This window comes from Chiloscyllium punctatum, chromosome 18 (assembly GCF_047496795.1).
Source record: "Chiloscyllium punctatum isolate Juve2018m chromosome 18, sChiPun1.3, whole genome shotgun sequence".
Classification (NCBI taxonomy): domain Eukaryota; kingdom Metazoa; phylum Chordata; class Chondrichthyes; order Orectolobiformes; family Hemiscylliidae; genus Chiloscyllium; species Chiloscyllium punctatum.
In genome coordinates this window covers 95,471,370-95,541,244 of record NC_092756.1, presented here as the reverse complement: position 1 = coordinate 95,541,244, position 69,875 = coordinate 95,471,370, and the positions used below count along the sequence as shown (strand labels likewise).

Sequence of the window (69,875 nt, the reverse complement as noted above, 5' to 3'; positions counted from 1 at the left end):
GATGTTGCCCTGCGTCACTTTGCTGAGTTCTTCAAGGAGCAGTCCCATGAGGAATGGGAACACGCCGAGAAACTGATGGAATTCCAGAATAAACGTCGAGGCCGAGTCCTCCTGCAGGATGTCAAGGTTTGGTTTGGTGTTTATTGTAGATGGACAGTAATTCTGAGATTTAAACTGCTCCATATCAGCATCTGTAATTTTTATGGTAACTCAGATACCACAGTTCTCTAAATTTAGTGTAGAATGTGAAGCCCTTACATTTCTCTCCCCTCCAGAACCAGAGCAGGATGAGTGGGGCAATGGTCTGGAGGCAATGCAGAGAGCTCTGCAGATGGAGAAGGATGTGAACCAGAGTCTGCTGGATCTGCACAAACTCTCCTCTGGCCACACTGACCCTCATGTGAGTTCTTGATATTTTTAAACTTTTGCTTCTAGCTGAATAAATGGAATGACAAATCAAAAATCAATCCCACTCTGCTCTCACTCTCTCTCCTTGTCATGGAGGGTGTTTTATGGGAGTGGACCAAGCTCCCCTCTGTTGAAGAATCTGGTGTTGCCAAGATCTGAACTCTTTAGAGGCTCTTCAGCAGTTTGGGACATCACTTAACTGCCCACACTCCTGTATTAATGGGAATAATTTTCTTCTTGGGGGTGGGATGGGAAGGTGCATTTGATCTTGACCTAATCGGTTCCCCTCTTTCCCTTGAAGCTGTGTGACTTCCTGGAGAGGCACTGCTTGCATGAGCAAGTGAAGATGATCAAGAAGCTGGGAGATCACATCACCAACCTGAAGAGACTGGGAGCCCCTGAGAATGGCCTGGGAGAGTACCTGTTTGACAGGCTCACCCTGGGGGAGAGTGACTGAACTGATTGCAGGGAGCAAGCTGTATAACTTTTGGTATTAATGGGAGATGTGTGCAGAGTAAGGTTACTTTTCTTAAGAAGTGACCTGCCCTCTATTGTGAAATATGCCAAGTGTAAATAAACTGCTCAATATTGTACTCTTTGATGACTTGTTTGGATAAATGTCTGTCAGTTGTGAAGAGGTATGATGAGATGTAACCTGTTGTGGAAAACCCATTACCACAATAAATAGGATCAGTTTATCCTGAGAGCTTGCTCTTCAGATGGCTTCAATCCAGTTTGGGTTAATTCTCTTGGGAGGGTGTAATGTTAGCCATTGGCTGAGACATGTTGAGAAGCACTGACACTGGGTTTATCAATCTCCTCCTCTCCAAACAGGAGGACTAACCATAAACTTAGTCATGGCTCAAATGATCAGATTAATTCCATGTAGGTTTTTTGAGGGAGCTTGGCAACACTGGCTTCCTGGCAAGTCCACACTTCGACCAGTCCCACTGCTGTTTCCATTTCACTGGGCATGCCCTCCATAGAACTGCTTGCTTTATGTCCAATCTGTCTTTTGGAGCATTGATGTGCAAAGTTCAAATGTGTTCATTGCTTTTCCAGTGTTGACCCTGTTAGCAGTTTCTGCATTTGGCAGAACACAAGCAACCCTTCCAGTGTTCTGTAGGAGTGAAATGGAGGGAGTGTTCTTTCCCCCTTAGTAGGGGAGGTGAAAAAGACAGGGCATAAGGTTAGAGGGAGAGATGTAGAGGCCAGTGGGTGCAGTCCCTGGAATGGACTGCTGAGAGATAGTAGTGGAGGGGAATATAACTGTCATTTTGAACACTCCATTAACTACATGGATAGGATAAGTATGGTAACATATATCCCAAATGGGAGTAGTTCACTTGAGAACTGGGTGGCATAGACAAGGTGCTATACCTTTGGAGGTGCATCAACATAGTCATAGTGTTACTGATCTGCAACTTCTGTAAGAGGCTGTCTTCATAGCAGACAATGCTGTTTTGTACTGGTAATAATCGCTGACTCGTCAGGGCTTGTAGGAAAGGAACCCTTTACAACAGTTCGAGACTGGGCTGGGTGTGAACTCACTTGACTGGAATAGACTTCCTGAGAATTTGTGACCTCATTGGTCACTCAGAGCTCAGTGTAAGGTCTCGGGATTCAAAGCACCAAAACATGCTCCACTCAATCAAATCGGACTATAATTACTGTCTCCTTTTGTGAGGGAGCCAATTAATATAGGACCACAGTGCTCATCAAATAACATCCTTCAGTTCTTGTCCAGTAAAGATACTAGGAAGAGGAATTCTGCTCCAGGAATTCCAAAAAGAAGGTTCCTTGTATATTTAAGGAAATAATCCAGATCATGGAGCTGAATATTCCCTTCTTGCCCCCAAAATATTCTCCAACCATTTCTGTTAGCAGCAATCAGTTGACAACTAACAACTTGTAAATCTTCACTGATTGTAGCCAAATGATTTAATCTTTATACATTCTGCTCCATCTGGTTGTATCATTACCCCTCTGAATGGGTGGAACCTGGTTGATATCGCAGTTGTAATTACCCATTGTTTATGTTGGTCTCAGGTGTTTGATAAATGCCGCATGATTCATACAATTTCAATTTTCACTCATCCATCTTAGAATCCCTGCATTGTGAAAGTAAGCCATTCAGCCCATTGAATTCACATTGACCCCTAGAAGAGCATCTTACCCATCCACCCCTTCTTACCTTATCTCTGTAATCCCTCATTTCCCATGGCTAACCCAGCTACCTGCACATCCCTGGACGCTAGGGACAATTTCCCATCGACAATGCAACATAACCTGCATATCCTTGGACTGTGGGAGGAAACTGGACCACCCAGAGGAAACCCATGCAGACACAGGGAGAATGTGTAAACTCCACACAAACTGTTGCTTGAGGGTCCCCTGGTGCTGTGAGGCAGCAGTGCTAACCAATGAGTCACTGTGCCGCTCAATGCCTTTGTGAAACAATAAAAATGCAAATACATTGCAGCATCTTTGTTTTCACACCCATCCCCATTCTCACTTTTCACAATCACTCCGTCCCATCAGTGAGTCCCAGTGGATAGGAGCAGAGGGAGCTTATTCAGTCCATCGGGTCTGTCTGCCACCCAATGAGATTCTCGCTGATCTGATAATCCTCATCTCTATATCCTTGGTTGTCTCCATAAACTGTGATCATTACAAACTTAAAAACCTATCTCAACCCATCCTTAACAGCCCTCTGCAAGAAAGAATTCCATAGATTCAGAAGGGATTGGGAGAAATTTCTCCTTATCTGTCTTCAGCGGGTGATGTCTTACTCTGAGATGACGCTCTCTGGTCCTGGTCACTCTCACAAGGGGAACCAACCTCTCTGCATCCACCCTGTCAACCTCCCGAAAAAACACATGTTACAGGTAATGTCTTTTCTCATTATTCTGACCCACTCAACTGCCCTTCATGAGAGAGTCCTTCCATAGCACCAATCAACCAAACCACCCCGTGGCCCAACATTTCAACTCCCCCTCCCACTCTGCCGAGGACATGGAGGTCCTGGGCCTCCTTCACCGCCGCTCCCTCACCACCAGACGCCTGGAGGAAGAACACCTCATCTTCCGCCTCGGAACACTTCAACCCCAGGGCATCAATGTAGACTTCAAAAGCTTCCTCACTTCCCCTTCCCCCACCTCATCCTAGTTTCAAACTTCCAGATCAGTAACTGTCTCCTTGACTTGTCCGGACTTGTCCGACCTGCCTATCTACTTTTCCACCTATCCACTCCACCCTCTCCTCCTTGACCTATCACCTTCATCTCCTCCCCCACTCACCCATTGTACTCTCTGCTACTTTCTCCCCAACCCCACCCTCCTCTAGCTTATCTCTCCACGCTTCAGGCTCACTGCCTTTATTCCTGATGAAGGGCTTTTGCCCGAAACGTCGATTTCGCTGCTCGTTGGATGCTGCCTGAACTGCTGTGATCTTCCAGCACCACTAATCCAGTATTTGGTTTTCAGCATCTGCAGTCATTGTTTTTACCATAGGATCAGCCTAGTGAACCTTCTCTGGACAGCCTCCAACCCTTCTGTAGATCAGGGGTCAAACCTGTTCCCAGTACTCCAACTGTGGTCTGGCTCGAGTCAACAGTGTGGTGCTGGAAAGGCACAGCAGGTCAGGCAGCATCCGAGAAGAAGGAGAATTGACGTTTCGAGCATAAGCCCTTCAATCAGGCTTCATCAAGCCCTTCAGAAGCCTTTTTGGGATTTTGCCCAAAACATCTATTCATCTGCTCCTCAGATTCTGCCTGGCCTGCTACGTTTTTCTAGCACCACACTCTCGACTCTGATCTCCAGCATCTGCAGTCCTCACTTTCTCCTGTGGTCTGACTCGAGCCTTGTGCAGTTATAGCAAGATGCTCCTCATTTTATACTCCATTCCCTTTGAAATACTTGCCACCAGTCCATCTGACTTGCCTCTTACCTGCTGTACTTGAAGGCAGCCTATCATCAGAGTCTCCAGTGGCTACCTGGGTGTCCATTGAGTGGCCATGTGATGTCCATCAGGACAAAGGCTCCACTGAATATTCATTGCATCTCAGATCCTTTTTGACCAGAACAGGTGTCAACACCCAGATACATTTTCTGTTTGTGTGCATCGATTGTGTCTGTTGGCGGTATCTCTGCCCAGAGGCACCAGCCTGTCACATAACCAATGGTCCCAGATGTGAATCAGTCACTCTGTCTGGTGCACCTAAAACAAAAGTTAATCCAAGGGAGCACATCTCATCACTTCATCCAGAACTGATCCCATCTGTAACGGAACCAGATGTCATTGTGTGAAACCTCAGAGAAACTGTACCTGAAAGCAGAAGAATCAGTTTAGGTCAGATTGTTCAAATTCATTCTTATCTATCCATACAGAAAGTTAGGAGTTTGTCAGGATCTATTAATCTATAAGCAATGACCTCAAGATTGATTCCCAAATCTCTGATTGGCTCTGAGTAATGGCCCCTCACCAAACCCCTCCTCCTTTGTTCATTGATGCTTATATGCATGGTGATTCCTGATAGGCTATTGGGGATCATCGATCATCATTGGTGCTGCCACTTCCTGTTGGGTGCAGGCTGTCCCAGAAGAATAAATAGAAGAGCTTTTGGGAGAGATTTAGTTCTACAGTTGTTTAGGTGATAGTGTGTGGTATTAGTGATGATGGCCTCCCAAGTGTGTCAGAACTACCACAAGGACTGTGAGGATGCTGTTAACAAGCAGATCAACTTGGAGCTCTATTCCTCCTATGTTTACCTCTCCATGGTGTGGCTGGTTCTCCCTGTCTGTGTTTGACGAAGTTGGAGTTTCTGCAGTTTAATGAAATTGCTTTATGCCATACTCTATTACTGGGAGGGATACCATTTTGAGTAGTGAAGGATTTCTTGTTGCAGTTAACATTGAGCAATGCCTGCTCTGTGCAGCAGCTGTCTTCTGTGGGGGTTTAATGCTGGACTAGATCAGCTACTTCCTATGTAACTAAACAACCACACAACAAGGTTAACTGGCCAGTAACTTTATCCAGTGGTTATTATTAGGTGACCATAGCTGGTGCAATGTTGTAGGTGTCCTCACTAATGGTTATTGTCTTGAGCTGAAGATAGCAATGTGGGTCTAATGTATTTTTTCTTGGATACTAGAATGTGTAGTCAGGACCAATTTCCATGACAGAAAGAAACATTGGTCAGTTTCTGACAGTAAACTGTCTCCTTGATGCCTGTTCTCTTGGAGTCAGTTCCACTGTCCACAGAAATGGAGTGGCAAGAAATCCCTTATCCTGAGGGCAAGGGGTGGTATATTCTAACAATTTCAATTTTAAAATTAATCTTTAAACATCTTGCTTGTCTAAGAGCTACCTGGCCATCAAGCTTTTAAATAACAACAATCTTAACCTTTTTTGGCTTTTTAACTTCTGAAACAGAATTGCATATGATTTTAAATGTGATTAGGCTTGTTTTACACTTTTTTTTTCCCTCCAGTCCTCTTCCTTTGACCGGGATGATGTTGCCCTGCGTCACTTTGCTGAGTTCTTCAAGGAGCAGTCCCATGAGGAACGGGAACACGCTGAGAAACTGATGGAATTCCAGAATAAACGTGGAGGCCGAGTCCTCCTGCAGGATGTCAAGGTTCGGTTTATTAGCTTTTCTGTTCTGTTAGAAACAACTTTGCTTAATGTGGATTTGAAGTGGCTTAACCCAATTGGTTTACACTTGTGCCTTGTTAAGCCCTCCTTCCTTCTTGTGACCACCTTTTACTGGATTGGACAACACTTATTCAAAAGTGACCACTATGTTTTTCGCTTCCTCCAGAAGCCAGAGCAGGATGAGTGGGGCAATGGTCTGGAGGCAATGCAGAGAGCTCTGCAGATGGAGAAGGATGTGAACCAGAGTCTGCTGGATCTGCACAAACTCTCCTCTGGCCACACTGACCCCCATGTGAGTTCCTGATGTATTTATGTCAGGATTCTTGTCTTCAATGGATAAGACACTTTGGTCCTTTAGCCTCTGATTTCTATGTAAATGGTGGTGAGTGCAGTATGGGAGTGGACCACGCTTCTGGTGTAGCCCAGATCTGAGCACTTTCTCCAGGCTCTTCAACAATCTGTCACATCACTTAGCTGTCCACTCTCTCCATATTGAGGGGAATATCATTCTTGGAGAAAAGTCAAGTTGATCTTGACATAATCAGATTTCCTCTTTCCCTTCCAGCTGTGTGACTTCCTGGAGAGGCACTACTTGGATGAGCAAGTGAAGATGATCAAGAAGCTGGGAGATCACATCACCAACCTGAAGAGACTGGGAGCCCCTGAGAATGGCCTGGGAGAGTACCTGTTTGACAGGCTCACCCTGGGGGAGAGTGACTGAACTGACTGCAGGGAGCCAGTTGTGTAACGTTTGGTATTAATGGGAGATGTGTGCAGAGTAAGGTTACTTATCTTAAGAAGTGACCTGCCCTCTATTGTGAAATATGCCAAGTGTAAATAAACTGCTCAATATTGTACTCTTTTGTTGACTTGTTTGGATGAATGTCTGTCAGTTGTGAAGAGGTATGATGAGATGTAACCTGTTGTGGAAAACCCATTACCACAATAAATAGGATCAGTTTATCCTGAGAGCTTGTTATTCAGATGGCTTCAGTCCAGTTTGGGTTAATTCTCTGGGAGGGTGTAATGTTAGCCATTGGCTGAGACATGTTGAGAAGTACTGACACTGGGTTTATAAATCTCCTCCTCTCCAAACAGGAGGATTAACCATAAATTTAGTCATGGCACAAGTGATCAGATTTATTCCATGTTGGTTTGAGGGAGCTTGGCAACACTTGCTTCCAGGCAAGTCCTCACTTAGACCAGTCCCACTGCTGTTCCCATTTCACTGGGCATACCCTCCATAGAACTGCTTGCTTTATGTCTAATCTGTGTTTTTGAACTTTGCACATCAATGCTCCAATGTGTTAATTGCTTTTTCCAGTGTTGACCCTGTTAGCAGTTTCTGCATTTGGCAGAACACAAGAAACCCCTCCAATGTTCTGTAGGAGTGAAATGGAGGGAGTTTTCTTTGCCCCACCCCCCCCCCCCCCCCCTTCCCCCACCTTAAGGGAGGGGAAAATGACAGGGCATAAGATTAGAGGGAGAGATATAGATTCCAGCGGGTGCAGTCCCTGGACTGGACTGCTGAGAGATAGTAGTGGAGGGGAACATAACTATAATTTTGAACACTCCAATAACTACATGGTTAGGATAAGTATGGTGACATATATTCCAAATGGGAGTAGATTAATTGAGAACTGGGTGGCATAGACAAGATGCTATACCTTTGGAGGTGCATCAACATAGTCATAATGTTACTGATCTGCAACTTCTGTATGAGGCTGTCTTCATAGCAGACAATGCTGTTTTTGTACTAGTAACAATCGCTGACTCGTCAGGGCTTGCAGGAAGGAGACCCTCCACTCTACTACAGTTCCAGACTGGGCTGGGTGTGAACTCACTTGACTGGAATAGACTTCCGGAGAACTTGTGTGACTTCGTTGGTCACTCAGAGCTCAGTGTTACGTTTCTGGATTCAAAGCACCAAAACATGCTCCACTCAATCAAATCGGACTAGAATGACTGTCTCCTTTTGTGAGGGAGCCAATTAATATAGAGCAACTGTGCTCATCCAATAACATCCTTCAGTTCTTGTCCAGTACAGATATTAGGAAGAGGAATTCTGCTCCAGGAATTCCAAAAAGAATGTTCCTTGTTCCAGCTACTGTCGTCTGACGAAAGCCTTGTGCAATTTAAGCAAGAGATAGTGCTATGTAATGAACCAGACTTTATAAAAGATCTTAAAGTAAGGGAACACTTAGGAAGCAGCGATCATAATATGGTAGAGTTCAGTCTGCAGTTTGAAAGAGAGAAGGCAAAATTGGATGCAATGGTGTTACAGTTAAATAAATGAGGGCATGAGAGAGGAGCTGACGAAAATAGACTGGAAGCAGAGCCTAGCGGGGAAGACAGTAGAGCAAAAATGGCAGGGGTTTGTGGGTATAATTGAAGACACTGTACAGAGGTTCATCCCCAAGAAAAGAAAGATTATCCAGGGAGGGATTAGACAGCCATGGCTGACAAAGGAAGTCAGGAAATGTATTAAAGTAAAAGAGAGATCCTATAAAGTGACCAAGAGCACTGGGAAATCAGAAGATTGGGAAGGCTACAAAAACAAACAGAGGATAATAAAGAGAGAAATAAGGACGGAGAGGATCAAATATGAATGTAGGCTAGCCAGTAATATTAGAAATGATAGTAAAAGTTTCTTTCAATACATAACAAACAAACGACAGGCAAGAGTAGACATTGGGCCACTTCAAACTGATGCTGGAAGCCTAGTGATGAGTGATAAGGAAATAGCAGGAGAACTTAACAAGTACTTTGCGACAGTCTTCACAATGGAAGACATGAGTAATATCCCAACAATTAAAGGGAGTCAGGGGGCTGAGTTGAGTATGGTTGCCATCACAAAAGTACTAGAAAAGCTAAAAGGTCTTAAAATTGACAAATCTCCTGTCCCCTATGGGATGCATCCTAGAGTTCTGTGGGAGGTGGCTGAGGAAATAGCGGAGGCGTTGGTTGAGACCTTTCAAAAGTCACTGAAGTCAGGGAGAGTCCCGGATGATTGGAAGATCGCTGTTAGAACCCCCTTGTTCAAGAAAGGATCAAGACAAAAAATGGAAAATTATAGGCCAATTAGCCTAACCTCTGTTGCCTGGACAAGAGTGACTGAACTGACTGCAGGGAGCAAGTCTTCATTTTTATTCTATGTATGAGATCTATAGAATCTGAAGCTGTAGAAGTAGCTCACTGTCCTGGGCTTGATTATGGAATGTACCAACTGTAAATAAACTGCTCATTGTTGGATTGGTTTTTGCTGACTAGTCGGTCAAACTGTGTGTACAGGTCTAAGCTGTGACTTGCTATCAGAGGATCTCTTGATCCAGATCAGTAATTAAATCCAGTCCAAATTACTTCATCTGACACCAAATATGTGGTGTGGGTATAACACTATCCAACCAACAATAGTTAGATTACAGCCTCAGCTGTTTCAGTTCTTCAAATCCACAGCCACCTTTTTCCCCCATTTCAATTATCCTCAATTAGAGCAAGTTTCACAGTAAGTTCTCTCTAAAATCACAACTGTCTTAAACTTGCTGGTCTCTTGGAAGCAAAGCCTTGAGGCTTATCTCTGTAGCTCATTAAGCTGCGCTTGAAGTGTTGAGGATATTGGCCTGTTAATATTATGATCTAAGCTGCAATGTTGGAAGTTTTTGTCTACTTTCGAGCTTTCCCACTTTCGGTAATCTGAAAACTTGGTGAATCTGTGGAATGTCACAGTCGTCTTAACGTGTGATAGACCTCAGCCCTCTCTCCAATCCACAATTACTGCATTAGACTCAATGGGGAAGTTTAACCCTACACAGTGAGAACCTGCAAGAGTGGCTGCTTGGACAATGCTGAACACAGCCAGAATGTTCACTATTTGAAATAAACTCCTGCTCTTTCTAAGCCTCTCTATAACCTAGACAGGTACTCCCCAACAGCAGCCAGGTTAAGATATTGGGAGGAGTGGAGTCTGTGGAACTGTGCTCCATTAATCAGTTTAGACGGGGCATTGTGAATTCAACGTGGACTGAAGTAAATGCTTCACCTTCACCCTCCTCCATATCCAAATATTTTTCTCTTCAGTCAGTTTGGCAAACCAATAGTCGGTGTTTCCCATGATGTTACTTTTGTATTTAGGTCCTTTGCAGTACTTCATCACCAGATGTACCTTCCACCTTACACTTATCCCCATTTCTTTCACCATCCTGTATACGTGGATGGAGATGCTGACGGCAGTTAGCCGCTGTCTAAGGCAGTGAAGGTGATGACCTAGTGACATCAGCATGAGACCCGGGCGGGGGCTGTGTTCATTTCCAGCCATTGCAGCTGGTGCAATTTGTATTCAGTAAAAATCCAGAATCCCGTCTGAAGAAGACCATGAAGCTGTTAGGAAAAAGTGAGGAATGTAGATGCTGGGGATCAGAGTCAAAACGTGTGGTGCTGGAAAAGCACAGCAGGTCAGGCAGCATCTGAGGAGCAGGAGAACATTACAGCGCAGTATAGGCCCATCAGCCCTGGAGTCGACGTTTCGGGTATCAGCCTTTCATCCTGATGGAGGGCTCATACCCCAAACATCAATTCCCCTGCTCCTCGGATGCTGCCTGACCTGCTGTGCTTTTCTATCACCACGTTCTGTGACCATGAAGCTGTTGTCCATTGTCAGGGAGAATCCCGACTTGGTACACAAATGCTCTTCAGGGAAAGAAATCTGCTGTACTTACCTGAGCTGGCCGACACGGGACTCCAGACTCACCTACAGCAATATGATTGGCTCTAGGGATGGGGTAAATACTGGCCTGGCCATTACTCACATCCCACAGAACAGTATGTTAGGAAATTGATGGGAACGGCAATGAAATGCGATATTAATGTCCTTGTAACTCACAAAGATATTTACAGTCCTATTTCATTTCTGTCATTGTGAAGAAAATCATCTGTAGGAGTTTGTTTTTCACCACCTTGATTTTGTTTGAATCTATCCCCATCCCTGCTCCCTATGAAATTAGCGATACTAAATTCAATGTAATCTTAGATAAAGGATCAGTCAATAGTTACCCCCAGAGCCAGTACCCAAAGGCATTTTTCAAAGTCTCTGGTGATCATTGAGTGACCATGTGATGTCCATCCATTTGGATAAGGTCTTTGTGACCACGGGATATCAATACGTTTTGGATCCTTTTTGACCAGAACGAGTGTAAAAACATGAATACAGTTTCTGGTCAGACACCTCAACTGTGCCCACAGGCATCTTACACAAGAGGCTTCTCAGTGAGATGTTATTGGTGTCTCCAGATGTGAATCAAAGCCACTCTGTCAGGCCTATCTAACACTGAGGTTAATCAAAGGGAACATATCTCCACCTCACCCTGGAATTCAACCACTTCGATGAAACAAAAAGCAAAATCCTGCAGAAAATGGAAATCTGGAACCACAGCAGAAAATGCTGAAGAATCTCAGCAGAGCTGCCAGCCTCTTTGGAGAGAGAAACAGAATTAATAATTTGAACCACATTTTGACTCAGTCATTGGACTCAACATTAACTCTATCCTTCCACCCACAGATTCTGCCAGACCCATGTAGACTCTCCAGCATGTTCTGGTTTTATTCCTCAACTGCTTTTACATCGTAGCTTATAATTTCTCATAAAGTGAAGTGGTCCATGTCCATATACAGCAAGGCTTGGACAATATTCAGGTTCAGGCTGACAATTGACAATTTATATTTGAGCCACACAAGTACCAGGCAACGGTCACCTCCATCAAAGGAGAATCTAACCATTACCCCATGACATTCAATAACACTACTGTGACTCAATCCCCCACTTTCAATATCCTGGGATTACCATTGCCCAGAATATGAACGGGACTGTTCAGATAAATTCAGTGAGGCTCGGGATCCTGCAGCAAGTAACCAATCTCGTGACTCCCAATAGACTGTCTCCCACCTTCAAAACACAACTCAGGAGTGAGATGGAATACTCCCTACTTACCTGAATGAATACACCTCCAGCAACATACAAGAAGCTCAACACCAACCAGGACAAAGCAGCCCCTTGATTGGTACCATATCCACAAATATTCACTCCCCCTTCCACTGACACTCAGTGGCAGCTGTGTGTATTATCCACAAGATGCACTAGAGTAATTCTCTCAGGGTCCAGAGTCTGCCCTTTCCAAACACACGACCGATACCATATATAAGGACAAGGAAGTTCCCTCCAAGTCACTCACCATCCTGACTTGGAAATACATTGGCGTTTCTTCAGTGTCACTGGGTCAAAATCCTGGATCCCCCTCCCTCACAGTCCTGTGGGTGTAGCTAAGTCAATTGACTGCTTCCGTTCAAGAAGGCAGTTCACCATCACCTTCAGAAAGGCAACCAGGGACAGGTAATAAATGTTGGACAAGCTCGCAATGCCCGTGTCCCTTTAATGAATGAACATTTGAAATCTGGTCCATTTTGAAGCCAGCAAAAATGAAACCGTAGCATTTAATTTGTCAGGTAAAATTCTGGGACACATTCAAATGTTTAGTAAAGGTGGAGAGAAGGTTAATATCGTGTTTCCAACGCCTAGAGACTTCATTTGTCATTCAATTACATCCAGCTCATTTGGAGTTTGCACAGAATCTATGACTCCAAGAGCAATGATATCATTAAGTTTCATCTATAAAACTTGTCTATCTTCCAGATCTCTGATTGGTTCTGGGTCTCTGCTCCTCCCTCACAGTCCTCCCTGTTGTGTTCATTGGTGCCTGGATTGATTGGAAATTCCTGAGCAGCTGTCAGGGATTGTCAATCTTCATTGGAGCTGCCACGCCCTGATTGAGTGCAGGGTGTCCCCGGAGGATAAATACAACAACTAGGGCGTAACAAATTTAGTTTTAGTGTTAGGGAGAAGGAATAGTGAAGATGGTTTCTCAAGTGTGTCAGAACTACCACAAGGACTGTGAGGATGCTGTTAACAAGCAGATCAACCTGGAGCTCTATTCCTCCTATGTTTATCTCTCCATGGTGAGGCTTGTGGTCTTGACACTTCAACCTGAAGAGTTGGACTTCTGTTGATTTAATGTATTGGTAAAATAGATTGTGCAAGTTTCTGGTATTTTTAAACATAGAATAACCTTTGAGTGAATGACTCCTACAGCAGCTGCTCTCTATGGTTATTTAAGGTATAGTGTGGGCTTCTTGTTGTACAGTGGCAGTGTCCCTGCCTCTGAACCAAGAGGCCTAGTTTCTAGTACTACCTACTCCAGAAGTGTATCTGAATGTTGCTGAATTATACTTTGTTTTTTTGTATCGAACCATAGACCTACTTATTGCCAGAAGGTCACTCTCTAGTGTCACTGCTGTAGTCTGGCAGATCCTCCTTAGTATTGTTCCCTCCCTTTGGAATGTTAAGCTCTCAACCTTCTGATGTTGAGACTTCATTCACAGCAATGATCACTGTTTTCATTAGTGGAATGGAAAATGTGTATAATAACTTGCTCAATGGTATTTGACAGTATCTCAACTGCTTGTTCTGGAATCAATTGGAGTACCTTTGTTTCTTTCCCTGATGCAACAGTCACTCTTTCAAACACTACCAGTATCTGGCAGTAAACCCTATCACGTCAGACAGTCTCTCTGAATGATAGGCCAGATACTGGAGAGATCTACCCTGTTATGGAAAATCTCCTTTCCTAAGGAGAGTAGGGCACTTTGGTTTAATCCATTGAAAGCAGGCTGTACTACATACTCAGACACAAGCTAAACCTAAATTCTTGGCATGAAACCTAATGCTTGGCTTCAATGAAGTTCAGCTGAAAAATGAGCTGAATCTAGTTTAGATCTCGTGGAGTACAGGGACAAGTAGCCATTTGGATACAGAACTGGCTCACAGGTAGAAGACAGAGGGTGGTGGAGGGCTGTTTTTCAAACTGGAGGCCTGTGACCAGTGGAGTGCCACAAGGATTGGTGCTGGGTCCACTATTTTTCACTTGTATAAATGATTTGGATGAGAGCATAAGAGGTATGGTTAGTAAGTTTGCAGATGACTTCAAAAGGGTTACCTCAGATTACAACAGGATCTGGACCAAATGGGCTGAGAAGTGGCAGATGGAGTTTAATTCAGATCAATGTGGTGCTGCATTTTGGGAAAGCAAATCTTAGCAGGACTTGTACACTTTAATGGTAAGGTCCTGGGGAGTGTTGCTGAACAGAGACCTTGGAGTGCAGGTTCATAGCTGCTTGAAAGTAGAGTTGCAAGTAACTAGGATAGTGAAGAAGGCATTTGGTCTCCTTTCATTTATTGGTCAGAGTACAGGAGTTGGAAGGTCACGTTGTGGCTGTACAGGACATGGGTTAGGCCACTGTTGGAATATTGTGTGCAATTCTGGTCTCCAGAGAACAGACCTTTAAAACCAATCTAAAGGCCATCTAACCTACACTATTCCATTTGGATCCATATGTTTATCCAATGACCATTTAAATGTCCTTAAAGTTGGTGAGTCTACTACTCTGAGTAAGGAAACCACCTCTGACATTGTCCTATATCTAACACCCCTCAATTTAAAGCTGTTAATCAATGTATATTAGACAGCAACCTTTTGATTTCTATGTTTAATAGGGCACAGCTGCTGGAAATTGCTGCCCAATTTAGACTCTCCAACATTTCCGTTACAAAATCTAGCCCATTATGTTTCAACACTTTCAGAAGGCGATTGGATCTTCTGAGTGGGATAACTCAAGTTACACATTTTTTTGGCAAAGTGGAAAGTACATTCCATTTTAATTTAACTAAATGATAGGATCATTATTTGCTAGAACAAACCGAAGGAGGCCTAAAAAGATAAGGATCAGCACAATTAAAGGTGACATCCAGTGACATAGTGACAAAATGTTTTGTAGCATCACCTCTCTAGCATCCCTATATTGCCAAGTTTCCAATCTCTAATGCCTTCATGGGATGATGCCAAATAAAGTTCAAGCTTTCCCTAAAGCACTGGCAACATGGACAGTTGCTCTCCTTTGCCCCATTTGCTGAGGCATTATGCTGTGGAATTCCCTCCCTAATACTTTCTGACCCTCTATTTTCTCCTATAAGACAGATTACAACTTTAACTCTTCACCAAGTGTTTGGTCAGCTCTGCTAATATTTCCCCAGATTGCTTGGTGTTAAATCTTATCTGATTACAATCCTGTGAAGTACAATGGGATCAGCTGTACAGGACATTGGTTAGGCCGCTTTCGGAATATTGCGTGCAATTCTGGTCTCCTTCCTATCGGAAAGATGTTGTGGAACTTGAAAGGGTTCAGAAAAGATTTACAAGGATGTTGCCAGGGTTGAAGGATTTGAGCTGTAGGGAGAGTCTGAACAGGCTGGGGCTGTTTTCCCTGGAGTGTCTGAGGCTGAGGGATGACCTTAGAGGTTTACAAAATCATGAGGGGCATGGGTTGGATAAATAGACAAAGTCTTCTCCCTGGGGTCGGGAGTCCAGAACTAGAGGGCATAGGTTTAGGGTGAGAGGGGAAAGTTATGAGACCTAAGGGGCAACTTTTTCATGCAGAAGGTGGTGCGTTTGTAGAATGGGCTGCCACTGGAAGTGGTGGAGGCTGGTACAATTGCAACATTTAAGAGGCATTTGGATGGGTATATGAATAGGAAGGGTTTGGGGGGATATGGGCTGGGTGCTGGTAGGTGGGACTAGATTGGTTTGGACCGAAGGGTCTGTTTCCGTGCTATACATCTCTACAACTCTATTTACAATGTGACAGAAGTTAGTGAAATGCCAGCTGTTGGGGTTACCACTACCATCAAAGCAGAGCTACTAATAACCAGCTTTTCTGCACCACCAAGTAGTCTGTTCATGTGGCAGGAACTGAGCACTGGCTATCTGCTTTCCTTGTCAGACACTCGGACGTGCAGACCAAGGAGAAGGATTTTCATGAATTAAGCAAATTGTTTCAACTGAACAGATGACTGGTAAATCTTACATAGCTCTCAGAAGGAGACCATGTCTTGCACCAAGTGTGTAGGCACAGAATCCTTGATACTGTAAAGTTGGTTGACAGTATACTAGTCTGTCTTCTGGGAAGACCCACTCTCAGTTTTTGAAGTCTGATGGGTTAATTCTTTGCCCTGATACTTCACTTAACCTGAAAGGGTTCAGAAAAGATTTACAAGGATGTTGCCAGTGTTGGAGGACTTGAGCTATAGGGAGAGGCTGAACAGGCTGGGGCTGTCCTCCCTGGAGTGTTGGAGGCTGAGGGGTGATCTCAGAGGTTTACAAGATTGAGGGGCATGTATAAGGTAAACAGGCCAAGTCTTTTCCCTGGGGTCATGGAGTCCAGAACTAGAGGGCTGTTACAAACTGACTGACTCTTTTGAAAATCACTTCATTTGAAAATCTTGAATTGCTTTTAGAGCTTGATGACACTTGGTTTTTTTTTCTCTCCTTTTCCCCCAGTCCTCTTACTTTGACCGGGATGATGTTGCCCTGCGTCACTTTGCTGAGTTCTTCAAGGAGCAGTCCCATGAGGAACGGGAACACGCTGAGAAACTGATGGCATTCCAGAATAAACGTGGAGGCCGAGTCCTCCTGCAGGATGTCAAGGTTGGGTTCGGTGTTTATTGTAGATGGACAGTAATTCTGACATTAAAAATGCTCCATATCAGCATCAATGGTTTTTATGGTAACTCTGATACCACAGTTCTCTAAATTTAGTGTAGAAATGTGAAGCCCCTACATTTCTCTCCCTCTCCAGAAGCCAGAGCAGGATGAGTGGGGCAATGGTCTGGAGGCAATGCAGAGAGCTCTGCAGATGGAGAAGGATGTGAACCAGAGTCTGCTGGATCTGCACAAACTCTCCTCTGGCCACACTGACCCTCATGTGAGTTCTTGGTATTAACGTTTTTGCTTCTAGCTGAATAAATGGAATGACAAATCAAAAATCAATCCCACTCTGCTCTCACTCTCTCTCCTTCTCGTGGAGGGTGTTGTATGGGAGTGGACCAAGCTTCTGATGTTGCCAAGATCTGAACTCTTTAGAGGCTCTTCAGCAGTTTGGGACATCATGTAACTGTCCACACTACTGTATTAATGGGAATATTTTTCTTGGTGGGGGGTGGGAAGGTGCATGTGATCTTGACCTATTCAGTTCCCCTCTTTCCCTTCCAGCTGTGTGACTTCCTGGAGAGGCACTACTTGGATGAGCAAGTGAAGATGATCAAGAAGCTGGGAGATCACATCACCAACCTGAAGAGACTGGGAGCCCCTGAGAATGGCCTGGGAGAGTACCTGTTTGACAGGCTCACCCTGGGGGAGAGTGTCTGAACTGACTGCAGGGAACAAGCTGTGGAGCTTTTGGTATTAATGGGAGATGTGTGCAGAGTAAGGTTACTTATCTTAAGTGACCTGTCCTCTATTGTGAAATATGCCAAGTGTAAATAAACTGCTCAATATTGTACTCTTCTGTTGACTTGTTTGGATGAATGTCTCAGTTGTGAAGAGGTATGATGAGATGTAACCTGTTGTGGAAAACCCATTACCACAATAAATAGGATCAGTTTATCCTGAGAGCTTGCTATTCAGATGGCTTCAATCCAGTTTGGGTTAATTCTCTTGAGAGGGTGTCATATTAGCGATTCAATGAGACATTGAAAAGCACTAACACTTGGTTTATAAATCTTCTCTCCAAACAGGAGGACTAACCTTTAACTTAGTCATGGCACAAGTGATCAGATTTATTCCATGTAGGCTTTTTGAGGGAGCTTGGCAACACTGGCTTCCCAGCAAGTCCTCATTTCGACCCATCCCACTGCTGCTCCCATTTCACTGGGCATGCCCTCCATAGAACTGCTTGCTTTATGTCCAGTCTGTCTTTTGGAGCACTGATGTGCAAAGTTCAAATGTGTTTATTGCTTTTCCAGTGTTGACCCTGTTAGCAGTTTCTGCATTTGGCAGAACACCAGCAACCCCTCCAGTGTTCTGTAGGAGTGAAATGGAGGGAGTTTTTGCCCCCTCAGTAGGGGAGGCTAAAATGACAGGGCATAAGGTTAGAGGGAGAGATGTAGAGGCCTGCGGGTGCAGTCTCCGGAATGAACTGCTGAGAGATAGTAGTGGAGGGGAATATAACTGACATTTTAAACACTCTAAACTACATGGCTAGGATAAGTATGGTGACATATATCCCAAATGGGAGTAGATTAATTGAGATGCTATACCTGTTGAGGTACATCAACATAGTCATAATGTCACTGATCTGCCACTTCAGTAGGAGGCTGTCTTTATAGCAGATAATGCTGCTTTGTACGAGTAACAATTGCTGACTCATCAGGGGCTTGTAGGAAAGGGATCCTCTACTCTACTACAGTTCCAGACTGGGCTGGGTGTGAACTCATACTGGATTAGTGGTGCTGGAAGAGCACAGCAGTTCAGGCAGCATCCAACGAGCAGCGAAATCTTGGATGCTGCCTGAACTGCTGTGCTCTTCCAGCACCACTAATCCAGTATTTGGTTTTCAGCGTCTACAGTCATTGTTTTCACCTGGGTGTGAACTCACTTGACTGGAATATACTTACTGAGAATTCATTGCTCGCTCAGTGTAAGGTCTCAGGATTCAAAGCACCAAAACATGCTCCACTCAATCAAATCAGATTATAATTTGTCTTTTGTAAAGGGGCCAATTAATATAGGACCACAGTGCTCAACAAATAACATCTTTCAGTTCTTGTCTAGTAAAGATATTAGGAAGAGGAATTCTGCTCCAAGAATTCCAAAATGGTTCCTTGTATATTTCTGGAAATAATCCAGATCACAGCTGAATATTCCCTTCCTGCCCCCAAAATATTCTCCAACCATTTCTGTTGGCAGCAATCAGTTGACAACTAACAACTTGTAAATCTTCACTGATTGTAGCCAAATGATTTAATCGTGATACATTCTGCTCCATCTGGTTGGATCATTACCCCACTGAATGGGTGCCAACCTGGTTGATATTGAAGTTGTAATTACCCATTGTTTATGTTGGTCTCAGGTGTTTGAAAAATGCCCCATGATTCATAAAATGTCAATCTTCAGACATCCATCTTAGATTCCCTACAGTGTGAAAGTAAGCCATTCAGCCCATTGAATTCACACTGACCCTTAGAAGAGCATCTTACCCAAACACACCTTCTCTTATCTCTGTAATCCCTCATTTCCCATGTCTCACCCAGCTACCTGCACATCCCTGGACCCTATGGACAATGTCCCAACACGAATCCACCATAACGTGAATATTTTTGAACTGTGGAAGGAAAGTGGAGCACCCAGAGGAAGCCCACGCAGACACGGAGAATGTGTAAACTCCACACAAACTGTTGCCTGAGGGTCCATGGTGCTGTGAGGCAGCAGTGCTAACCGATGAGCCACCGTGTCACCCGATGCCTTTGTGAAACAATAAAAATGCAAATACATTGCAGCATCTTTGTTTTCACACCCATCCCCATTCTCACTTTTCACAATCACTCCGTCCCATCAGTGAGTCCCAGTGGATAGGAACAGAGGGAGCTTATTCAGTCCATTGGGTCTGTCTGCCACCCAATGAGATTCTCGCTGATCTGATAATCCTCATCTCTATATCCTTGGTTGTCTCCATAAACTGTGATCATTACAAACTTAAAAACCTATCTCAACCCATCCTTAACAGCCCTCTGCAAGAAAGAATTCCATAGATTCAGAAGGGATTGGGAGAAATTTCTCCTTATCTGTCTTCAACGGGTGATGTCTTACTCTGAGATGACGCTCTCTGGTCCTGGTCACTCTCACAAGGGGAACCAACCTCTCTGCATCCACCCTGTCAACCTCGCGAAGTAACACATGTTACAGGAAATGTCTTTTCTCGTTATTCTGACCCACTCAACTGCTCTTCATGAGAGAGTCCTTCCATAGGATCAGCCTAGTGAACCTTCTCTGGACTGCCTCCAACCCTTCTTTAGATCAGGGGTCAAACCTGTTCCCAGTACTCCAACTGTGGTCTGGCTCAAGTCAACAGTGTGGTGCTGGAAAAGCACAGCAGGTCAGGCAGCATCCGAGGAGGAGAATCAACGTTTCGAGCATAAGCCCTTCAATCAGGCTTCATCAAGCCCTTCAGAAGCCTTTTCGGGATTTTGACCAAAACATCTATTCACCTGCTCCTCAGATGCTGCCTGGCCTGCTACGTTTTTCTAGCACCACACTCTCGACTCTGATCTCCAGTATCTGCAGTCCTCACTTTCTCCTGTGGTCTGACTAGAGCCTTGTGCAGTTATAGCAAGATGCTCCTCATTTTATACTCCATTCCCTTTGAAATACTTGCCACCAGTCCATCTGACTTGCCTCTTACCTGCTGCACTTGAAGGCAGCCTATCATCAGAGTCTCCAGTGGTTACCTGGGTGTCCATTGAGTGGCCATGTGATGTCCATCAGTTGGACAAAGCCCCCACTGAATATTCATTTCATCTCAGATCCTTTTTGACCAGACCAGGTGTCAACTCCCAGATACATTTTCTGTTTGTGAGCATCGATTGTGTCTGTTGGTGGTATCTCTGCCCAGAGGCACCAGCCTGTCAAATAACCAACGGTTCCAGGTGTGAATCAGTCACTCTGTCTGGTGCACCGAAAACAAAAGTTAATCCAAGGGAGCACATCTCATCACTTCATCCAGAACTGATCCCATCTGTAACGGAACCAGATGTCATTGTGTGAAACCTCAGAAAAACTGGACCATAAAGCAGTTTAGGTCAGATTGTTCAAATTCATTCTTATCTATCCATACAGAAAGTTAGGAGTTTGTTCAGGATCTATTAATCTATAAGCAATGACCTCAAGATTGATTTCCAAATCTCTGATTGGCTCTGGGTTATGGCCCCTCACCAAACCCCTCCTCCTTTGTTCATTGATGCTTATATGCATGGTGATTCCTGATAGGCTATTGGGGATTATCAATCATCATTGGTGCTGCCACTTCCTGTTGGGTGCAGGGTGTCCCAGAAGGATAAATAGAAGAGCTTGTGGGAGTGAGGTTTAGTTCTACAGTTGTTTAGGTGATAGTGTGTGGTATTAGTGATGATGGCCTCCCAAGTGTGTCAGAACTACCACAAGGACTGTGAGGATGCTGTTAACAAGCAGATCAACCTGGAGCTCTATTCCTCCTATGTTTACCTCTCCATGGTGAGGCTGGTTCTCCCTGTCTCTGTGTTTGAAGAAGTTGGAGTTTCTGCAGTTTAATGAAATTGCTTTATGCCATACTCTATTACTGGGAGGGATACCATTTTGAGTAGTGAAGGATTTCTTGTTGAAGTTAACATTGAACAATGCCTGCTCTGTGCAGCAGCTGTCTTCTGTGGGGGTTTAATGCTGGACTAGATCAGCTACTTCCTATGTAACTAAACAACCAGACAACAAGGTTAACTGGCCAGTAACTTTATACAGTGGTTATTATTAGGTGACCATAGCTGGTGCAATGTTGTAGGTGTCCTCACTAATGGTTATTGTCTTGAGCTGAAGATAGTAATGTGGGTCTAATGTAACTTTATTTTTCTGGGATACTAGAATGTGTAGTCAGGACCAATGTCCCTGACAGAAAGAAACATTGGTCAGTTTCTGACAGTAAACTGTCTCCTTGATGCCTGTTCTCTTGGAGTCCGTTCCACTGTCCACAGAAATGGAGTGGCAAGAAATCCCTTATCCTGAGGGCAAGGGGTGGTATATTCTAACAATTTCAGGTTTAAAATTAATCTTTAAACATTTTGCTTGTCTAAGAGCTACCTGCCCATCAAACTTTAAATAACAACAATCTTAAACTTTTGGCTTTTTAACTTCTGAAACAGAATTGCATATTATGATTTTTAAACATGATAGGGCTTGATTTACAATTATTTTTTCTCTCTCCCCTTTCCCTTCTCCTCCTCCCCCACCCCCCCCCCCCCCCAACCCCATCTTCAGTCCTCTTACTTTGACCGGGATGATGTTGCCCTGCGTCACTTTGCTGAGTTCTTCAAGGAGCAATCCCATGAGGAACGGGAACACGCTGAGAAACTGATGGAATTCCAGAATAAACGTGGAGGCAGAGTCCTTCTGCAGGATGTCAAGGTTGGGTTTATTAGCTTTTATTCTACTCTGTTAGCAACAACTTTGCTTAATTTGAAGTGGCTTCACACAATTGGTTTATACTTGTGTTGTTAAGACCTCTTCCTCCTTGTGGCCACTTTTTTTTACTGGATTGGACACCACTTGTAAGAAAATGACCACTGTTTTTCGCTTCCTCCCAGAAGCCAGAGCAGGATGAGTGGGGCAATGGTCTGGAAGCAATGCAGAGATCTCTGCAGATGGAGAAGGATGTGAACCAGAGTCTGCTGGATCTGCACAAACTCTCCTCTGACCACACTGACCCTCATGTGAGTTCCTGATGTATTTATGTCAGGATTCTTGTCTTAAATGGATAAGACATTTTGGTCCTTTAGACTCTGATCTCTATGTAAATGGTGGGGAGTGCAGAATGGGAGTAGACCACGCTTCTGGTGTAGCCCAGATCTGAGCACTTTCTAAAGGCTCTTTAGCAATCTGTCACATCACTTAACTGTCCACCCTCCATATTGAGTGGAATACCATTCTTGGAGAAAAGTCAAGTTGATCGTGACCTAATCAGTTCCCCTCTTTCCCTTCCAGCTGTGTGACTTCCTGGAGAGGCACTACTTGGATGAGCAAGTGAAGATGATCAAGAAGCTGGGAGATCACATCACCAACCTGAAGAGACTGGGAGCCCCTGAGAATGGCCTGGGAGAGTACCTGTTTGACAGGCTCACCCTGGGGGAGAGTGACTGAACTGACTGCAGGGAGCCAGTTGTGTAACGTTTGGTATTAATGGGAGATGTGTGCAGAGTAAGGTTACTTTTCTTAAGAAGTGACCTGCCCTCTATTGTGAAATATGCCAAGTGTAAATAAACTGCTCAATATTGTACTCTTTTGTTGACTTGTTTGGATGAATGTCTGTCAGTTGTGAAGAGGTATGATGAGATGTAACCTGTTGTGGAAAACCCATTACCACAATAAATAGGATCAGTTTATCCTGAGCTTGCTATTCAGATGGCTTCAATCTAGTTTGAATTGTTTTTCTTGGGAGGGTGTAATATTAGCCATTGGCTGAGACATGTTGAGAAGCACTGACACTGGGTTTATACATCTTCTCCTCTCCAAACAAGAGGACTGGCCCTCTACTTAGTCATGGCACAAGTGATCAGATTTATTCCATGTAGGGTTTTTTGAGGGAGCTTGGCAACACTGGCTTCCTGGCAAGTCCTCACTTCGACCAGTCCCACTGCTGTTCCCATTTCACTGGGCATGCCCTCCATAGAACTGCTTGCTTTATGTCCAGTCTGTCTTTTGGAGCACTGATGTGCAAAGTTCAAATGTGTTCATTGCTTTTTCAGTGTTGACCCTATTAGCAGTTTCTGCATCTGGCAGAATGCAAGAAACCCCTCCAGTGTTCTGTCGGAGTGAAATGGAGGGATTGTCCTTCCCCCTCAGTAGGGGAGGCTAAAATGACAGGGCATAAGGTTAGAGGGAGAGATGTAGAGGCCAGAGGGTGCAGTCTCTGGAATGGACTGCTTAGAGATAGTAGTGGAGGGGAATATAACTGTCATTTTAAACACTCCATTAACTACATGGATAGGATAAGTATGGTGACATCTATCCCAAATGGGAGTAGATTAATTGAGAACTGGGTGCCATAGACAAGATGCTATACCTTTGGAGGTGCATCAACATAGTCATAATGTTACTGATCTGCAACTTCTGTATGAGGCTGTCTTCATAGCAGACAATGCTGCTTTGTACTAGTAATAATCGCTGACTCGTCGGGGCTTAGAGGAAAGGGACCCTCTTCTCTTCTCCAGTTCCAGACTGGGCTGGGTGTGAACTCACTTGACTGGAATAGACTTCCTGAGAACTTGTGACCTCATTGGTCACTCAGAGCTCAGTGTAAGGTCTCTGGATTCAAAGCACCAAAACATGCTCCACGCAATCAAATCTCACTATAATTACTGTCTCCTTTTGTGAGGGAGCCAATTAATATAGGACCACAGTGCTCATCCAATAACATCCTTCAGTTCTTGTCCAGTAAAGATATTAGGAAGAGGAATTCTGCTCCAGGAATTCAACAAAGAAGGTTCCTTGTACCAGCTACTGTGGTCTGACTAGATCCTTGTGCAACTATAGCAAGAGCTAGTGCTATGTAATGAACCAGACTTTATAAAAGATCTTAAAGCAAGGGAACACTTAGGAAGCAGTGATCATAATATAGTAGAGTTCAGTCTGCAGTTTGAAAGAGAGAAGGCAAAATCGGATGCAATGGTGTTACAGTTAAATAAAGGTAATTATGAGGGCATGAGAGAGGAGCTGACGAAAATAGACTGGAAGCAGAGTCTAGCGGGGAGAACAGTAGAGCAAAAATGGCAGGGGTTTGTGGGTATAATTGAAGACACTGTACAGAGGTTCATCCCCAAGAAAAGAAAGACTATCCGGGGAGGGATTAGACAGCCATGGCTGACAAAGGAAGTCAGGAAATGTATTAAAGTAAAAGAGAGATCCTATAAAATGGCCAAGAACACTGGGAAATCAGAAGATTGGGAAGGCTACAAAAACAAACAGAGGATAATAAAGAGAGAAATAAGGAAGGAGAGGATCAAATATGAATGTAGGCTAGCCAGTAATATTAGAAATGATAGTAAAAGTTTCTTTCAATACATAAGAAACAAACGACAGGCAAGAGTAGACATTGGGCCACTTCAAACTGATGCTGGAAGCCTAGTGATGGGAGATAAGGAAATAGCAGGAGAACTTAACAAGTACTTTGCTACAGTCTTCACAGTGGAAGACATGAGTAATATCCCAACAATTAAAGGGAGTCAGGGGGCTGAGTTGAGTATGGTTGCCATCACAAAAGAGAAAGTGCTAGAAAAGCTAAAAGGTCTTAAAATTGATAAATCTCCTGGCACCGATGGGATGCATCCTAGAGTTCTGAGGGAGGTGGCTGAGGAAATAGCGGATGCGTTGGTTGAGATCTTTCAAAAGTCACTGGAGTCAGGGAAAGTCCCGGATGATTGGAAGATCGCTGTTGTAACCCCCTTGTTCAAGAAAGGATGAAGACAAAAGATGGAAAATTATAGACCAATTAGCCTAACCTCTGTTGTCGGTAAAATTCTAGAATCCGTCATTAAGGATGAGGTTCCTAAATTCTTGGAAGAGCAGAGTTGGATTAGAACAAGTCAACATGGATTTAGTAAGGGGAGGTCGTGCCTGACAAACCTGTTGGAATTCTTTGAAGAGGTGACAAGTAGGTTAGACCGGGGAAACCCAGTGGATGTGTTCTACCTCGACTTCCAAAAGGCCTTTAATAAGGTGCCACTCGGGAGGTTGCTGAGCAAGGTGAGGGCCCATGGTGTTCGAGGTGAGCTACTGTTATGGATTGAGGATTGGCTGTCTGACAGAAGTTGGGATAAAAGGTTCTTTTTCGGAATGGCAGCCGGTGACAAGCGGTATCCCGCAGGATTCAGTTTTGGGGCCGCAGCTGTTCACGTTATATATTAATGATCTGGATGAAGGGACTGGGGGCATTCTAGCGAAGTTTGCTGATGATACAAAGTTAGGTGGACAGGCAGGTAGTACTGAGGAAGTGGGGAGGCTGCAGAAGGATCTGGACAGTTTGGGAGAGTGGTCCAGGAAATGACTGATGGAATTCAATGTGAGCAAATGCGAGGTATGCACTTTGGAAAAAAACAATACAAGCATGGACTACTTTCTAAACAGTGAGAAAATTCGTAAAGCCAAAGTACAAAGGGATTGGCGAGTGCTAGTCGAGGATTCTCTAAACATGCAGGTTGAGTCCGTGATTAAGAAAGCGAATGCAATGTTGTCATTTATCTCAAGAGGGTTGGAATATAAAAGCACCATTGTGCCACTGAGACTTTATAAAGCTCCAGTTAGGCCCCATTTGGAGTACTGTGTCCAGTTTTGGTCCCCACACCTCAGGAAGGACATACTGCACTGGAGCGTGTCCAGCGGAGATTCACACGGATGATCCCTGGAATAGTAGGTCTAATATATGAGGAACGGCTGAGGATCCTGGGATTGAATTCATTGAAGTTTAGAAGATTAAGGGAGATCTAACAAAAACTTACAAGATAATACATGGCTTGGAGAGGGTGGACGCTAGGAAATTGTTTCCGTTAGGCGAGGAGACTAGGACCCGTGGACACAGCCTTAGAGTTAGAGGGGGTAAATTCAGAACAGAAATGCGGGGACATTTCTTCAGCCAGAGAGTGGTGGGCCTGTGGAATTCATTGCCGCGGAGTGCAGTGGAGGCCGGGACGCTTAGTGTCTTCAAGGCAGAGATTGATAAATTCTTGATGTCACAAGGAATTAAGGGCTACGGGAAGAATGCGGGTAAGTGGTGTTGAAATGCAACTCAGCCATGATTGAAAGGGCGGAGTGGACTCGATGGGCCGAATGGCCTTACTTCCACTCCTATGTCTTATTGTCGTATGCTCCTCATTTTATCCTCCATTCCCTTTGAAATACTTGCCACCAGTCCATCTGACTTGCCTCTTACCTGCTGTCCTTGAAGGCAGCCTATCATCAGAGCCTCCAGTGGCTACCTGGGTGTCCATTGAGTGGCCATGTGATGTCCATCAGTTGGACAAAGCCCCCACTGAATATTCATTTCATCTCAGATCCTTTTTGACCAGACCAGGTGTCAACACCCAGATACATTTTCTGTTCGTGTGCATCGATTGTGTCTGTTGGTGGTATCTCTGCCCAGAGGCACCAGCCTGTCACATAACCAACGGTCCCAGATGTGAATCAGTCACTCTGTCTGGTGCACCTGAAACAAAAGTTAATCCAAGGGAGCACATCTCATCACTTCATCCAGAACTGATCCCATCTGTAACGGAACCAGATGTCATTGTGTGAAACCTCAGAGAAACTGTACCATAAAGCTGAATAACCAGTTTAGGTCAGATTGTTCAAATTCATTCTTATCTATCCATACAGAAAGTTAGGAGTTTGTCAGGATCTATTAATCGATAAGCAATGACCTCAAGATTGATTTCCAAATCTCTGATTGGCTCTGGGTTATGGCCCCTCACCAAACCCCTCCTCCTTTGTTCATTGATGCTTACATGCATGGTGATTCCTGATAGGGAACATCAATCATCATTGGTGCTGCCACTTCCTGTTGGGTGCAGGCTGTCCCAGAAGGATAAATAGAAGAGCTTGTGGGAGTGAGGTTTAGTTCTACAGTTGTTTAGGTGATAGTGTGTGGTATTAGTGATGATGGCTGCCCAAGTGTGTCAGAACTACCACAAGGACTGTGAAGATGCTGTTAACAAGCAGATCAACTTGGAGCTCTCTTCCTCCTATGTTTACCTCTCCATGGTGAGGCTGGTTCTCCCTGTCTCTGTGTTTGAAGAAGTTGGAGTTTCTCCAGTTTAATGAAATTGCTTTATGCCGTACTCTATTACTGGGAGGGATACCATTTTGAGTAGTGAAGGATTTCTTGTTGAAGTTAACATTGAGCAATGCCTGCTCTGTGCAGCAGCTGTCTTCTGTGGGGGTTTAATGCTGGACTAGATCAGCTACTTCCTATGTAACTAAACAACCACACAACAAGGTTAACTGGCCAGTAACTTTATACAGTGGTTATTATTAGGTGACCATAGCTGGTGCAATGTTGTATGTGTCCTCACTAATGGTGATTGTCTTGAGCTGAAGATAGCAATGTGGGTCTAATGTATTTTTTTCTGGGATACTAGAATGTGTAGTCAGGAATAATTTCCACTAGAGAAAGAAACATTGGTCAGTTTCTGACAGTAAACCGTCTCCTTGATGCCTGTTCTCTTGGAGTCAGTTCCACACTCCACAGAAATGGAGTGGCAAGAAATCCCTTATCCTGAGGGCAAGGGGTGGTATATTCTAACAATTTTCAGTTTTAAAATTGATCTTTAAACATTTTGCTTGTCTAAGAGCTACCTGCCCATCAAGCTTTTAAATAACAACCATCTTAACCTTTTTTAACTTCTGAAACAGAATTGCTTATTATGATTTTAAATGTGATTTATGGCGTGTTTTTCTCTTTCTTCCCCCACCCCTCCCCCAGTCCTCTTACTTTGACCGGGATGATGTTGCCCTGCGTCACTTTGCTGAGTTCTTCAAGGAGCAATCCCATGAGGAACGGGAACACGCTGAGAAACTGATGGAATTCCAGAATAAACGTGGAGGCCGAGTCCTCCTGCAGGATGTCAAGGTTGGGTTTATTAGCTTTTTATTCTACTCGGTTAGAAACAACTTTGCTTAATATGGATTTGAAGTGGCTAAACCCAATTAGTTTATACTTGTGCCTTGTTAAGACCTCTTCCTTCTTGTGACCACCTTTTACTGGATTGGAGACCACTTGTAAGAAAGTGACCACCATGTTTTTTGCTTCCTCCCAGAAGCCAGAGCAGGATGAGTGGGGCAATGGTCTGGAGGCAATGCAGAGAGCTCTGCAGATGGAGAAGGATGTGAACCAGAGTCTGCTGGATCTGCACAAACTCTCCTCTGGCCACACTGACCCTCATGTGAGTTCCTGATGTATTTAGGTCAGGATTCTTGTCTTAAATGGATAAGACATTTTGGTCCTTTCGCCTCTGATTTCTATGTAAATGGTGGTGAGTGCAGTATGGGAGTGGACCACGCTTCTGGTGTAGCCCAGATCTGAGCACTTTCTCAAGGCTCTTCAGCAATCTGTCACATCACTTAACTGTCCACTCTCTCCATATTGAGGGGAATATCATTCTTGGAGAAAAGTCAAGTTGATCTTGACATAATCAGATTTCCTCTTTCCCTTCCAGCTGTGTGACTTCCTGGAGAGGCACTACTTGGATGAGCAAGTGAAGATGATCAAGAAGCTGGGAGATCACATCACCAACCTGAAGAGACTGGGAGCCCCTGAGAATGGCCTGGGAGAGTACCTGTTTGACAGGCTCACCCTGGGGGAGAGTGACTGAACTGACTGCAGGGAGCAAGTTGTCTTTTTTTATTCTATGAATAAGATCTGTAGAAGCAGCTCACTGTCCTGGGCTTGATCATGGAATGTACCAACTGTAAATAAACTGCTCATTGTTGGATTGGTTTTTGCTGACTGGTAGGTCTAAGCTGTGACTTGCTATCAGAGGATCTCTTGATCCAGATCAGTAATTAAATACAGTCCAAATTACTTCATCTGACACCAAATATGTGGTGTGGGTATAAGACCAAGTACAGAGCTGAGTGTATGGAGTACATGTTTTCTCCAGTACAGTAGGAGACTCAGACTACCAGAGTCTGATCATCAAGAGATGTCTACTCAGGAAGAAGTTTGTAAAACAAGTACAAGGACCAGTGCCACTAGCAATATATTTGCTCACACGATCCGACCATCACCAGTTAGATTACAGCCTCAGCTGTTTCGGTTTTTCAAATCCACAACCACCTTTTTTCCCCCCATTCCTCGCATCCTCAATTAGAGCAGGTTTCACAGTAAGTTTTTTCTAAAATCGCAATTGTATTAAACTTATTGGTTTCTTGGAAGCAAAGCCTGGAGGCTTATCTCTGTAGCTCATTAAGCTGTGCTTGAAGTGTTGAGGATATTGGCCTGTCAAAATTATGACCTAATCTGCAAGGTTTGAATTTTTTTGTCTACTTCAGCGCTTTCTAGGTTTATGTAATCTGAAAACTTGGTGAATCTGTGGAATGTCACAGTAGTCTTAACGTGTGATAGACCTCCGCCCTCTCTCCAATCCACAATTACTGCATTAGACTCAATGGGGAAGTTTAACCCTACACAGTGAGAACATGCAAGAGGGGCTGCTTGGACAATGCTGAACACAGCCAGAATGTTCACTATTTGAAATAAACTCCTGCTCTTTCTAAGCCTCTCTATAACCTAGACAGGTACTCCCCAACAGCAGCCAGGTTAAGATCTTGGCAGGAGTGGAGTCTGTGGAACTGTGCTCCATTAATCAGTTTATACAGGGCATTGTGAATTCAACGTGGACTGAAGTAAATGCTTCACCTTCACCCTTCTCCATATCCAAATATATTTCTCTTCAGTCAGTTTGCCAAACCAATAGTAGGTGTTTCCCATGATGTTACCTTTGTATTGAGGTGCTCTGCAGTACTTCATCACCAGATGTACCTTCCACCTTACACTTATCCCCATTTCTTTCACCATCCTGTATACGTGGATGGAGATGCTGATGGCAGTTAGCCGCTGTCTAAGGCAGTGAAGGTGATGACCTAGTGACATCAGCATGAGACCCGGGCGGGGGCTGTGTTCATTTCCAGCCATTGCAGCTGGTGGAATTTGTATTCAGTAAAAATCTGGAATCCCGTCTGAAGAAGACCATGAAGCTGTTAGGAGAAAGTGAGGAATGTAGATGCTGGGGATCAGAGTCAAAACATGTGGTGCTGGAAAAGCACAGCAGGTCAGGCAGCATCTGAGGAGCAGGAGAACATTACAGCGCAGTATAGGCCCATCAGCCCTGGAGTCGACATTTCGGGTATCAGCCTTTCATCCTGATGGAGGGCTCATACCCCAAACATCAATTCTCCTGCTCCTCGGAGGCTGCCTGACCTGCTGTGCTTTTCCAGCACCACCTTCTGTGACCATGAAGCTGCTGTTCATTGTCAGGGAGAATCCTGACCTGGTACACAAATGCTCTTCAGGGAAAGAAATCTGCTGTACTTACCTGAGCTGGCCGACACGGGACTCCAGACTCACCTACAGCAATATGATTGGCTCTAGGGATGGGGTAAATGCTGGCCTGCCCATTACCCACATCACATAGAACAGTATGTTAGGAATTTGATGGGAATGGCAATGAAATGAGATATTAATGTCCTTGTAACTCACAAAGATATTTACAGTCCTATTTCATCTCTGTCATTGTGAAGAAAATCATCTGTAGGAGTTTGTTTTTCACCACCTTGATTTTGTTTTGAATCTATCCCCAACCCTGCTCCCGAATAAATTCGGGATACTAAATTCAATGTAATCTTAGATAAAGGATCAGTTAATAGTTACCCCCAGAGCCAGTACCCAAAGGCATTTTTCAAAGTCTCTGGTGATCATTGAGTGACCATGTGATGTCCATCCATTTGGATAAGGTCTTTGTGACCGCTGGATATCAATACGTTTTGGATCCTTTTTGACCAGAACGAGTGTAAAAACATGAATACAGTTTCTGGTCAGACTCATCAACTGTCCCCACAGGCATCTTTCACAAGAGGCTTCTCAGTGTGATGTTATTGGTGGCTCCAGATGTGAATCAAAGCCACTCTGTCAGGCCTATCTAACACTGAGGTTAATCAAAGGGATCAAATCTCCACCTCACCTTGGACTTCAACCACTTTGATGAAACAAAAAGCAAAATCCTGCAGAAAATGGAAATCTGGAACCACAGCAGAAAATGCTGAAGAATCTCAGCAGAGCTGCCAGCCTCTTTGGAGAGAGAAACAGAATTAATAATTTGAACCACATTTTGACTCAGTCATTGGACTCAACATTAACTCTATGCTTCCTCCCACAGATTCTGCCAGACCCATGTAGACTCTCCAGCATGTTCTGGTTTTATTTCTCAACTGCTTTTACATAGTAGCTTGTAATTTCTCATAAAGTGAAGTGGTCCATGTCCATATACAGCAAGGATTGGACAATATCCAGGTTCAGGCTGACAATTGACAATTTATATTTGAGCCACACAAGTACCAGGCAACGGTCACCTCCACCAAAGGAGAATCTAACCATTACGCCATGACATTCAATAACATTACTGTGACTCAATCTCCCACTTTCAATATCCTGGGATTACCATTGCCCAGAATATGAACGGGACTGTTCAGATAAATTCAGTGAGGCTCGGGATCCTGCAGCAAGTAACCAATCTCGTGACTCCCAATAGACTGTCTCCCACCTTCAAAACACAACTCAGGAGTGAGATGGAATACTCCCTACTTACCTGAATGAATACACCTCCAACAACATACAAGAAGCTCAACGCCAACCAGGACAAAGCAGCCCCTTGATTGGCACCATATCCACAAATATTCACTCCCCCTTCCACTGACACTCAGTGGCAGCTGTGTGTATTATCCAAAAGATGCACTAGAGTAATTCTCTCAGGGTCTATGAGTCTGCCCTTTCCAAACACACGACCGATACCATATATAAGGACAAGGAAGTTCCCTCCAAGTCACTCACCATCCTGACTTGGAAATACATTGGCGTTTCTTCAGTGTCACTGGGTCAAAATCCTGGATCCCCCTCCCTCACAGTCCTGTGGGTGTAGCTAAGTCAATTGACTGCTTCGGTTCAAGAAGGCAGTTCACCATCACCTTCAGAAGGGCAACCAGGGACAGGCAATAAATGTTGGACAAGCTCGCGATGCCCGTGTCCCTTTAATGAATGAACATTTGAAATCTGGTCCATTTTGAAGCCAGCAAAAATGAAACCGTAGCATTTAATTTGTCAGGTAAAATTCTGGGACACATTCAAATGTTTAGTAAAGGTGAAGAGAAGGTTAATATCGTGTTTCCAACGACAAGAGACTTCATTTTTCATTCAGTTACTTCCAGCTCATTTGGGGTTTGCACAGGATCTATTACTCCAAGAGCAATGATGTCATGAAATTTCATCTCTCAAACCAATCTATCTTCCAGATCTCTGATTGGCTCTGATTCTCTGCTCCTCCCTCACAGTCCTCCCTGTTGTGTTCATTGGTGCCTGGATTGATTGGAAATTCCTGAACGGCTGTCAGGGATTGTCAATCTTCATTGGTGCTGCCACGCCCTCATTGAGTGCAGGGTGTCCCAGGAGGATAAATACAACAACTAGGGGGGAAACAAATTTAGTTTTAGTGATAGTGAGTAGGGATAGTGAAGATGGCCTCCCAATTGTGTCAGAACTACCACAAGGACTGTGAGGATGCTGTTAACAAGCAGATCAACCTGGAGCTCTATTCCTCCTATATTTACCTCTCCATGGTGAGGCTTGTGGACTTGAGAGTGAAACCTGAAGAGTTGGACTTTTGTTGATTGTAATGTATTGGTAAAATGGATTGTGCAATGTTTTGGTGATTTTAAACATGGAATAATCTTTGACTGAACAACTCCTACAGCAGCTGCTCTCAATGGTTATTTAAGGTGTCGTGTGGGCTTGTGGTACAGTGGTAGTGTCCTGACCTCTGAACCAAGAAGCCTAGGTTCTAGTACTACCTACTCCAGAAGTGTATCTGAATGTTGCTGAATTATACTTGGGTTTTTGTATCAAACCATGGACCTACTTATTGCCAGAATTTCACCCTCTAGTGTCACTGCTGTAGTCTGGCAGATCCTCCTTAGTATTGGTCCCTCCCTTTTCAATGTTAAGCTCTCAACCTTCTGATGTTGAGACTTCATTCACAGCAATGATCACTGTTTTCATTAGTGGAATGGAAAATGTGTATATAACTTGCTCAATGGTATTTGACAGTATCTCAACTGCTTGTTCTGGAATCAATTAGAGGACCTTTGTTCCTTTCCCTGATGCAGTCTAGTCAGTGGTAATGTTTGAAAGAGTATCTGGCAGTAAACCCTACCATGTCAGACAGTCTCTCTCCATGATGGGCCAGATACTGGAGAGATCGACCCTGTTCTGAAAAATCTCCTCCACTGTGAGGAGGGCACTTTGGTTCAATTCATTGAAAGACGGATGTACTACATAACCTGACAAGAATTCAGGTTTAGCTTGGTATGGGATGTTTAGCTTCAATGAAATTCAGCTGAATATCAAGAGCTAAATCTAGCTAACTGCTTTAGCAGGGAATGAAGTTGTATGCTGTAATAAATTGTCTATTAACTGAAGATGTCTAATTGCTTTAGGAGCTTTAAACGACACTTGATTTCTCTCCTCCTCCAGTTCTGTTATTTTGACCGGGATGATGTTGCCCTGCGTCACTTTGCTGAGTTCTTCAAGGAGCAGTCCCATGAGGAACGGGAACACGCTGAGAAACTGATGGCATTCCAGAATAAACGTGGAGGCAGAATCCTCCTGCAGGATGTCAAGGTTAGGGTTTGGTGTTTATTGCAGATCGACAGTAATTCTGAGAATTAAATTGCTGCTTATCAGCATCTGTGGTTTGTTACAGTAACTCTGATACCAGTTCTCTAAACTTAGTGTCTCAAATGCAACTGTGGAATGTGAAGCCACTATCCTTTCTCTCTCCCTTCCAGAAGCCAGAGCAGGATGAGTGGGGCAACGGTCTGGAGGCAATGCAGAGAGCTCTGCAGATGGAGAAGGATGTGAACCAGAGTCTGTTGGATCTGCACAAACTCTCCTCTGGCCACACTGACCCTCATGTGAGTTCTTGGCATTTTTAACATTTTTGCTTCTAGCTTAATAAATGGAATGACAAATGAAAAATCAATCCCTTTCCCGCTTTCCCCCTCCTTCTTGTGGAGGGTGTTGTATGGGAGTGGACCAAGCTCCCCTTTGTTGAAGCTTCTGGTGTTGCCAAGATCTGAACCCATTTTAGACGCTCTTCAGCAGTTTGTGACATCACTTAACTGTCCACGCTCCCATATTAATGGGATTAATTTTCCTCTTAATTTTTCGGTTGTGGGGGGGGGGCGGGGTTGGAAGGTGCATGTGATCTTGACCTAATCAGTTCCCCTCTTTCCCTTCCAGCTGTGTGACTTCCTGGAGAGGCACTACTTGGATGAGCAAGTGAAGATGATCAAGAAGCTGGGAGATCACATCACCAACCTGAAGAGACTGGGAGCCCCTGAGAATGGCCTGGGAGAGTACCTGTTTGACAGGCTCACCCTGGGGGAGAGTGACTGAACTGATTGCAGGGAGCAAGCTGTGTAACATTTGGTATTAATGGGAGATGTGTGCAGAGTAAGGTTACTTTTCTTAAGAAGTGACCTGCCCTCTATTGTGAAATATGCCAAGTGTAAATAAACTGCTCAATATTGTACTCTTTTGTTGACTTGTTTGGATGAATGTCTGTCAGTTGTGAAGAAGTATGATGGGATGTAACCTGTTGTGGAAAACCCATTATCACAATAAATAGGATCAGTTTATCCTGAGAGCTTGCTCTTCAGATGGCTTCAATCCAGTTTGGGTTAGTTCTCTTGGGAGGGTGTAATGTTAGCCATTGGCTGAGACATGTTGAGAAGCACTGACACTGGGTTTCTCAATCTCCTCCTCTCCAAACAGGAGGACTAACCATAAACTCAGTCATGGCACAAATGATCAGATCATTCCATGTAGGTTTTTTGAGGGAGCTTGGCAACACTGGCTTCCTGGCAAGTCCTCACTTAGACCAGTCCCAATGCTGTTCCCATTTCACTGGGCATGCCCTCCATAGAACTGCTTGCTTTATGTCCAATCTGTCTTTTGGAGCATTAATGTGCAAAGTTCAAATGTGTTCATTGCTTTTCCAGTGTTGACCCTGTTAGCAGTTTCTGCATTTGGCAGAACACAAGCAACCCCTCCAGTGTTCTGTAGGAGTGAAATGGAGGGAGTGTTCTTTCCCTCTTAGTAGGGGAGGTGAAAATGACAGGGCATAAGGTTAGAGGGAGAGATGTAGAGGCCTGAGGGTGCAGTCTCTGGAATGGACTGCTTAGAGATAGTAGTGGAGGGGAATATAACTGTCATTTTGAACACTCCATTAACTACGTGGATAGGATAAGTATGGTGACATATATCCCAAATGGGAGTAGATTAATTGAGGAAATGGGTGGTATAGACAAGATGCTATACCTTTGGAGGTGCATCAACATAGTCATGATGTTACTGATCTGCAACTTCTATACGAGGCTGTCTTCATAGCAGACAATGCTGCTTTGCGCTAGTAACAATCGCAGACTCGTCAGGGCTTGTAGGAAAGGGACCCTCTACTCTACTACAGTTCGAGACTGGGCTGGGTGTGAACTCACTTGACTGGAATAGACTTCCTGAGAACTTATGACCTCATTGGTCACTCAGAGCTCAGTGTAAGGTCTCTGGATTCAAAGCACCAAAACATGCTCCACTCAATCAAATCTCACTATAATTACTGTCTCCTTTTGTAAGGGAGCCAGTTTAATATGGGGCCACAGTGCTCATCAAATAACATCCTTCAGTTCTTGTCCAGTAAAGATACTAGGAAGAGGAATTCTGCTCCAGGAATTCCAAAAAGAAGGTTCCTTGTATATTTAAGGAAATAATCCAGATCATGGAGCTGAATATTCCCTTCTTGCCCCCAAAATATTCTCCAACCATTTCTGTTAGCAGCAATCAGTTGACAACTAACAACTTGTAAATCTTCACTGATTGTAGCCAAATGATTTAATCTTTATACATTCTGCTCCATCTGGTTGTATCATTCCCCCTCTGAATGGGTGCCAACCTGGTTGATCTTGAAGTTGTAATTACCCATTGTTTATGTTGGTATCAGGTGTTTGAAAAATGCCGCATGATTCATAAAATTTCAATTTTCACTCATCCATCTTAGAATCCCTGCATTGTGAAAGTAAGCCATTCAGCCCATTGAATTCACACTGACCCCTAGAAGAGCTTCTTACCCATACACCCCTTCTTACCTTAACTCTGTAATCCCTCATTTCCCATGGCTAACCCAGCTACCTGCAAATCCCTGGACACTAGGGACAATTTCCCATCGACAATGCAACATAACCTGCATATCCTTGGACTGTGGGAGGAAACTGGAGCACCCAGAGGAAACACATGCAGACACAGGGAGAATGTGTAAACTCCACACAAACTGTTGCTTGAGGGTCCCCTGGTGCTGTGAGGCAGCAGTGGTAACCAATGAGTCACTGTGCCGCTCAATGCCTTTGTGAAACAATAAAAATGCAAAAATGTTGCGGCAATTTGTTTTCACACCCATCCCCATTCTCACTTTTCACAATCACTCCGTCCCATCAGTCAGTCCCAGTGGATAGGAGCAGAGGGAGCTTATTCAGTCCATTGGGTCTGTCTGCCACCCAATGAGATTCTCGCTGATCTGATAATCCTCATCTCCATATTCTTGGTTGTCTCCATAAACTGTGATCATTACAAACTTAAAAACCTATCCCAACCCATCCTTAACAGCCCTCTGCAAGAAAGAATTCCATAGATTCAGAAGGGATTGGGAGAAATTTCTCCTTATCTGTCTTCAACGGGTGATGTCTTACTCTGAGATGACGCTCTCTGGTGCTGGTCACTCTCACAAGGGGAACCAACCTCTCTGCATCCACCCTGTCAACCTCCCGAAGAAACACATGTTACAGGAAATGTCTTTTCTCATTATTCTGACCCACTCAACTGCTCTTCATGAGAGAGTCCTTCCATAGCACCAATCAACCAAACCACCCCGTGGCCCAACATTTCAACTCCCCCTCCCACTCTGCCGAGGACATGGAGGTCCTGGGCCTCCTTCACCGCCGCTCCCTCACCACCAGACGCCTGGAGGAAGAACACCTCATCTTCCGCCTCGAAACACTTCAACCCCAGGGCATCAATGTAGACTTCAACAGCTTCCTCATTTCCCCTTCCCCCACCTCATCCTAGTTTCAAACTTCCAGCTCAGTAACTGTCTCCTTGACTTGTCCAGACTTGTCCGACCTGCCTATCTTCTTTTCCGCCTATCCACTCCACCCTCTCCTCCTTGACCTATCACCTTCATCTCCTCCTCCACTCACCCATTGTACTCTATGCTACTTTCTCCCCACCCCCACCCTCCTCTAGCTTATCTCTCCACGCTTCAAGCTCACTGCCTTTATTCCTGATGAAGGGCTTTTGCCCGAAACATCAATTTCGCTGCTCGTTGGATGCTGCCTGAACTGTTGTGCTCTTCCAGCACCACTAATCCAGTATTTGGTTTTCAGCATCTGCAGTCATTGTTTTTACCATAGGATCAGCCTAGTGAACCTTTTCTGGACTGCCTCCAACCCTTCTGGAGATCAGGGGTCCAACCTGTTCCCAGTACTCCAACTGTGGTCTGGCTCGAGTCAACAGTGTGGTGCTGGAAAAGCACAGCAGCTCAGGCAGCATCCGAGAAGAAGGAGAATTGACATTTCGAGCATAAGCCCTTCAATCAGGCTTCCTTAAGCCCTTCAGAAGCCTTTTTGGGATTTTGCCCAAAACATCTATTGACCTGCTCCTCAGATGCTGCCTGGCCTGCTACGTTTTTCTAGCATCACACTCTCGACTCTGATCTCCAGTATCTGCAGTCCTCACTTTCTCCTGTGGTCTGTCTACAGCCTTGTGCAGTTATAGCAAGATGCTCCTCATTTTATACTCCATTCCCTTTGAAATACTTGCCACCAGTCCATCTGACTTGCCTCTTACTTGCTGTACTTGAAGGCAGCCTATCATCAGAGTCTCCAGTGGCTACCTGGGTGTCCATTGAGTGGCCATGTGATGTCCATCAGTTGGACAAAGCCCCCACTGAATATTCATTGCATCTCAGATCCTTTTTGACCAGACCAGATGTCAACACCCAGATACATTTTCTGTTCGTGTGCATCGATTGTGTCTGTTGGTGGTATCTCTGCCCAGAGGCACCAGCCTGTCACATAACCAACAGTTCCAGATGTGAATCAGTCACTCTGTCTGGTGCACCTGAAACAAAAGTTAATCCAAGGGAGCACATCTCATCACTTCATCCAGAACTGATCCCATCTGTAACGGAACCAGATGTCATTGTGTGAAACCTCAGAAAAACTGTACCATAAAGCTGAATAACCAGTTTAGGTCAGATTGTTCAAATTCATTCTTATCCATCCATAGACAAACAGAAAGTTAGGAGCTTGTTCAGGATCTATTAATCTATAAGCAATGACCTCAAGATTGATTCCCAAATCTCTGTTTGGCTCTGGGTTATGGCCCCTCACCAAACCCCTCCTCCTTTGTTCATTGATGCTTATATGCATGGTGATTCCTGATAGGCTATTGGGGAACATCGATGATCATTGGTGCTGCCACTTCCTGTTGGGTGCAGGCTGTCCCAGAAGGATAAATAGAAGAGCTTGTGGGAGTGAGGTTTAGTTCTACAGTTGTTCAGGGGATAGTGTGTGGGAATAGTGAAGATGGCCTCCCAAGTGTGTCAGAACTACCACAAGGACTGTGAGGATGCTGTTAACAAGCAGATCAACTTGGAGCTCTCTTCCTCCTATGTTTACCTCTCCATGGTGAGGCTGGTTCTCCCTATCTCTGTGTTTGAAGAAGTTGGAGTTTCTGCAGTTTAATGAAATTGCTTTATGCCATACTCTATTACTGGGAGGGATACCATTTTGAGTAGTGAAGGATTTCTTGTTGAAGTTAACATTGAGCAATGCCTGCTCTGTGCAGCAGCTGTCTTCTGTGGGGGTTTAATGCTGGACTAGATCAGCTACTTCCTATGTAACTAAACAACCACACAAGGTTAACTGGCCAGTAACTTTATACAGTGGTTATTATTAGGTGACCATAGCTGGTGCAATGTTGTATGTGTCCTCACTAATGGTTATTGTCTTGAGCTGAAGATAGCAATATGGTCCTGACTACACATTCTAGTATCCCAGAAAAAATACATTAGACCCAATGTCCACTACAGAAAGAAACATTGGTCAGTTTCTCACAGTAAACTGTCTCCTTGATGCCTGTTCTCTTGGAGTCAGTTCCACACTCCTCAGAAATGGAGTGGCAAGAAATCCCTTATCCTGAGGACAAGGGGTGGTATATTCAAACAATTTCAATTTTAAATTTAATCTTTTAACATTTTGCTTGTCTAAGAGCTACCTGGCCATCAAGCTTTTAAATAACAACAATCTTAACCTTTTTTTGGCTCTTTAACTTCTGAAACAGAATTGCATATTATGATTTTAAACATGATTAGGCTTGTTTTACACTCTTGTTTTGTTTTTTCCTCCAGTCCTCTTACTTTGACCGGGATGATGTTGCCCTGCGTCACTTTGCTGAGTTCTTCAAGGAGCAGTCCCATGAGGAACGGGAACACGCTGAGAAACTGATGGCATTCCAGAATAAACGTGGAGGCCGAGTCCTCCTGCAGGATGTCAAGGTTGGATTAATTTAGTTTCTATTCTACTTGGTTGGAAATAACTTCACTTAATATGGATTTGAAGTGGCTTAACCCAATTAGTTTATACTTGTGCCTTGTTAAGCCCTCCTTCCTTCTTGTGACCACCTTTTACTGGATTGGACACCACTTGTAAGAAAGTGACCACTGTGTTTTTTGCTTGCTCCAGAAGCCAGAGCAGGATGAGTGGGGCAATGGTCTGGAGGCAATGCAGAGAGCTCTGCAGATGGAGAAGGATGTGAACCAGAGTCTGCTGGATCTGCACAAACTCTCCTCTGGCCACATGGACCCTCATGTGAGTTCCTGATGTATTTATGTCAGGATTCTTGTCTTAAATGGATAAGACACTTTGGTCCTTTAGCCTCTGATTTGTATGTAAATGGTGGTGAGTGCATTATGGGAGTGGACCACGCTTCTGTTGTAGCCCAGATCTGAGCACTTTCTCAAGGCTCTTCAGCAATCTGTCACATCACTTAACTGTCCACTCTCCATATTGAGGGGAATATTTTTCTTTGAGAAAAGTCAAGTTGATCGTGACCTAATCAGTTCCCCTCTTTCCCTTCCAGCTGTGTGACTTCCTGGAGAGGCACTACTTGGATGAGCAAGTGAAGATGATCAAGAAGCTGGGAGATCACATCACCAACCTGAAGAGACTGGGAGCCCCTGAGAATGGCCTGGGAGAGTACCTGTTTGACAGGCTCACCCTGGGGGAGAGTGACTGAACTGACTGCAGGGAACAAGCTGTGGAGCTTTTGGTATTAATGGGAGATGTGTACAGAGTAAGGTTACTTGTCTTAAGAAGTGGCCTGCCCTCTATTGTGAAATATGCCAAGTGTAAATAAACTGCTCAATATTGTACTCTTTTTTTTTTGTTGACTTGTTTGGATGAATGTCTGTCAGTTGTGAAGAGGTATGATGAGATGTAACCTGTTGTGGAAAACCCATTACCACAATAAATAGGATCAGTTTATCCTGAGCTTGCTATTCAGATGGCTTCAATCTAGTTTGAATTGTTTTTCTTGGGAGGGTGTAATATTAGCCATTGGCTGAGACATGTTGAGAAGCACTGACACTGGGTTTATACATCTTCTCCTCTCCAAACAAGAGGACTGGCCCTCTACTTAGTCATGGCACAAGTGATCAGATTTATTCCATGTAGGGTTTTTTGAGGGAGCTTGGCAACACTGGCTTCCTGGCAAGTCCTCACTTCGACCAGTCCCACTGCTGTTCCCATTTCACTGGGCATGCCCTCCATAGAACTGCTTGCTTTATGTCCAGTCTGTCTTTTGGAGCACTGATGTGCAAAGTTCAAATGTGTTCATTGCTTTTTCAGTGTTGACCCTATTAGCAGTTTCTGCATCTGGCAGAATGCAAGAAACCCCTCCAGTGTTCTGTCGGAGTGAAATGGAGGGATTGTCCTTCCCCCTCAGTAGGGGAGGCTAAAATGACAGGGCATAAGGTTAGAGGGAGAGATGTAGAGGCCAGAGGGTGCAGTCTCTGGAATGGACTGCTTAGAGATAGTAGTGGAGGGGAATATAACTGCCATTTTAAACACTCCATTAACTACATGGATAGGATAAGTATGGTGACATCTATCCCAAATGGGAGTAGATTAATTGAGAACTGGGTGCCATAGACAAGATGCTATACCTTTGGAGGTGCATCAACATAGTCATAATGTTACTGATCTGCAACTTCTGTATGAGGCTGTCTTCATAGCAGACAATGCTGCTTTGTACTAGTAATGATCGCTGACTCGTCGGGGCTTAGAGGAAAGGGACCCTCTTCTCTACTCCAGTTCCAGACTGGGCTGGGTGTGAACTCACTTGACTGGAATAGACTTCCTGAGAACTTGTGACCTCATTGGTCACTCAGCTCCGTGTAAGGTCTCTGGATTCAAAGCACCAAAACATGCTCCACGCAATCAAATCTCACTATGATTACTGTCTCCTTTTGTGAGGGAGCCAATTAATATAGGACCACAGTGCTCATCAAATAACATCCTTCAGTTCTTGTCCAGTAAAGATATTAGGAAGAGGAATTCTGCTCCAGGAATTCAACAAAGAAGGTTCCTTGTACCAGCTACTGTGGTCTGACTAGATCCTTGTGCAACTATAGCAAGAGCTAGTGCTATGTAATGAACCAGACTTTATAAAAGATCTTAAAGCAAGGGAACACTTAGGAAGCAGTGATCATAATATAGTAGAGTTCAGTCTGCAGTTTGAAAGAGAGAAGGCAAAATCGGATGCAATGGTGTTACAGTTAAATAAAGGTAATTATGAGGGCATGAGAGAGGAGCTGACGAAAATAGACTGGAAGCAGAGTCTAGCGGGGAGAACAGTAGAGCAAAAATGGCAGGGGTTTGTGGGTATAATTGAAGACACTGTACAGAGGTTCATCCCCAAGAAAAGAAAGACTATCCGGGGAGGGATTAGACAGCCATGGCTGACAAAGGAAGTCAGGAAATGTATTAAAGTAAAAGAGAGATCCTATAAAATGGCCAAGAACACTGGGAAATCAGAAGATTGGGAAGGCTACAAAAACAAACAGAGGATAATAAAGAGAGAAATAAGGAAGGAGAGGATCAAATATGAATGTAGGCTAGCCAGTAATATTAGAAATGATAGTAAAAGTTTCTTTCAATACATAAGAAACAAACGACAGGCAAGAGTAGACATTGGGCCACTTCAAACTGATGCTGGAAGCCTAGTGATGGGAGATAAGGAAATAGCAGGAGAACTTAACAAGTACTTTGCGACAGTCTTCACAGTAGAAGACATGAGTAATATCGCAACAATTAAAGGGAGTCAGGGGGCTGAGTTGAGTATGGTTGCCATCACAAAAGAGAAAGTGCTAGAAAAGCTAAAAGGTCTTAAAATTGATAAATCTCCTGGCCCTGATGGGATGCATCCTAGAGTTCTGAGGGAGGTGGCTGAGGAAATAGCGGATGCGTTGGTTGAGATCTTTCAAAAGTCACTGGAGTCAGGGAAAGTCCCGGATGATTGGAAGATCGCTGTTGGAACCCCCTTGTTCAAGAAAGGATCAAGACAAAAGATGGAAAATTATAGACCAGCCCTCTATTGTGAAATATGCCAAGTGTAAATAAACTGCTCAATATTGTATTCTTTTGTTGACTTGTTTGGATGAATGTCTGTCAGTTGTGAAGAGGTATGATGAGATGTAACCTGTTGTGGAAAACCCATTACCACAATAAATAGGATCAGTTTATCCTGAGGGCTTGCTCTTCAGATGGCTTCCATCCAGTTTGAGTTAATCCTCTTGGGAGGTTGTCCTATTAGCCACTGGCTGAGACATGTTGAGAAGTACTGACACTGGGTTTATAAATCTCCTCCTCTCCAAACAGGAGGACTAACCATAAATTTAGTCATGGCACAAGTGATCAGATTTATTTCATGTAGGTTTGGAGGAGCTTGGCAACACTGGCTTCCTGGCATGTTCTCACTTAGACCAGTCCCCATGCTGTTCCCATTTCACTGGGCATGCCCTCCATAGAACTGCTTGCTTTATGTCCAAGATGTGTTTTTGAACTTTGCACATCAATGCTCCAATGTGTTCATTGCTTTTCCAGTGTTGACCCTGTTAGCAGTTTCTGCATTTGGCAGAACACAAGCAACCCCTACAGTGTTCTGTAGGAGTGAAATGGAGGGAGTTTTCTTTGCGCCCCCCCACCCTTAGGGGAGGGGAAAATGACAGGGCATAAGGTTAGAGGGAGAGATATAGAGGCCAGCGGGTGCAGTCCCTGGAATGGACTGCTGAGAGATAGTAGTGGAGGAGGATATAACTATAATTTTGAACACTCCAATAACTACATGGATAGGATAAGTATGGTGACATATATTCCAAATGGGAGTAGATTAATTGAGAACTGGGTGGCATAGACAAGATGCTATACCTTTGGAGGTACATCAACATAGTCATAATGTTACTGATCTGCAACTTCTGTATGAGGCTGTCTTCATAGCAGACAATGCTGTTTTGTACTAGTAACAATCGCTGACTCGTCAGGGCTTGCAGAAAAGGGACCCTCTACTCTACTACAGTTCCAGACTGGGCTGGGTGTGAACTCACTTGACTGGAATAGACTTCCTGAGAACTTGTGTGACCTTGTTGGTCGCTCAGAGCTCAGTGTTACGTTTCTGGATTCAAAGCACCAAAACATGCTCCACTCAATCAAATCGGACTAGAATGACTGTCTCCTTTTGTGAGGGAGCCAATTAATATAGAGCAACTGTGCTCATCCAATAACTTCCTTCAGTTCTTGTCCAGTACAGATATTAGGAAGAGGAATTCTGCTCCAGGAATTCCAAAAAGAATGTTCCTTGTTCCAGCTACTGTCGTCTGACGAAAGCCTTGTGCAATTTAAGCAAGAGCTAGTGCTATGTAATGAACCAGACTTTATAAAAGATCTTAAAGTAAGGGAACACTTAGGAAGCAGCGATCATAATATGGTAGAGTTCAGTCTGCAGTTTGAAAGAGAGAAGGCAAAATCGGATGCAATAGTGTTACAGTTAAATAAATGAGGGCATGAGAGAGGAGCTGACGAAAATAGACTGGAAGCAGAGTCTAGCGGGGAAGACAGTAGAGCAAAAATGGCAGGGGTTTGTGGGTATAATTGAGGTCACTGTACAGAGGTTCATCCCCAAGAAAAGAAAGACTATCCGGGGAGGGATTGGACAGCCATGGCTGACAAAGGAAGTCAGGAAATGTATTAAAGTAAAAGAGAGATCCTATAAAGTGGCCAAGAGCACTGGGAAATCAGAAGATTGGGAAGGCTACAAAAACAAACAGAGGATAACAAAGAGAGAAATAAGGAAGGAGAGGATCAAATATGAAGGTAGGTGAGCCAGTAATATTAGAAATGATAGTAAAAGTTTCTTTCAATACATAAGAAACAAACGACAGGCAAAAGTAGACATTGGGCCACTTCAAACTGATGCTGGAAGCCTAGTGATAAGGAAATAGCAGGAGAACTTAACAAGTACTTTGCGACAGTCTTCACAGTGGAAGACATGAGTAATATCCCAACAATTAGAGGGACTCAGGGGGCTGAGTTGAGTATGGTTGCCATCACAAAAGTACTAGAAAAGCTAAAAGGTCTTAAAATTGACAAATCTCCTGTCCCCGATGGGATGCATCCCAGAGTTCTGAGGGAGGTGGCTGAGGAAATAGCGGAGGCGTTGGTTGAGATCTTTCAAAAGTCACTGGAGTCAGGGAGAGTCCCGGATGATTGGAAGATCGCTGTTGGAACCCCCTTGTTCAAGAAAGGATCAAGACAAAAGATGGAAAATTATAGGCCAATTAGCCTAACCTCTGTTGCCTGGACAAGAGTGACTGAACTGACTGCAGGGAGCAAGTCTTCATTTTTTGTCCTATGAACGACATCTATAGAATCTGAAGCTGTAGAAGTAGTTCACTGTCCTGGGCTTGATTATGGAATGTACGAACTGTAAATAAACTGCTCATTGTTGGATTGGTTTTTGCTGACTAGTCGGTCAAACTGTGTATACAGGTCTAAGCTGTGACTTGCGATCAGAGGATCTCTTGATCCAGATCAGTAATTAAATCCAGTCCAAATTACTTCATCTGACACCAAATATGTGGTGTGGGTATAAGGCCAAGTACAGAGCTGAGTTTATGGAGTACATGTTTTCTCCAGGACAGTAGGAGACTCATACTACCAGATTCTGATCATCAAGAGATGTTTTACAAACTTCTTCCTGAGTAGACAAGTACAAGAACCAGTGCCACCAGTAATATATTTGCTAACACTATCCAACCAAAATTGTTAGATTAAAGCCTCAGCTGTTTCGGTTCTTCAAATCCACAACCACCTACCGCCATTTCAATTATCCTCAATTAGAGCAAGTTTCACAGTAAGTTCTCTCTAAAATCACAACTGTCTTAAACTTGCTGGTTTCTTGGAAGCAAAGCCTTGAGGCTTATCTCTGTAGCTCATGAAGCTGTGCTTGAAGTGTTGAGGATATTGGCCTGTTAATATTATGATCTAAGCTGCAATGCTGGAAGTTTTTGTCTCCTTGTGAGCTTTCCCGCTTTAGGTAATCTGAAAACTTGGTGAATCTGTGGAATGTCACAGTAGTCTTAACGTGTGATAGACCTCAGCCCTCTCTCCAATCCACAATTACTGCATTAGACTCACTGGGGAAGATTAACCCTACACAATGAGGACCTGCAAGAGGGGCTGCTTGGACAATGCTGAACACAGCCAGAATGTTCACTATTTGAAATAAACCCCTGCTCTTTCTAAGCCTCTCTATAACCTAGACAGGTACTCCCCAACAGCAGCCAGGTTAAGATATTGGTAGGAGTGGAGTCTGTGGAACTGTGCTCCATTAATCAGTTTAGACGGGGCATTGTGAATTCAACGTGGACTGAAGTAAATGCTTCACCTTCACCCTCCTCCATATCCAAATAGTTTTCTCTTCAGTCAGTTTGGCAAACCAATAGTAGGTGTTTCCCATGATGTTACCTTTGTATTGAGGTGCTTTGCAGTACTTCATCACCAGATGTACCTTCCACCTTACACTTATCCCCATTTCTTTCACCATCCTGTATACGTCGATGGAGATGCTGATGGCAGTTAGTCGCTGTCTAAGGCAGTGAAGGTGATGACCTAGTGACATCAGCATGAGACCCGGGCGGGGGCTGTGTTCATTTCCAGCCATTGCAGCTGGTGCAATTTGTATTCAGTAAAAATCCAGAATCCCGACTGAAGAAGACCATGAAGCTGTTAGGAGAAAGTGAGGAATGTAGATGCTGGGGATCAGAGTCAAAAAGTGTGGTGCTGGAAAAGCACAGCAGGTCAGGCAGCATCTAAGGGGCAGGAGAACATTACAGTGCAGTATCGGCCCATCAGCCCTGGATTCGACGTTTCGGGTATCAGCCTTTCATCCTGATGGAGGGCTCATACCCCAAACATCAATTCCCCTGCTCCTCAGATGCTGCCTGACCTGCTGTGCTTTTCCAGCACCACCTTCTGTGACCATGAAGCTGTTGTCCATTGTCAGGGAGAAGCCCAACCTGGTACACAAATGCTCTTCAGGGAAAGAAATCTACTGTCCTTACCTGAGCTGGCCTACACGGGACTCCAGACTCACCTACAGCAATATGATTGGCTCTAGGGATGGGGTAAATGCTGGCCTGGTCATTATCCACATCCCATAGAACGGTATGTTAGGAATTTGATGGGAACAGCAATGAAATGCGATATTAATGTCCTTGTAACTCACAAAGATATTTACAGTCCTATTTCATCTCTGTCATTGTGAAGAAAATCATCTGGAGGAGTTTGTTTTTCACCACCTTGATTTTGTTTTGAATCTATCCCCAACCCTGCTCCCGAATAAATTAGGGATACTAAATTCAATGTAATCTTAGATAAAGGATCAGTCAATAGTTACCCCCAGAGCCAGTACCCAAAGGCATTTTTCAAAGTCTCTGGTGATCATTGAGTGACCATGTGATGTCCATCCATTTGGATAAGGTCTTTGTGACCGCTGGATATCAATATGTTTTGGATCGTTTTTGACCAGAACGAGCGTAAAAACATGAATACAGTTTCTGGTCAGACTCATCAACTGTCCCCACAGGCATCTTTCACAAGAGGCTTCTCAGTGAGATGTTATTGGTGGCTCCAGATGTGAATCAAAGCCACTCTGTCAGGCCTATCTAACACTGAGGTTAATCAAAGGGAACATATCTCCACCTCACCTTGGACTTCAACCACTTCGATGAAACAAAAAGCAAAATCCTGCAGAAAATGGAAATCTGGAATCACAGCAGAAAATGCTGAAGAATCTCAGCAGAGCTGCCAGCCTCTTTGGAGAGAGAAACAGAATTAATAATTTGAACCACATTTTGACTCAATCATTGGACTCAACATTAACTCTATCCTTCTTTCCACAGATTCTGCCAGACCCATGTAGACTCTCCAGCATGTTCTGGTTTTATTTCTCAACTGCTTTTACATAGTAGCTTATAATTGCTCATAAAGTGAAGTGGTCCATGTCCATATACAGCAAGGCTTGGACAATATCCAGGTTCAGGCTGACAATTGACAATTTATATTTGAGCCACACAAGTACCAGGCAACGGTCACCTCCATCGAAGGAGAATCTAACCATTACCCCATGACATTCAATAACATTACTGTGACTCAATCTCCCACTTTCAATATCGTGGGATTACCATTGACCAGAATATGAACGGGACTGTTCAGATAAATTCAGTGAGGCTAGGGATCCTGCAGCAAGTAACTAATCTCGTGATTCCAATAGACTGTCTCCCACCTTCAAAACACAACTCAGGAGTGAGATGGTATACTCCCTACTTAGTTGAATGAGTACACCTCCAGCAACATACAAGAAGCTCAACACCATCCAGGACAAAGCAGCCCACTTGATTGGCACCACATCCACAAATATTCACTCCCCCTTCCACTGACACTCAGTGGCAGCTGTGTGTACTATCCACGAGATGTACGAGAGTAATTCTCTCCCGGACCTGAGTCTGCACCTTCCAAACACACGACCGATACCATATATAAGGACAAGGAAGTTCCCTCCAAGTCACTCACCATCCTGACTTGGAAATACATTGGCGTTTCTTCAGTGTCACTGGGTCAAAATCCTGGATCCCCCTCCCTCACAGTCCTGTGGGTGTAGCTAAGTCAATTGACTGCTTCCGTTCAAGAAGGCAGTTCACCATCACCTTCAGAAGGGCAACCAGGGACAGGTAATAAATGTTGGACAAGCTCGCAATGCCCATGTCCCTTTAATGAATGAACATTTGAAATCTGGTCCATTTTGAAGCCAGCAAAAATGAAACCGTAGCATTTAATTTGTCAGGTAAAATTCTGGGACACATTCAAATGTTTAGTAAAGGTGGAGAGAAGGTTAATATCGTGTTTCCAACGCCTAGAGACTTCATTTGTCATTCAATTACATCCAGCTCATTTGGAGTTTGCACAGAATCTATGACTCCAAGAGCAATGATATCATTAAGTTTCATCTATAAAACTTGTCTATCTTCCAGATCTCTGATTGGTTCTGGGTCTCTGCTCCTCCCTCACAGTCCTCCCTGTTGTGTTCATTGGTGCCTGGATTGATTGGAAATTCCTGAGCGGCTGTCAGGGATTGTCAATCTTCATTGGAGCTGCCACGCCCTGATTGAGTGCAGGGTGTCCCCGGAGGATAAATACAACAACTAGGGGGGAAACAAATTTAGTTTTAGTGTTAGGGAGAGGGAATAGTGAAGATGGCTTCTCAAGTGTGTCAGAACTACCACAAGGACTGTGAGGATGCTGTTAACAAGCAGATCAACCTGGAGCTCTATTCCTCCTATGTTTACCTCTCCATGGTGAGGCTTGTGGTCTTGACACTTCAACCTGAAGAGTTGGACTTCTGTTGATTTAATGTATTGGTAAAATAGATTGTGCAAGTTTCTGGTATTTTTAAACATAGAATAACCTTTGAGTGAATGACTCCTACAGCAGCTGCTCTCTATGGTTATTTAAGGTATAGTGTGGGCTTCTTGTTGTACAGTGGCAGTGTCCCTGCCTCTGAACCAAGAGGCCTAGTTTCTAGTACTACCTACTCCAGAAGTGTATCTGAATGTTGCTGAATTATACTTTGTTTTTTTCTATTGAACCATAGACCTACTTATTGCCAGAAGGTCACTCTCTAGTGTCACTGCTGTAGTCTGGCAGATCCTCCTTAGTATTGTTCCCTCCCTTTGGAATGTTAAGCTCTCAACCTTCTGATGTTGAGACTTCATTCACAGCAATGATCACTGTTTTCATTAGTGGAATGGAAAATGTGTATAATAACTTGCTCAATGGTATTTGACAGTATCTCAACTGCTTGTTCTGGAATCAATTGGAGTACCTTTGTTTCTTTCCCTGATGCAACAGTCACTCTTTCAAACACTACCAGTATCTGGCAGTAAACCCTATCACGTCAGACAGTCTCTCTGAATGATAGGCCAGATACTGGAGAGATCTACCCTGTTATGGAAAGTCTCCTTTCCTAAGGAGAGTAGGGCACTTTGGTTTAATCCATTGAAAGCAGGCTGTACTACATACTCAGACACAAGCTAAACCTAAATTCTTGGCATGAAACCTAATGCTTGGCTTCAATGAAGTTCAGCTGAAAAATGAGCTGAATCTAGTTTAGATCTCGTGGAGTACAGGGACAAGTAGCCATTTGGATACAGAACTGGCTCACAGGTAGAAGACAGAGGGTGGTGGAGGGTTGTTTTTTCAAACTGGAGGCCTGTGACCAGTGGAGTGCCACAAGGATTGGTGCTGGGTCCACTATTTTTCACTTGTATAAATGATTTGGATGAGAGCATAAGAGGTATGGTTAGTAAGTTTGCAGATGACTTCAAAAGGGTTACCTCCGATTACAACAGGATCTGGACCAAATGGGCTGAGAAGTGGCAGATGGAGTTTAATTCAGATCAATGTGGTGCTGCATTTTGGGAAAGCAAATCTTAGCAGGACTTGTACACTTTAATGGTAAGGTCCTGTGGAGTGTTGCTGAACAGAGACCTTGGAGTGCAGGTTCATAGCTCCTTGAAAGTGGAGTTGCAAGTAACTAGGATAGTGAACAAGGCATTTGGTCTCCTTTCATTTATTGGTTAGAGTACAGGAGTTGGAAGGTCACGTTGTGGCTGTACAGGACATGGGTTAGGCCACTGTTGGAATATCGTGTGCAATTCTGGTCTCCAGAGAACAGACCTTTAAAACCAATCTAAAGGCCATCTAACCTACACTATTCCATTTGGATCCATATGTTTATCCAATGACCATTTAAATGTCCTTAAAGTTGGTGAGTCTAGTACTCTGAGTAAAGAAACCACCTCTGACATTGTCCTATATCTAACACCCCTCAATTTAAAGCTGTTAATCAATCTATATTAGACAGCAACCTTTTGATTTCTATGTTTAATAGGGCACAGCTGCTGGAAGTTGCTGCCCAATTTAGACTCTCCAACATTTCCGTTACAAAATCTAGCCCATTATGTTTCAACACTTTCAGAAGGCGATTGGATCTTCTGAGTGGGATAACTCAAGTTACACATTTTTTTGGCAAAGTGGAAAGTACATTCCATTTTAATTTAACTAAATGATAGGATCATTATTTGCTAGAACAAACCGAAGGAGGCCTAAAAAGATAAGGATCAGCACAATTAAAGGTGACATCCAGTGACATAGTGACAAAATGTTTTGTAGCATCACCCCTCTAGCATCCCTAGATTGCCAAGTTTCCAATCTCTAATGCCTTCATAGGACGATGCCAAATAAAGTTCAAGCTTTCCCTAAAGCACTGGCAACATGGACAGTTGCTCTCCTTTGCCCCATTTGCTGAGGCATTATGCTGTGGAATTCCCTCCCTAATACTTTCTGACCCTCTATTTTCTCCTATAAGACAGATTACAACTTTAACTCTTCACCAAGTGTTTGGTCAGCTCTGCTAATATTTCCCCAGATTGCTTGGTGTTAAATCTTATCTGATTACAATCCTGTGAAGTACAATGGGATCAGCTGTACAGGACATTGGTTAGGCCGCTTTCGGAATATTGCGTGCAATTCTGGTCTCCTTCCTATCGGAAAGATGTTGTGAAACTTGAAAGGGTTCAGAAAAGATTTACAAGGATATTGCCAGGGTTGAAGGATTTGAGCTGTAGGGAGAGTCTGAACAGGCTGGGGCTGTCCTCCCTGGAGTGTCTGAGGCTGAGGGGTGATCTCAGAGGTTTACAAGATTGAGGGGCATGTATAACGTAAACAGGCCAAGTCTTTTCCCTGGGGTCATGGAGTCCAGAACTAGAGGGCTGTTACAAACTGACTCTTTTGAAAATCTTGAATTGCTTTTAGAGCTTGATGACACTTGATTTTTTTTTTCTCTCCTTTTCCCCCAGTCCTCTAACTTTGACCGGGATGATGTTGCCCTGCGTCACTTTGCTGAGTTCTTCAAGGAGCAGCCCCATGAGGAACGGGAACACGCTGAGAAACTGATGGCATTCCAGAATAAACGTGGAGGCCGAGTCCTCCTGCAGGATGTCAAGGTTAGGGTTTGGTGTTTATTGCAGATGGACAGTAATTCTGACATTAAAAATGCTCCATATCAGCATCAATGGTTTTTATGGTAACTCTGATACCACAGTTCTCTAAATTTAGTGTAGAAATGTGAAGCCCCTACATTTCTCTCCCTCTCCAGAAGCCAGAGCAGGATGAGTGGGGCAATGGTCTGGAGGCAATGCAGAGAGCTCTGCAGATGGAGAAGGATGTGAACCAGAGTCTGCTGGATCTGCACAAACTCTCCTCTGGCCACACTGACCCTCATGTGAGTTCTTGGTATTAACGTTTTTGCTTCTAGCTGAATAAATGGAATGACAAATCAAAAATCAATCCCACTCTGCTCTCACTCTCTCTCCTTCTCGTGGAGGGTGTTGTATGGGAGTGGACCAAGCTTCTGATGTTGCCAAGATCTGAACTCTTTAGAGGCTCTTCAGCAGTTTGGGACATCATGTAACTGTCCACACTACTGTATTAATGGGAATATTTTTCTTGGTGGGGGGTGGGAAGGTGCATGTGATCTTGACCTATTCAGTTCCCCTCTTTCCCTTCCAGCTGTGTGACTTCCTGGAGAGGCACTACTTGGATGAGCAAGTGAAGATGATCAAGAAGCTGGGAGATCACATCACCAACCTGAAGAGACTGGGAGCCCCTGAGAATGGCCTGGGAGAGTACCTGTTTGACAGGCTCACCCTGGGGGAGAGTGTCTGAACTGACTGCAGGGAACAAGCTGTGGAGCTTTTGGTATTAATGGGAGATGTGTGCAGAGTAAGGTTACTTATCTTAAGTGACCTGTCCTCTATTGTGAAATATGCCAAGTGTAAATAAACTGCTCAATATTGTACTCTTTTGTTGACTTGTTTGGATGAATGTCTCAGTTGTGAAGAGGTATGATGAGATGTAACCTGTTGTGGAAAACCCATTACCACAATAAATAGGATCAGTTTATCCTGAGAGCTTGCTATTCAGATGGCTTCAATCCAGTTTGGGTTAATTCTCTTGAGAGGGTGTCATATTAGCGATTCAATGAGACATTGAAAAGCACTAACACTTGGTTTATAAATCTTCTCTCCAAACAGGAGGACTAACCTTTAACTTAGTCATGGCACAAGTGATCAGATTTATTCCATGTAGGCTTTTTGAGGGAGCTTGGCAACACTGGCTTCCCAGCAAGTCCTCATTTCAACCCATCCCACTGCTGCTCCCATTTCACTGGGCATGCCCTCCATAGAACTGCTTGCTTTATGTCCAGTCTGTCTTTTGGAGCACTGATGTGCAAAGTTCAAATGTGTTTATTGCTTTTCCAGTGTTGACCCTGTTAGCAGTTTCTGCATTTGGCAGAACACCAGCAACCCCTCCAGTGTTCTGTAGGAGTGAAATGGAGGGAGTTTTTGCCCCCTCAGTAGGGGAGGCTAAAATGACAGGGCATAAGGTTAGAGGGAGAGATGTAGAGGCCTGCGGGTGCAGTCTCCGGAATGAACTGCTGAGAGATAGTAGTGGAGGGGAATATAACTGACATTTTAAACACTCTAAACTACATGGCTAGGATAAGTATGGTGACATATATCCCAAATGGGAGTAGATTAATTGAGATGCTATACCTGTTGAGGTACATCAACATAGTCATAATGTCACTGATCTGCCACTTCAGTAGGAGGCTGTCTTTATAGCAGATAATGCTGCTTTGTACGAGTAACAATTGCTGACTCATCAGGGACTTGTAGGAAAGGGACCCTCTACTCTACTACAGTTCCAGACTGGGCTGGGTGTAAACACTAATACTGGATTAGTGGTGCTGGAAGAGCACAGCAGTTCAGGCAGCATCCAACGAGCAGCGAAATCTTGGATGCTGCCTGAACTGCTGTGCTCTTCCAGCACCACAAATCCAGTATTTGATTTTCAGCATCTGCAGTCATTGTTTTCACCTGGGTGTGAACTCACTTGACTGGAATATACTTACTGAGAATTCATTGGTCGCTCAGTGTAATGTCTCGGGATTCAAAGCACCAAAACATGCTCCACTCAATCAAATCAGATTATAATTTGTCTTTTGTAAAGGGGCCAATTAATATAGGACCACAGTGCTCAACAAATAACATCTTTCAGTTCTTGTCTAGTAAAGATATTAGGAAGAGGAATTCTGCTCCAAGAATTCCAAAATGGTTCCTTGTATATTTCTGGAAATAATCCAGATCACAGCTGAATATTCCCTTCCTGCCCCCAAAATATTCTCCAACCATTTCTGTTGGCAGCAATCAGTTGACAACTAACAACTTGTAAATCTTCACTGATTGTAGCCAAATGATTTAATCTTTATACATTCTGCTCCATCTGGTTGGATCATTACCCCTCTGAATGGGTGCTAACCTGGTTGATATTGAAGTTGTAATTACCCATTGTTTATGTTGGTCTCAGGTGTTTGAAAAATGCCCCATGATTCATAAAATGTCAATCTTCAGACATCCATCTTAGATTCCCTACAGTGTGAAAGTAAGCCATTCAGCCCATTGAATTCACACTGACCCTTAGAAGAGCATCTTACCCAAACACTCCTTCTCTTATCTCTGTAATCCCTCATTTCCCATGGCTCACCCAGCTACCTGGACGCTATGGACAATGTCCCAACATGAATCCACCATAACGTGAATATTTTTGGACTGTGGAAGGAAAGTGGAGCACCCAGAGGAAGCCCACGCAGACACGGAGAATGTGTAAACTCCACACAAACTGTTGCCTGAGGGTCCCTGGTGCTGTGAGGCAGCAGTGCTAACCGATGAGCCACCGTGTCACCCGATGCCTTTGTGAAACAATAAAAATGCAAATACATTGCAGCATCTTTGTTTTCACACCCATCCCCATTCTCACTTTTCACAATCACTCCGTCCCATCAGTCAGTCCCAGTGGATAGGAGCAGAGGGAGCTTATTCAGTCCATTGGGTCTGTCTGCCACCCAATGAGATTCTCGCTGATCTGATAATCCTCATCTCTATATCCTTGGTTGTCTCCATAAACTGTGATCATTACAAACTTAAAAACCTATCCCAACCCATCCTTAACAGCCCTCTGCAAGAAAGAATTCCATAGATTCAGAAGGGATTGGGAGAAATTTCTCCTTATCTGTCTTCAACGGGTGATGTCTTACTCTGAGATGACGCTCTCTGGTCCTGGTCACTCTCACAAGGGGAACCAACCTCTCTGCATCCACCCTGTCAACCTCGTGAAGTAACACATGTTACAGGAAATGTCTTTTCTCATTACTCTGACCCACTCAACTGCTCTTCATGAGAGAGTCCTTCCATAGGATCAGCCTAGTGAACCTTCTCTGGACTGCCTCCAACCCTTCTTTAGATCAGGGGTCAAACCTGTTCCCAGTACTCCAACTGTGGTCTGGCTCAAGTCAACAGTGTGGTGCTGGAAAAGCACAGCAGGTCAGGCAGCATCCGAGGAGGAGAATCAACGTTTCGAGCATAAGCCCTTCAATCAGGCTTCATCAAGCCCTTCAGAAGCCTTTTCGGGATTTTGCCCAAAACATCTATTCACCTGCTCCTCAGATGCTGCCTGGCCTGCTACGTTTTTCTAGCACCACACTCTCGACTCTGATCTCCAGTATCTGCAGTCCTCACTTTCTCCTGTGGTCTGACTAGAGCCTTGTGCAGTTATAGCAAGATGCTCCTCATTTTATACTCCATTCCCTTTGAAATACTTGCCACCAGTCCATCTGACTTGCCTCTTACCTGCTGCACTTGAAGGCAGCCTATCATCAGAGTCTCCAGTGGTTACCTGGGTGCCCATTGAGTGGCCATGTGATGTCCATCAGTTGGACAAAGCCCCCACTGAATATTCATTTCATCTCAGATCCTTTTTGACCAGACCAGGTGTCAACTCCCAGATACATTTTCTGTTTGTGTGCATCGATTGTGTCTGTTGGTGGTATCTCTGCCCAGAGGCACCAGCCTGTCAAATAACCAACGGTTCCAGGTGTGAATCAGTCACTCTGTCTGGTGCACCTGAAACAAAAGTTAATCCAAGGGAGCACATCTCATCACTTCATCCAGAACTGAACCCATCTGTAACGGAACCAGATGTCATTGTGTGAAACCTCAGAAAAACTGTACCATAAAGCAGTTTAGGTCAGATTGTTCAAATTCATTCTTATCTATCCATACAGAAAGTTAGGAGTTTGTTCAGGATCTATTAATCTATAAGCAATGACCTCAAGATTGATTTCCAAATCTCTGATTGGCTCTGAGTAATGGCCCCTCACCAAACCCCTCCTCCTTTGTTCATTGATGCTTATATGCATGGTGATTCCTGATAGGCTATTGGGGATCATCAATCATCATTGGTGCTGCCACTTCCTGTTGGGTGCAGGCTGTCCCAGAAGGATAAATAGAAGAGCTTGTGGGAGTGAGGTTTAGTTCTACAGTTGTTTAGGTGATAGTGTGTGGGAATAGTGAAGATGGCCTCCCAAGTGTGTCAGAACTACCACAAGGACTGTGAGGATGCTGTTAACAAGCAGATCAACCTGGAGCTCTATTCCTCCTATGTTTACCTCTCCATGGTGAGGCTGGTTCTCCCTGTCTCTGTGTTTGAAGATGTTGGAGTTTCTCCAGTTTAATGAAATTGCTTTATGCCATACTCTATTACTGGGAGGGATACCATTTTGAGTAGTGAAGGATTTCTTGTTGAAGTTAACATTGAGCAATGCCTGCTCTGTGCAGCAGCTGTCTTCTGTGGGGGTTTAATGCTGGACTAGATCAGCTACTTCCTATGTAACTAAACAACCAGGCAACAAGGGTAACTGGCCAGTAACTTTATACAGTGGTTATTATTAGGTGACCATAGCTGGTGCAATGTTGTATGTGTCCTCACTAATGGTTATTGTCTTGAGCTGAAGATAGCAATGTGGGTCTAATGTAACTTTTCTTTTTCTGGGATACTAGAATGTGTAGTCAGGAATAATTTCCACTAGAGAAAGAAACATTGGTCAGTTTCTGACAGTAAACTGTCTCCTTGATGCCTGTTCTCTTGGAGTCAGTTCCACACTCCACAGAAATGGAGTGGCAAGAAATCCCTCCTGAGGGCAAGGAGTGGTATATTCTAACAATTTTAAAACTGAAATTTAATCTTTCAACATTTTGCTTGTCTAAGAGGTACCTGCCCATCAAACTTTAAATCACAACAATCTTAAAGATTTGGCTTTAACTTCTGAAACAGAATTGCATATTATGATTTTTAAATATGATTTATGGCTTGTTTTACACTTTTTTTTTCCCTCCAGTCCTCTTACTTTGACCGGGATGATGTTGCCCTGCGTCACTTTGCTGAGTTCTTCAAGGAGCAGTCCCATGAGGAACGGGAACACGCTGAGAAACTGATGGAATTCCAGAATAAACGTGGAGGCCGAGTCCTCCTGCAGGATGTCAAGGTTGGATTAATTTAGTTTCTAGTCTACTTGGTTAGAAATAAGTTCACTTAATATGGATTTGAAGTGGTTTAACACAAGTGGTTTATACTTGTGCCTTGTTAAGACCTCTACTTTCTTGTGACCACCTTTTACTGGATTGGACACCACTTGTAAGAAAGTGACCACCATGTTTTTTGCTTCCTCCAGAAGCCAGAGCAGGATGAGTGGGGCAATGGTCTGGAGGCAATGCAGAGAGCTCTGCAGATGGAGAAGGATGTGAACCAGAGTCTGCTGGATCTGCACAAACTCTCCTCTGGCCACATGGACCCTCATGTGAGTTCTGATGTATTTATGTCAGGGCTCTTGTCTTAACTGGAAAAGACATTTTTGGTCCTTTTGCCTCTGATTTCTATGTAAATGGTGAGTGCAGTACAGGAGTGACCACGCTTCTGGTGTAGCCCAGATCTGCGCACTTTCTCAAGGCTCTTCAACAATCTGTCACATCACTTAGCTGTCCACTCTCTCCATATTGAGGGGAATATCATTCTTGGAGAAAAGTCAAGTTGATCTTGACATAATCAGATTTCCTCTTTCCCTTCCAGCTGTGTGACTTCCTGGAGAGGCACTACTTGGATGAGCAAGTGAAGATGATCAAGAAGCTGGGAGATCACATCACCAACCTGAAGAGACTGGGAGCCCCTGAGAATGGCCTGGGAGAGTACCTGTTTGACAGGCTCACCCTGGGGGAGAGTGACTGAACTGACTGCAGGGAACAAGCTGTGTAACCTTTGGTATTAATGGGAGATGTGTGCAGAGTAAGGTTACTTGTCTTAAGAAGTGACCTGCCCTCTATTGTGAAATATGCCAAGTGTAAATAAACTGCTCAATATTGTACTCTTTTGTTGACTTGTTTGGATGAATGTCTGTCAGTTGTGAAGAGGTATGATGAGATGTAACCTGTTGTGGAAAACCCATTACCACAATAAATAGGATCAGTTTATCCTGAGAGCTTGTTATTCAGATGGCTTCAATCCAGTTTGAGTTAATTCTCTTGGGAGGGTGTAATATTAGCCATTGGCTGAGACATGTTGAGAAGCACTGACACTGGGTTTATAAATCTTCTCCTCTCCAAACAGGAGGATTAACCATAAACTTAGTCATGGCACAAATGATCAGATTTATTCCATGTGGGGTTTTTGAGGGAGCTTGACAACACTGGCTTCCTGGCATGTCCTCACTTAGGCCAGTCCCAATGCTGTTCCCATTTCACTGGGCATGCCCTCCATAGAACTGCTTGCTTTATGTCCAATCTGTGTTTTTGAACTTTGCACATCAATGCTCCAATGTGTTCATTGCTTTTTCTAGTGTTGACCCTGTTAGCAGTTTCTTCATTTGGCAGAACACGAGCAACCCCTCCAGTGTTCGGTAGGAGTGAAATGGAGGGAGTTTTCTTTTCCCCCTTTCTTTCCCCCCCCCTAGGGAAAGTGAAAATAACAGGGCATAAGGTTAGAGGGAGAGATGTAGAGGCCAGAGGGTGCAGTCTCTGGAATGGACTGCTGAGAGATAGTAGTGGAGGGGAATATTTCTGACATTTTGAACACTCCATTAACTACATGGGTAGGATAAGTATGGTGACATATATCCCAAATGGGAGTAGATTAATTGAGAACTGGGTGGCATAGACAAGATGCTATACCTTTGGAGGTGCATCAACGTAGTCATAATGTTACTGATCTGCAACTTCTGTATGAGGCTGTCTTCATAGCAGATAATGCTGTTTTTGTACTAGTAATAATCGCTGACTTGTTGGGGCTTGTCAGAAAGGGACCCTTTACAACAGTTTGAGACTGGGCTGGGTGTGAACTCACTTGACCGGAATAGACTTCCTGAGAACTTGTGTGACCTCATTGGTCACTCAGAGCTCAGTGTAAGTTCTCTGGATTCAAAGCACCAAAACATGCTCCACTCAATCAAACCTGACTATAATTACTGTCTCCTTTTGTGAGGGAGCCAATTAATATAGGGCAACTGTGATCATCCAATAACTTCCTTCAGTTCTTGTCCAGTACAGATATTGCGAAGAGGAATTCTGATCCAGGAATTCCAAAAAGAATGTTCCTTGTTCTAGCTACTGTGGTCTGACTAGAGCCTTGTGCAATTATAGCAAGACCTTGTGCTATGTAATGAATCAGACTTTATAAAAGATCTCAAAGTAAGGGAACACTTAGGAACAGCGATCATAATATGGTAGAGTTCAGTCTGGAGTTTGAAAGAGAGAAGGCAAAATCAGATGTAATGGTGTTACAGTTAAATAAATGAGGGCATGAGAGAGGAGCTGACGAAAATAGACTGGAAGCAGAGCCTAGCGGGGAAGACAGTAGAGCAGAAATGGCAGGGGTTTGTGGGTATAATTGAAGACACTGTAAAGAGGTTCATCCCAAGGAAAGAAAGACTATCCGGGGAGGGATTAGACAGCCATGGCTGACAAAGGAAGTCAGGAAATGTGTTAAAGTAAAAGAGAGATTCTATAAAGTGGCCAAGAGCACTGGGAAATCAGAAGATTGGGAAGGCTACAAAAACAAACAGAGGATAACAAAGAGAGAAATAAGGAAGGAGAGGATCAAATATGAAGGTAGGCTAGCCAGTAATATTAGAAATGATAGTAAAAGTTTCTTTCAATACATAAGAAACAAACGACAGGCAAAGTCGACATTGGGCCACTTCAAACTGATGTTGGAAGCCTAGTGATGGGAGATAAGGAAATAGCAGGAGAACTTAACAAGTACTTTGCGACAGTCTTCACAATGGAAGACATGAGTAATATCCCAACAATTAAAGGGAGTCAGGGGGCTGAGTTGAGTATGGTTGCCATCACAAAAGTACTAGAAAAGCTAAATGGTCTTAAAATTGACAAATCTCCTGTCCCCGATGGGATGCATCCCAGAGTTCTGAGGGGGGGTGGCTGATGAAATAGCGGAGGCGTTGGTTGAGATCTTTCAAAAGTCACTGGAGTCAGGGAAAGTCCCGGATGATTGGAAGATCGCTGTTGTAACCCCCTTGGTCAAGAAAGGATGAAGACAAAAGATGGAAAATTATAGGCCAATTAGCCTAACCTCTGTTCCCTGGGCTGCAGAGAGCAAGTATTCATTTTTATCCTATGAACGAGATCTATAGAATCTGAAGCTGTAGAAGTAGCTCACTGTCCTGGACTTGATTATGGACTGTACCAACTGTAAATAAACTGCTCATTGTTGGATTGGTTTTTGCTGACTAGTCGGTCAAACTGTGTATACAGGTCTAAGCTGTGACTTGCTATCAGAGGATCTCTTGATCCAGATCAGTAATTAAATCCAGTCCAAATTACTTCATCTGACACCAAATATGTGGTGTGGGTATAAGACCAAGTACAGAGTTGAGTTTATGGAGTACATGTTTTCTCCAGTACAGTGGGAGACTCATACTACCAGATTCAGTACAAGGACCAGTGCCACCAGCAATATATTTGCTCACACTATTCAACCATCACTAGTTAGATTACAGCCTCAGCTGTTTCGGTTTTTCAAAACCACAACCACCTACCCCCACTCCTCACATCCTCAATTAGAGCAAGTTTCACGGTAGGTTCTCTCTGAAATCACAACTGTCTTAAACTTGCTGGTTTCTTGGAAGCAAAGCCTTGAGGCTTATCTCGATAGCTCATTAAGCTGTGCTTGAAGTGTTGAGGATATTGGCCTGTTAATATTATGATCTAAGCTGCAAGGTTGGAATTTTTTGTCTACTTTAGAGCTTTCCCACTTTAGGTAATCTGAAAACTTGGTGAATCTGTGGAACGTCACAGTAGTCTTAACGTGTGATAGACCTCAGGCCTCTCTCCAATCCACAATTACTGCATTAGACTCACTGGGGAAGATTAACCCTACACAGTGAGAACCTGCAAGAGTGGCTGCTTGGACAATGCTGAACACAGCCAGAATGTTCACTATTTGAAATAAACTCCTGCTCTTTCTAAGCCTCTCTATAACCTAGACAGGTACTCCCCAACAGCAGCCAGGTTAAGATCTTGGCAGGAGTGGAGTCTGTGGAACTGTGCTCCATTAATCAGTTTATACAGGGCATTGTGAATTCAACGTGGACTGAAGTAAATGCTTCACCTTCACCCTTCTCCATATCCAAATATATTTCTCTTCAGTCAGTTCGGCAAACCAATAGTAGGTGTTTCCCATGATGTTACCTTTGTATTGAGGTGCTCTGCAGTACTTCATCACCAGATGTACCTTCCACCTTACACTTATCCCCATTTCTTTCACCATCCTGTATACGTGGATGGAGATGCTGATGGCAGTTAGCCGCTGTCTAAGGCAGTGAAGGTGATGACCTAGTGACATCAGCATGAGACCCGGGCGGGGGCTGTGTTCATTTCCAGCCATTGCAGCTGGTGGAATTTGTATTCAGTAAAAATCTGGAATCCCGTCTGAAGAAGACCATGAAGCTGTTAGGAGAAAGTGAGGAATGTAGATGCTGGGGATCAGAGTCAAAACATGTGGTGCTGGAAAAGCACAGCAGGTCAGGCAGCATCTGAGGAGCAGGAGAACATTACAGCGCAGTATAGGCCCATCAGCCCTGGAGTCGACATTTCGGGTATCAGCCTTTCATCCTGATGGAGGGCTCATACCCCAAACATCAATTCTCCTGCTCCTCGGAGGCTGCCTGACCTGCTGTGCTTTTCCAGCACCACCTTCTGTGACCATGAAGCTGCTGTTCATTGTCAGGGAGAATCCTGACCTGGTACACAAATGCTCTTCAGGGAAAGAAATCTGCTGTACTTACCTGAGCTGGCCGACACGGGACTCCAGACTCACCTACAGCAATATGATTGGCTCTAGGGATGGGGTAAATGCTGGCCTGCCCATTACCCACATCACATAGAACAGTATGTTAGGAATTTGATGGGAATGGCAATGAAATGAGATATTAATGTCCTTGTAACTCACAAAGATATTTACAGTCCTATTTCATCTCTGCACCTTCCAATCACACGACCGATACCATATATAAGGACAAGGAAGTTCCCTCCAAGTCACTCACCATCCTGACTTGGAAATACATTGGCGTTTCTTCAGTGTCACTGGGTCAAAATCCTGGATCCCCCTCCCTAACAATCCTGTGGGTGTAGCTAAGTCAATTGACTGATTCGGTTCAAGAAGGCAGTTCACCATCACCTTCAGAAGGGCAACCAGGGACAGGCAATAAATGTTGGACAAGCTCGCGATGCCCATGTCCCTTTAATGAATGAACATTTGAAATTTGGTCCCTTTTGGACCCAACAAAAATAAATTCTTAGCATTTAATTTGCGGGAACACATTCAAATGTTTAGAAACGGTGGAGTGAAAGTTAATATCGTGTTTCCAATCACAAGAGACTTCATTTGTCATTCAGTCACATCCAACTGTAAGCATCCAGTTAGTTTGGAGTGTGCCTAGAATGTATTACTCCATAAGTAATGATATCATTAAGTTTCATCTCTCAAACCTATCTGTCTTCCAGATCTCTGATTGGTTCTGGGTCTCTGCTCCTCCCTCACTGTCCTCCCTATTGTGTTCATTGGTGCCTGGATTGATTGGAAATTCCTGAGCGGCTGTCAGGGATTGTCAATCTTCATTGGTGCTGCCACGCCCTGGTTGAGTGCAGGGTGTCCCAGGAGGATAAATACAACAACTAGTGGGAGAGTGGTTCAGTTTTAGAGTTGTCTAGGTGAGAGTGAGTAGGAATAGTGAAGATGGCCTCCCAAGTGTGTCAGAACTACCACAAGGACTGTGAGGATGCTGTTAACAAGCAGATCAACCTGGAGCTCTATTCCTCCTATGTTTATCTCTCCATGGTGAGGCTTGTGGACTTGAGACTGGAACCTGAAGAGTTGGACTTTTGTTGATTTAATGTATTAGTAAAATGGATTGTTCAATGTTCTGGTGATTTTAAACATATAATGACTTTTGAGTGAACAACTCCTACAGCAGGTGCTCTCTGTTATATAAGGTGTAGTGAGAGCTTCTTGTGGACACTACCACTGTACCCTACCTCTGAACCAAGAGGCCTAGGTTCTAGTACTACCTACTCCAGAGGTGTATCTGAATGTTGCTGAATTATACTTGGGGTTTTTTGTATCAAACCATGGTCCTACTTATTGCCAGAAGGTCACCCTCTAGTGTCACTGCTGTAGTCTGGCAGATCCTCCTTAGTATTGTTCCCTCCCTTTGGAATGTTAAGCTCTCAACCTTCTGATGTTGAGACTTCATTCACAGCAATGATCACTGTTTTCATTAGTGGAATGGAAAATGTGTATTATAACTTGGTCAATGGTATTTGACAGTATCTGAACTGCTTGTTCTGGAATCAATTGGAGGACCTTTGTTTCTTTTCCCTGATGCAGTCCAGTCAGTGGTAATGTTTGAAAGAGTATCTGGCAGTAAACCCTACCATGTCAGACAGTCTCTCTCCATGATGGGCCAGATACTGGAGAGATCGACCCTGTTCTGAAAAATCTCCTCCACTGTGAGGAGGGCACTTTGGTTCAATTCAGTGAAAGCCGGATGTACTACATAACCTGACATAAGAATTCAGGTTTAGCTTGGTATGGGCTGTTTAGCTTCCATGAAATTCGGCTGAATAACAAGAGCTGAATCTAGCTAACTGTTTTAGCAGGGAACGAAGTTGTATGCTGTTTCAAATTGTCTATTAATTGAAGATCTAGAATTGCTTTAGGAGCTTTAAGTGACACTTGATTTCTCTCCTACCCCTAGTCCTCTTACTTTGACCGGGATGATGTTGCCCTGTGTCACTTTGCTGAGTTCTTCAAGGAGCAGTCCCATGAGGAATGGAAACACGCTGAGAAACTGATGGCATTCCAGAATAAACGTGGAGGCAGAGTTCTCCTGCAGGATGTCAAGGTTGGATTAATTTAGTTTCTATTATGCTTGGTTAGAAATAACTTCACTTAATATGGATTTGAAGTGGCTTAACCCAATTGGTTTGTACCTGTGCCTTGTTAAGACCTCTTCTTTCTTGTGACCACCTTTTACTGGATTGGACACCACTTGTAAGAAAGTGACCACCATGTTTTTTCCCTTCCTCCAGAAGCCAGAGCAGGATGAGTGGGGCAATGGTCTGGAGGCAATGCAGAGAGCTCTGCAGATGGAGAAGGATGTGAACCAGAGTCTGCTGGATCTGCACAAACTCTCCTCTGGCCACATGGACCCTCATGTGAGTTCCTGATGTATTTATGACAGGGCTCTTAGGTTAAATGGATAAGACACTTGGCCCTTCAGCCTCTGAGATTGTATCTAAACTGTAGTGAGTCTAATCTGGGAGTGGACCAAGCTTCTGGTGTAGTCATGATCTGAGCACTTTCTCGAGGATAAGCAATCTGTGACATCCCTTAACTGTCAGTCAGTGATGTACAGCATGGAAACAGACCCTTTGGTTCAACCTGACCAGATATCCTAACCCAATCTAGTCCCACCTGCCAGCACCCAGCCCATATCCCTCCAAACCCTTCCTTTTGCAGCAATTCGTCCAAATGCCTTTTAAATGTTGCACTTGTCCTAGCCTCCACTTCCTCAATTGCCCACCCTCCATATTGGGGGGAATACCAGTCTTGGTGGAGAAGAGTATATTTGATCTTGACATAATCAGATTTTCTCTTTCCCTTCCAGCTGTGTGACTTCCTGGAGAGGCACTACTTGGATGAGCAAGTGAAGACGATCAAGAAGCTGGGAGATCACATCACCAACCTGAAGAGACTGGGAGCCCCTGAGAATGGCCTGGGAGAGTACCTGTTTGACAGGCTCACCCTGGGGGAGAGTGACTGAACTGACTGCAAGGAGCAAGTCGTCTTTTTTTTATATTGAGTGAGATCTATAGAATCTGAAGCTTGTAGAAGTAGCTCACTGTCCTGTGCTTGATCATGGAATGTACCAACTGTAAATAAACTGCTTATTGTTGGATTGGTTTGTTGACTACTGGGTCAAACTGTGTATACAGGTCAGTGCTGAGACTTGCTGTCAAAGGATGTCTTGATCCAGATCACTAGTTAATCCCTGTCTCTATGTAAGTTCCACCCCCACAGCAAATAGGATGTGGTGTGGGTATAAGGCCAATAACAGACCTGGGTTTAATGGAGAAAATGTTTTCCCCAGTACAGTGGGAGATGGGCACTCTACCAGATTTGTGATCTTCAAAAGGAGTTTTACTAACTCCTTCCTGAGCAGGTCAGTGCATCGGCCATTGCCGCTGGGAATAACGTTCCTAACACTATCCAACCATCACCAGTTAGATTAAAGCATCAGCTGGTTTTTAAATATGAAACCAGCTTTTCCACTTCTTGCATTACTAAATTAGAGCAAATTTCAGAGTAAGGTTTTTTCCTCTGAAGTTACACCTGTATTAAACTTGCTGATGTTCTCCAGCCTCTAGCCCTTGCTTATCTCTAGCTCATTAAGCTGTCTGAGAAGTGTTGAGGATACTGTCCTGCCAATATGATGGCCTAATCTGTAAGGTTGGAATTTGTTTTGTCCACTTCAGACCCTTCCCGCTTTCAGCTCTCCAAAATCTAGAGAGGAACCAGAAAACTTGGTGAATCTATAGAATGTTGCAGTAGACTTAACAGGTGATAGACATAGGCCCTCTCTCACTGCATTAGACTCACGGGGGAAGTTGAACCCTGCACACAGTCAGTGAGGAACTACATTCAAAATGTCCAAGGGTGCCAGCAGTTAGATAATTCTCAACTGTGCTATAAGGTTCATTATTTCAAACAAACTTTCTAAACCTCTTTAGAACATAGACAATTAACATTCAACATCAGCCAGGTTAACATTGTGGTATGGGAGGAGTCTGTGGAACTGTGTTCCATTAACCAATTTGGGGGGGGAGGTCAGTGAGTGAATTCAATGCACAAAAGGAAGCAATGAGGACAGAAGTAAATGCTTCAACTTCACCCTCCTCCACATCCAAATATTCTCTTCAGTCAGTTTGGCAAGCTAATAGGTATTTCCCATCATGTTAGCTTTGTATTTAAGTGCTTTGCAGTACTTGATCACTCGATGAATCTTCCACCTATCTCCCTTTCTTTCATCATCCTGTATATGTAGATTGAAATGCTGACTGCAGTTATCTAGTGTCGAAGGCAGGAAAGGCGATGAACTAGTGCCATTAGCATGAGACCTGGTCGGGTGGGGGGTTTCAAATCCAGCCATTGCAGCTGGTACAATTTGTACTCAATAAACGTCTGGAATCCTGTCGAAAGAGGACCATGGAACTGTTAGGAGAAAGTGAGGAATGTAGAAGTGAGGGATTGGAGTCAGTAAGTGTGGTGCTGGAAAAGCACAGCAGGTCAGGCAGCATCTGAGGAGCAGGAGAACATTACAGCGCAGTATATGCCCATCGGCCCTCAAGTCAACGTTTCGGGTATCAGCACTTCATCCTGTTGGAGGGCTCAAACTCCAAACATCAATTCCCCTGCTCCTCGGATGAACATAGAACATAGAAGAATACAGCGCAGTACAGGCCCTTCGGCCCTCGATGTTGCGCCGATCAAAGCCCACCTAACCTACACTAACCCACTATCCTCCATATACCTATCCAATGCCCGCTTAAATACCCATAAAGAGGGAGAGTCCACCACTGCTACTGGCAGGGCATTCCATGAACTTACGACTCGCTGAGTGAAGAACCTACCCCTAACGTCAGTCCTATATCTACCCCCCCTTAATTTAAAGCTATGCCCCCTTGTAATAGCTGACTCCATACGTGGAAAAAGGTTCTCACTGTCAACCCTATCTAACCCCCTAATCATCTTGTACACCTCTATCAAGTCACCCCTAAACCTTCTTTTCTCCAATGAAAACAACCCCAAGTGCCTCAGCCTTTCCTCATAGGATCTTCCTACCATACCAGGCAACATCCTGGTAAACTTCCTCTGCACCCGTTCCAGTGCCTCCACATCCTTCCTATAGTATGGCGACCAAAACTGCACACAATATTCCAGATGCGGCCGCACCAGAGTCTTATACAATTGCAGCATGACCTCAGGACTCCGGAACTCAATTCCTCTACCAATAAAAGCCAGTACGCCATATGCCTTCTTCACTGCACTATTTACCTGGGTGGCAACTTTCAGAGATCTGTGTACATGGACACCAAGATCCCTCTGCTCTTCCACACTACCAAGTATCTGACCATTAGCCCAGTACCCCATCTTTTTGTTACTCTTACCAAAGTGAATCACCTCACACTTAGCTACATTGAACTCCATTTGCCACCTTTCTGCCCAGCTCTGCAGCTTCTCTATATCCCGCTGTAACCTGCCACATCCTTCCTCACTGTCTACAACTCCTCCGACTTTCGTATCATCCGCAAACTTGCTCACCCAACCTTCTAGCCCCTCCTCCAGGTCATTTATAAAAATGACAAACAGCAATGGTCCCAAAACAGATCCTTGCGGAACACCGCTAGTGACGGCACTCCAAGATGAACCTTTGCCATCAACTACTACCCTCTGTCTTCTTCCAGCCAGCCAATTCCTAATCCAAACCTCCAACTCACCCTCAATGCCATATCTCTGTATTTTCTGCAGTAGCCTACCATGGGGGACCTTATCAAACGCCTTACTAAAATCCATATATACCACATCTACCGCTTTCTCCTCATCTACCTCCTTAGTCACCTTCTCAAAGAATTCAATAAGGTTTGTGAGGCACGACCTGCCCTTCAAAAAACCATGCTGACTATCCTTGATCACATTATTCTTATCCAGATGTGCATAAATCCTATCCCTTACAATTCTCTCTAAGACTTTGCCCACAACAGAAGTGAGAATCACTGGCCTATAGTTACTCGGATTATCCCTACTCCCCTTCTTGAACAAGGGAACCACGTTTGCTAGCCTCCAGTCCTCTGGCACTACTCCTGTAGACAAAGAGGACACAAAAATCAAGGCCAATGGCTCTGCAATCTCCTCCCTTGCTTCCCAGAGAATCCTAGGATAAATGCCATCAGGCCCAGGGGACTTATCTATTTTCACCCTTGCCAGAATTTCCAATACCTCTTCTCTACATATCTCAAAGCCATCCATTCTACTTATTCGTGCCTCAGTATTCATATCGACACCAATGTCCTGTTCCTGAGTGAATACTGACGAAAAGTATTCATTCAGTGCCTCCCCAATCTCTTCAGCCTCCACACGCAACTTCCCATTACTATCCTTGATTGGACCTATTCCTACCCTAGTCATTCTTTTATTCCTAACATACCTATAGAAAGCCTTAGGGTTTTCCCTAATCCTACCAACTAAGGACCTTTCATGTCCCCTCCTTGCTGCTCTTAGCTCTCTCTTCAGGTCCTTCCGGGCTACCTTATAACTCTCAATCGCCCCTATTGAACCTTCACGCCTCATCTTTACAAAGGCCGCCCTCTTCCATTTAACAAGGGATTCCAATTCCTTATTAAACCACGGCTCCATCACACGACCCTTTCCTCCCTGCCTGATAGGTACGTACTTATCAAGGACACTCAATAGTTGCTCCTTGAACAAGTTCCACATATCAATTACGCTCTTGCCTTGGAATCTACTTTTCCAATCCACACATCCTAAGTCATGCCTCACCGCATCATAATTTCCCTGCCCCCAGCTATAACTCTTGCCCTGTAGTACACACTTATCCCTCTCCATCACTAGAGTAAAAATCACCGAATTGTGGTCACTGTCCCCAAAGTGCTCACCTACCTCTAGTTCTAATACCTGGCCTGGTTCGTTACCCAGAACCAAATCCAGGATGGCCTCACCTCTTGTTGGTTTATCTACATATTGTGTCAGGAAACTCTCCTGCACACATTGGACAAACACTGACCCATCTAACGAACTTGAGCTATAGCTTTCCCAATCAATATCAGGAAAGTTAAAGTCCCCCATAACAACCACCCTATTACTGTCACTCTTCTCCTGAATCATCTTCGCAATCCTTTCTTCAACGATTCTAGGACTATTAGGAGGCCTGTAAAAGACTCCTAACAGGGTGACCTCACCTCTCCTATTCCTAACCTCAACCCAAACTACCTCAGATGGCAAATCTTCGTCCATCTTCCTTTCCACCGCTGTAATACTATCTTTGACAAGCAA

General features: G+C 44.1%; 6 protein-coding genes across 6 annotated transcripts; all 6 read left to right on the top strand.

Moving 5' to 3' along the window:
- The first annotated feature begins 5,081 nt into the window (after window positions 1-5,081).
- On the top strand, window positions 5,082-17,369 carry LOC140489107 (ferritin heavy chain A-like). Its single transcript, XM_072588344.1, has 6 exons — window positions 5,082-5,186; window positions 5,900-6,046; window positions 6,230-6,355; window positions 16,503-16,649; window positions 16,801-16,926; window positions 17,214-17,369. The coding sequence occupies exons 1-6, from the start codon at window positions 5,082-5,084 to the stop codon at window positions 17,367-17,369; spliced, it is 807 nt and encodes a 268-aa protein (XP_072444445.1).
- A 3,753-nt stretch (window positions 17,370-21,122) lies between these two features.
- Window positions 21,123-22,887, top strand: LOC140488999 (ferritin heavy chain A-like). Its single transcript, XM_072588227.1, has 4 exons — window positions 21,123-21,227; window positions 22,002-22,148; window positions 22,328-22,453; window positions 22,725-22,887. The coding sequence occupies exons 1-4, from the start codon at window positions 21,123-21,125 to the stop codon at window positions 22,878-22,880; spliced, it is 534 nt and encodes a 177-aa protein (XP_072444328.1). The 3' UTR covers window positions 22,881-22,887.
- Window positions 22,888-27,386: 4,499 nt separating this feature from the next.
- LOC140488998 (ferritin heavy chain A-like) lies at window positions 27,387-29,107 on the top strand. The gene is made up of 4 exons (XM_072588226.1): window positions 27,387-27,491; window positions 28,213-28,359; window positions 28,547-28,672; window positions 28,946-29,107. The coding sequence occupies exons 1-4, from the start codon at window positions 27,387-27,389 to the stop codon at window positions 29,099-29,101; spliced, it is 534 nt and encodes a 177-aa protein (XP_072444327.1). The 3' UTR covers window positions 29,102-29,107.
- Window positions 29,108-33,014: 3,907 nt separating this feature from the next.
- LOC140488997 (ferritin heavy chain A-like) lies at window positions 33,015-40,908 on the top strand. Its single transcript, XM_072588225.1, has 6 exons — window positions 33,015-33,116; window positions 34,030-34,176; window positions 34,344-34,469; window positions 40,016-40,162; window positions 40,350-40,475; window positions 40,747-40,908. The coding sequence occupies exons 1-6, from the start codon at window positions 33,015-33,017 to the stop codon at window positions 40,900-40,902; spliced, it is 804 nt and encodes a 267-aa protein (XP_072444326.1). The 3' UTR covers window positions 40,903-40,908.
- Window positions 40,909-49,474: 8,566 nt separating this feature from the next.
- LOC140489106 (ferritin heavy chain A-like) lies at window positions 49,475-58,466 on the top strand. The gene is made up of 6 exons (XM_072588343.1): window positions 49,475-49,576; window positions 52,139-52,285; window positions 52,438-52,563; window positions 57,577-57,723; window positions 57,910-58,035; window positions 58,305-58,466. Exons 1-6 carry the CDS (start codon window positions 49,475-49,477, stop codon window positions 58,458-58,460), a joined length of 804 nt encoding a protein of 267 aa, XP_072444444.1. The 3' UTR covers window positions 58,461-58,466.
- A 5,013-nt stretch (window positions 58,467-63,479) lies between these two features.
- Window positions 63,480-65,577, top strand: LOC140489105 (ferritin heavy chain A-like). The gene is made up of 4 exons (XM_072588342.1): window positions 63,480-63,581; window positions 64,501-64,647; window positions 64,835-64,960; window positions 65,413-65,577. The coding sequence occupies exons 1-4, from the start codon at window positions 63,480-63,482 to the stop codon at window positions 65,566-65,568; spliced, it is 531 nt and encodes a 176-aa protein (XP_072444443.1). The 3' UTR covers window positions 65,569-65,577.
- The last annotated feature ends 4,298 nt before the right edge of the window (window positions 65,578-69,875 follow it).

Excerpts from the sequence above, each read along its gene's own strand:
- LOC140489107 (XM_072588344.1), top strand. The coding sequence starts at position 5,082 with ATGATGGCCTCCCAAGTGTGTCAGAACTACCACAAGGACTGTGAGGAT. Across the intron at positions 5,187-5,899 it reads CCTATGTTTACCTCTCCATG|TCCTCTTCCTTTGACCGGGA; the intron begins GTGTGGCTGGTT and ends TTTTCCCTCCAG. Across the intron at positions 16,927-17,213 it reads CTGGCCACACTGACCCTCAT|CTGTGTGACTTCCTGGAGAG; the intron begins GTGAGTTCTTGG and ends TTTCCCTTCCAG.
- LOC140488999 (XM_072588227.1), top strand. The coding sequence starts at position 21,123 with ATGATGGCCTCCCAAGTGTGTCAGAACTACCACAAGGACTGTGAGGAT. Across the intron at positions 21,228-22,001 it reads CCTATGTTTACCTCTCCATG|TCCTCTTACTTTGACCGGGA; the intron begins GTGAGGCTGGTT and ends CCCCATCTTCAG. Across the intron at positions 22,454-22,724 it reads CTGACCACACTGACCCTCAT|CTGTGTGACTTCCTGGAGAG; the intron begins GTGAGTTCCTGA and ends TTTCCCTTCCAG.
- LOC140488998 (XM_072588226.1), top strand. The coding sequence starts at position 27,387 with ATGATGGCTGCCCAAGTGTGTCAGAACTACCACAAGGACTGTGAAGAT. Across the intron at positions 27,492-28,212 it reads CCTATGTTTACCTCTCCATG|TCCTCTTACTTTGACCGGGA; the intron begins GTGAGGCTGGTT and ends CCCCTCCCCCAG. Across the intron at positions 28,360-28,546 it reads TCCTCCTGCAGGATGTCAAG|AAGCCAGAGCAGGATGAGTG; the intron begins GTTGGGTTTATT and ends GCTTCCTCCCAG.
- LOC140488997 (XM_072588225.1), top strand. The coding sequence starts at position 33,015 with ATGGCCTCCCAATTGTGTCAGAACTACCACAAGGACTGTGAGGATGCT. Across the intron at positions 33,117-34,029 it reads CCTATATTTACCTCTCCATG|TTCTGTTATTTTGACCGGGA; the intron begins GTGAGGCTTGTG and ends CTCCTCCTCCAG. Across the intron at positions 40,163-40,349 it reads TCCTCCTGCAGGATGTCAAG|AAGCCAGAGCAGGATGAGTG; the intron begins GTTGGATTAATT and ends TGCTTGCTCCAG.
- LOC140489106 (XM_072588343.1), top strand. The coding sequence starts at position 49,475 with ATGGCTTCTCAAGTGTGTCAGAACTACCACAAGGACTGTGAGGATGCT. Across the intron at positions 52,564-57,576 it reads CTGGCCACACTGACCCTCAT|TCCTCTTACTTTGACCGGGA; the intron begins GTGAGTTCTTGG and ends TTTTCCCTCCAG. Across the intron at positions 58,036-58,304 it reads CTGGCCACATGGACCCTCAT|CTGTGTGACTTCCTGGAGAG; the intron begins GTGAGTTCTGAT and ends TTTCCCTTCCAG.
- LOC140489105 (XM_072588342.1), top strand. The coding sequence starts at position 63,480 with ATGGCCTCCCAAGTGTGTCAGAACTACCACAAGGACTGTGAGGATGCT. Across the intron at positions 63,582-64,500 it reads CCTATGTTTATCTCTCCATG|TCCTCTTACTTTGACCGGGA; the intron begins GTGAGGCTTGTG and ends TCCTACCCCTAG. Across the intron at positions 64,648-64,834 it reads TTCTCCTGCAGGATGTCAAG|AAGCCAGAGCAGGATGAGTG; the intron begins GTTGGATTAATT and ends CCCTTCCTCCAG.